The sequence below is a fragment of the Balaenoptera acutorostrata genome, chromosome 10 (genome assembly GCF_949987535.1).
Source record: "Balaenoptera acutorostrata chromosome 10, mBalAcu1.1, whole genome shotgun sequence".
NCBI lineage: Eukaryota > Metazoa > Chordata > Mammalia > Artiodactyla > Balaenopteridae > Balaenoptera > Balaenoptera acutorostrata.
Window position 1 is genome coordinate 25318643 of NC_080073.1, and position 72089 is coordinate 25390731.

Sequence of the window (72089 nt, forward strand, 5' to 3'; positions counted from 1 at the left end):
GATTCAAGGACTTGAGTGAAATGCTTTCCTTGTCTGAAATCTAAAAGATCTGTCACTTAATATGTTCAGGCTTCTTGTAAGTTCTGAGGACCTTTCAAAGGGATGTTTCGAAAGCTTATAGACAAAGATAATTGTGTCAAAAGGGAAACAGCTGTCTCTGTATTTGCAGAGGAGAAGAAAATTAAACAAATAGCAAAGATGAGACTCACATATAATTAAAATTGGATTATTGCAGCATTTGACTCACCAGCCAGGAGCTCGATTCCTCTACCTCGGTATCCAGTGTCTTACCATTCCTTCATGCTCACCCTGCATTCCCATCTTTCATTCAGTATTTCCCTTTCATTTCGCTGGAATGCTTTTCTCTCTGCTTCATAACACATTTCTCCATCCCTATACTTCAGCACCATTCCTTTCTTCAAGAGTCTTTTGTTCTTTCGCTTCTTGTTTGTTTTGTCTGTTTTGTTTTGTTTTTTCTTTTTCCTAAGAGGATAGATGAAGGATATGATAAATTCTTATATTACTTTCCTTTTATTTATTTCTGGAAACAATCATTTTAGCTTTTCGTGTGGTAAAATCTCACAGAACTCATTAAAATCAGTTTCAAAAGCATAGTATTAATCTCTTGCTGTTTACATGTAAGCAATTTCAGCCAGTTTTCCAAATGTTTAAATACTTGGTCAGAAGCTGTGGTTTACCTCCCGACTTTGTTTGGGAAAACCAAACTAAAACAGGCCTTTTCTCTTTAGCCTGGGTTCATGACCACAGAGTTTCTTCCTTGAATCCTTTGACATTGGACAGATGACTGTGTCTTGTGTCTTGAATGTTAAAAAGTCACAAAGTAACTTGTTCTGAAAACCTCTAAATTCATATCAATCAGAAAAGATATATATGTTATAAAAGTGCCAGCATTTTTACTTTCATTAAAATATCAACAGCTCATCAGCAGTGTTTCTTTTTCTTTTTTAAAAAATTGAAATATAGTTGACTTACTGTATTAGTTTCAGATGTACAACAAGGTGATTCAATATTTTTATAGAGTATACTCCATTTAAAGTTATTAGAAAATAATGGCTGTATTCTCTATGCTGTACCATATATCCTTGTTGCTTATTTATTTTACACATAATAGTTTGTACCTATTAATCCTCTACCTCTATCTTGCTCCTCCCCTCTTCCTTCTTTCCACTGGTAACCATTCGCTTGTTTTCTGTATCTGAGTCTGCTTCTATTTTGTTATATACATTCATTTGTTTTAATTTTTTATTCCACATGTGATAGCAGTATTTGTCTTTCTCTGTCTGACTTATTTCACTAAGCATAATATCCTCTAGGTCCGTCCACATTGCTGCAAATGGCAGTATTTCATTGTTTTTTATAGCTAAGTAATAGTTCATTTTATATTTCTACCACATCTTCTTTATCCATTCATCTGTTGATGGACACTTAGGTTGCTTCCATATCTTGGCTATTGTAAATACTGCATCTATGAACACTGGGGTGCATGTATCTTTTCAAATTAGTGTTTTTATTTTCTTCGAATATGTGCCCAGCAGTAGAATTGCTGGATCATGTGGTAGTTCTGTTTTTAGTTTTTTGAGGAAACTCCGTACTGCTTTCCATAGTGGCTGCACCAATTTACATTCCCACCAACAGCATATTAGGGTTCCCTTTTCTCCACATTCTTGCTGACATTTGTTAGTTATTTGTAGACTTTTTGATGATAGCCATGACGGTGTGAGGTATTACCTCATTGTGATTTTGACTTGCATTTCTCGGATGATTAGCAATGTTGAACATATTTTCATGTGCCCATTAGCTGTCTGTATGTTTTCTTTGGAAAAATGTCTATTCAGGTCATCTGCCCATTTTTTAATTAGATTGTTTGGTTTTTTTGATAATGAGTTGTATGAATTGTTTATATATTTTTAATATTAACCTGTTATTAGTCATATCATTTGCAAACATTTTCTCCCATTCCATAGGTTGTCTTTTCATTTTGTCAATGGTTTCCTTTGCTGTGCCAAATCTTTTAAGTTTAATTAGGTCCCATTTGTTTATTTTTACTTTTGTTTCTTTTTCATTAGGAGACAGAACCCCAAAAATATTGCTGCCATTTGTGTCACAGAGTGTTCTGCCTATGTTCTCTTCTGGGAATTTTATGGTTTCAGGTTTACTTTTCAGTTTTTAATCCATTTTGAGTTTATTTTTGTATATGGTGTGAGGAAATGTTCTAATTTCATTCTTTTACATGTAGCTGTCCAGTTTTCCCAGCACCACTTATTGAAGAGACTGTCTTTTTTTTCATTGTATATTCTTTTTTTTTTTTTAAAGGATTTTCTTATTTATTTATTTATTTATTTATTTATTTATTTTTGGCTGTGTTGGGTCTTCGGTTCGTGCGAGGGCTTTCTCCAGTTGCGGCAAGCGGGGGCCACTCTTCATCGCGGTGCGGGGACCGCTCTTCATCGCGGTGCGCGGGCCTTTCTCTATCGCGGCCCCTCCCGTCGCGGGGCACAGGCTCCAGACGCGCAGGCTCAGCAATTGTGGCTCACGGGCCCAGCTGCTCCGTGGCATGTGGGATCCTCCCAGACCAGGGCTCGAACCCGTGTCCCCTGCATTAGCAGGCAGATTCTCAACCACTGTGCCACCAGGGAAGCCCCATTGTATATTCTTGACTTCTTTGTCATAGATTAATTGAATGTAAGTGCTTGGGTTTATTTCTGGACTTTCTATTCTGTTTCATTGATCTGTAAGTCTGTTTTTATGCCAGTACCATGCTGTTTTGATTACTGTAGCTTTGTAGTATAGTCTGAAGTCAGGGAGCATGATACCTCCAGCTTTGTTCTTTTTTCTCAAGATTGCTTTTGCTATTTGGGGGTCTTTTGTGGTTCCATGTAAGGTTTAGGATTATTTGTTCTAGTTTGTGAAAAATGTCATGGGCATTTTGATAGGGATTGTATTAAGTCCATCAGCAGTATTTGATTTGTTCCACAAATATTACTTGAGTGCCTACTAAGAACTAGAAATAAAAAGAGGTAAGAGGGTACATGATAGATACATACTGGAAGATGTTTAGTGGAAGAGCCGAACAATAAATAATAATGATGGATAAATTGGCAGTTGTTTGAATTTCCCACATTATTGTGGAATAACTATGCAAAGAATTATTAGAAACTCTTACATACTGATTTTATTTTGAGAAGGAGAAAAATCACTAAATAAAAGAGTTTGGGTGCTTCTAATTTATTTAAAAATTTTTTTTAAATTATTTATTTATTATGTTTATTTTTGGCTGTGTTGGGTCCTCGTTTCCGCGTGAGGGCTCTCTCCAGTTGTGGCAAGCGGGGGCCACTCCTCATCGCGGTGCGCGGGCCTCTCACTATCGTGGCCTGTCTTGCTGCGGAGCAGAGGCTCCAGACGCTCAGGCTCAGTAGCTGTGGCTCACGGGCCCAGTTGCTCCACGGCATGTGGGATCCCCCCAGACCAGGGCTCGAACCCGTGTCCCCTGCATTAGCAGGCAGATTCTCAACCACTGCGCCACCAGGGAAGCCCTTCTAATTTATTTTAAAAACTTCAATGAATTTTGATTTCAACCTGAAATCTCAGTTTATATCCACTTTATATTTATTTACATATTCAACAGATGTTGACTAGTACTGGGGCAGGTATTAGACAAGTAATCACATATTTACATATTTATTTACAAATTAAGTTCAATGCTATGAAGAAAAAGTACAAGGAGCTGTGACAGTATCATTGGGAACCAAATTTAGTTTGTGGTGTTATGATACAGAGCAGAGTGTTTAGTTGTGGAGGAGCTGGAATCAGACAGACCTAGCTGCCGATTCTGACTGTGCTACTTACTAGCTTTATGACCACAAAAAAGTGACTTAACCTCTTTAAGCCCACATCTGTGAAATGGGCACACGCACAAATACTTTCTGTTTCAGGGGTTTGTTGCAACAAGCACTTAGACACAGAATAAATGCTTTTAAAAAGTGTTCTTTACTGTTAATTCTAACCAAGACACTAAATACAGAAAGCAGGAAGTAGGAAAATAAACATCGTTTGGAAACATTTATGCTCACAAAACCCCAGTGCAGCACAATGCCAAGACATGACCATTTTTTCCAGGAACCCTGGATATTAGGTGTTATCGAGACTTCCTTCATTCTGAAACCGTGTCCCTGTTTGGAATGTCGTGGCTGCATTTCCTCTCGGTTCTGAGGCAGGGGGAGGGCTCTGGGTGGGCCTGGTCACGAGTCTACCTGAGGTCATGGTTTACGTCCATTTCTACTGTTACCTGCACGTCATCGATCTCTGTCCCTGACATGCCTTGAAATAGGAGCTTTACCTGAGCCAGGCCTCTCCTCACGTCCTCCTTCCCAAAGCTAGAAGCAAAATAATTGCTTTTAAAGTGTATTCAGGATTTCAGGAAGGTAACACAGTGGACAGCCTGAGACCCAAATACCCTTTGATTTACAAAGCATACAACTCGGAGGCAGACAGGCCAGCTGCTACACACTTCCCTTCATGGGGTCACGTCTAGGGAGGCCCTCCCCGTTCCCCAACCCCAAGATAGGGCTTTACAAAACACGAGCAAGAATAAGGCAGCTTCTTCACCAATCAATTTCTTTCTAGCCCTATGTCAGTGTTCTTAGAAAGACGGGGGAAAATATATAGGTGTGGAAATCTGTATATTCACTGGATCATTATTCTGTACTAGTTTATGGTTTAGGAATAAAGACAATAGCAATAGTCACAGCCAACAGTTTTGAAGCACCTACAGTGTGCCAGAGACCATGCCAAAGGGTGTCCTGGCATGTACCATTTTTGTCATTACAATAGCATTATGGGGAAGGAACTACCATTGCCTGCCTTTGAGGGATGAAGAAGCTGAGACTCAAAGAGATTGTCTCTTGTCTAAGGCTACTCAGTCCATAAACAGCAGAGCTAGGGTTCCAGCCTAGCTGAGTTCGTTGTCACCCAAAATATGAGATTGTATCCATACATATTTATATTCACTCATTCATTTACTCATTTGACATTGATTTGTTGAGTATCTACTACCTATCAGACGGGATTCTAGGCACCAGAGATTAGAGGAGTGAGAAACAGGCAAAACTCCTACTCTTGTGAAGCTTACGTTCTAGTGGAAGAACACAGAAAGTAGACAAAATATGTACATTTTATAGTGCAAAGTAACAAATGCCAAGGAGAGAAATTAAGGAGGGGGGAGGTGTAATTTTAAATAGGGTAGTCAGCAAAGTCTCAGTGAAAAGGTGATCTTTCACATATCACAAACATCAAGCTTATATCATTCAGGGCCTGGTACAGAGAATGTGCTTGACGTCAGTTCTTGTCTTTCTTCCTTAGAGTCCCAGGCAGTCTTTTCCTCTAGGATCTCTGAGCAAGCCATCTGTACATTGACCCCAGCCAAACACACAAAGACATTTGCAGCCATTCTGAGTTGGTGTGTCCTTTCATAGGCACCTCACTCTTGAAAGTCACTGGCATGGGATTAAAGAAGCGCTTTGGACTTGGAAATTCTATTAAGATTCCTTTTGGTTAAGAGCTGCTGTTGAAATAGGTTTGGACATGAATACAGTTCTCTTATTCAACCTAGGTTTAGGGACTGTATGATGATAAAACAGAACTTCCAGGTGAATTCTTGACTAGTTCAAAAGTCATCAGCAAATGCATTAGTGAGGGAAGGCCCTGGTCATGGTGTCCAGAGCTTCCCAACACACCCAAGGAGAAAAACCACAAAACAAACATTTGTAGGTCAGGTGCGCCTCCTAGAAGCCATTCTATTCAATCAAATATATTATAGCAATATAGTAGATGGCAAGAGTAAGTTTTACACATACGTGTGCGCGCACACCCAGACACATACAAACATATATACATATGTATATTTCAATTTTCAGCCTTTCCTCACTTGTAACAGTAAGAACTTCTAAGATCACTGGGACAACTTTGATACATTGGACACCAGTATTGTGAAATGTGTTCCTCAGGAAAGAGCTTGGGGTCAAGTAAACTTTTCTACCATCTTTGAAGAAAATGGTCACATAAACAGCAAAGATAAGATAGCAGGAGATGGTGTAGCTTTTTAACATCAAACTGTTTTGCAGTGATTGGTACACCCTGAGCAGCAGCCCCTGCCCTATGATGAGTGTACTAACCAGAAATGATTTTACCCCTTAGCAGCTCCAGTGGGACCTTGCCGACCTGGGAAAGTCATTTGCTGTTGGTCTTTGCCCTTGAAAGCAATACTGCTACATCTCCTTAAAAAGTATCCATACTTCAGATTTCATAGTGATTCCAAGTGGCCATCACCCCAGTTACTCCTAATTAGTGAGATTTGCCACGTAGGCGCCTTGCTGTGGTCATATGTGAGTGGTCACGGATTCTTAACATCACTGTTCCATTGCCTTTCAGGTGCTGGCTTCCAACCCCACCTTGCCCTTTTACCGGTTTTCACAAGCTAGGTAAGTAGGATTAATTCTGTTTCTGTATCTCTAGCTGTTATTTGAATCATTAATTCTGCTTTTATTGCACTGTGTTTCCTATGCATTACAGAATAAAAATGACCTTGCCTTGGGGTATTTCACATTCTCTCAGCCTCCTCAATGTGCTCTATTTTTTAAAAGCCCATTCCAAACCTCCTAAAACTTAGTGTATTCTCTGGGCTAATTCCTGTCTGGTGGTGATATGCCCATTTTGCTAAAATCAAGTCATTTCCCAGTCTTGACATTTCATTTAATCAGCCCAAAATTTCCAAGCCAGTGCAAAACAGTTCAACAATCTGGGCTGTCCATGAATCATACAACAAGGTAATTCTGTACTTCTACTGAGAAACTTATTTCCTCGCAGTTTCATATAGTACTGTATCACTCACCCAGGAATAATTAAAATTCTTATGGAAAAACCTATCCTATCCTTTCAATAGTGAAATGAAGAAAAAATATGAGGTAGTTAGAATTCATCAAGAGAGGAATGCTGGAATTGAAGGGTGATTTTGTAAATTATATAGCAGGGGTCAAAACCTCAAGTCTCTCCAGGGAATTGGCTGGTACCTTAAAGGTGTCGTCCAGTCTAGACAAAAGATACTGGAGAGTGGCAGGGCAAGGTCATACAGAGAAGAGCAAGTGCTCATTTCAGCCGTTCAAGTTAGACATTTAAAGGCACAGCAACAGGAGCAAAATACGCAGGTCAATAAATTGTATCTATTGGTCAGATTTGGCCTGGGGGCTGTCATCTTAAACACCTGGTTATTGACAAAACTAGCCAGCTTTTAATTACTTGGGCCAAGACCAAGAATGGGTAACCAGATAGCTGATGTCCTAGATAACCAACTTTTAAATGACTTTCCAGATCACTTGTGTTTGTCTTTAAGGTTGGATATTTATTTACCCAACTAGTTAGTTTCCTTTGTGGCTTTAGCAGAAGGCTATTTGCAGAGCACAACAAAATGGCATCCCTGATGTGAGGAGTTCATTCTCTTGATCTGGAAGGAAGGTCAGCCAAATGCAGACACTTTTGTTGCTCCTTTCTGCATTGGAAGTCCTCCTGTCCTGTAGCATTAAACTATCCACTCTCTTTCGAAAAAAATATTTTGCATATATTTAATATATATATATATATATATATATATATATATATATATATATATATATATATATAATTGGCTCACAGATTATGCAGCTTTTTATATCCACATATGGTTTTCAAAGAAGTTGGCCTTTTCCCAGTATTTCTTTTTCTCTTGCCATGGATCTTTCCAATAGACAAGAAGGCCATGAATCTGGAAAATTTCCCTTTTATAGACAAGGAATACTCAGGCTTTTTTTTTTTTTTTTTAAACATATATTGAAACCAGATCCAGGAGATTGGAGGCAATTTTAATCATCATGTCAATTAAATGATAGTGTATCATTATCTGTAAGAATGAAATATGTTTCTTGGATTGACGGGTAAAAATATTTCCCTCCAGTGGTTCTCTTTTTCCCATTAGCACCCCATCAATATCTTAAATGTTACTTTCCCATTCCTCAATAATTCACTCAAGACATCACACTCTGGCCTGATGTTTTACTTTTCGTTTTGACTCTGTGGTATCCAAACTTACCTAATTTATGTCTTACTCTGTCAGATCCCATGTCGAATGGCTATTGGTGGCTGGATGTGTTATCCATGTTAGGGAACATGTTGACCTTTTTTTTTTTTTTTTTTTTTTTTTTATAAATTTATTTATTTTATTTATTTATTTTTGGCTGTGTTGGGTCTTCGTTGCTGTGTGCGGGCTTTCTCTAGTTGTGGCGAGCAGGGGCCACTCTTCATTGCGGTGCGCAGGCTTCTCATTGCGGCGGCTTCTCTTATTGTGGAGCACGGGCTCCAGGCGCATGGGCTTCAGTAGTTGTGGCACTTGGGCTCAGTAGTTGTGGCTCACAGGCTCTAGAGCGCAGGCTCAGTAGTTGTGGCGCACGAGCTTAGTTGCTCTGCGGCATGTGGGATCTTCCCGGACCAGGGCTCGAACCCGTGTCCCCTGCACTGGCAGGCGGACTCTCAACCACTGCGCCACCAGGGAAGCCCGATGTTGACCTTTTATGTCAGGGTGAAAGATATTCCCAGCAGGCCACAAGTTAGATCTATATAGCTCAATAACTCTTTTTCCTAAGTACAGAATTACCCTCAACAGATGCACAGGACAACATAAAGAAATATTTCTCCGCCAACCAAATAACCCTTACAGCAGTGATCTCAAAGCATGCCTCCTACCCCAGCCGTTACCAGCCTTGTTAGGAATGCAAATTCTTGGGCCTAACCACAGATCTACTGAATCAGAAACTATGGGGATGAGGTCCAGCAATGTGTGTTTTAATAAGCCCTCTTGGCAATTCTGAAGCATGTTAAACTTCCAGACCCGCTTTAGTATGCTTCCCTACAAAGCTTTGTAGGCAGCCTGTATTTTCCCACCAATCTCCCCAACCACATTATAAATTCCAAAAGAACAAGAAGCTCTCCTGCTTGTTTGTCATTAAGTCCCCAGTCTGCTGCAGGAACACCCGGCACATAGTAGGTGCTTCATATGTATTTGTTGAACATATGAGCAAATGCATGAGTGGTTGACCAAGTGGTTGACCTACTTCTGTAGTGGTACATGGTGTAAAGGCTGCAACTTCCCCAGCCCATTCATGCCGGCATGACAGTGGAGGATTGAGTAGGGATTCTTATGAGAAGTACCGTTCTGATTTAAATCTTTGCTTCACCATCTATCAACCGCGTAACCTTTGGCAAATTGCTTCACCTCTCTCTTTGTACCTTGATTTTCTCATCTGTAATGTAGGTATGAAAATAGCACATCACCCTCATAGGGTGGGTTTTTTCTTAATGATTAGTTGTGGTGATGGTATTTTTTCTTATTTTACCATTCTGTTTCTCCATTCCCATGTGGCACCCAGGCCACTCTCTACCCCAACCTGCAGAGACTCTGACAAAGGTCTGGTTCGTGTTTGCCCCACCCCTTCATTAGCATAATATTAAGAGAACTGGATCCTGCAGACCTCAGTCCAACTCTTAGCTTTGTCATCTTCCTTATTATGATTTAGTACATCATTTATTACTTCGATTAATATTTGCATTGCAAATAATGCCTTGCAGGAATACTGGAATGGACTCTTAATCTGGTTGCATAAACAATGTCAATGACCTAATATTATTTCCGTGGTAAAGCTTCTCTCCAATCTTTTCTTACTTCCTGACACAGGCCTGTGTTCCTATTACCTTTACTAAGACCTCAAATGGTCGGCATGGTTAAACCACTAAAATACGAAAAAGTTTTTTTTTTTTTTTTTCGGTTCTGCCACATGCAGTAATGTGCTATTTATTATCTCCTTCTGACTAATCCCCATTTCATTTTTAATGCTCAGCATTTTCCTTTCTGTGCAGAGCCATAGACTGGCAGGAGTTCAAGGAGAGGCTGAAAATGCTTCTTAGAAACTATTTTAATCCCAAACAGTTAATGTTTGGAGAACAGGTTGAAACATATGTAATATAGGCACCCAAATGTAGGCAATTATCTCCAAAGGGCAAAAGGGGACAGAGAATAAAGGCCATGCTGCCCCGAGGTCGAGGGTAAAGCACTGAAGAAACGCCTCCTTTGGTTTTCCAAGGGTCACAATGTCAATTGAAGAATGAAATGATAAGACAAATGGAACAGCTTGATAACACCCAAATGGGTGCATTTATTCACACAGTTGGACGATTGGAGCTCTTTTCCTGTCCGCTGACAGCAATTCTGAGCATTATAACAAGATCCAGAACTTGATGTCTAGAAACCCTTAATGATACTCTGTACAAAGTGGATGAAGGGTGACAAGGCGGAGGGAACGTGTGCAGAAGTTTGGCTCAAAAATCCTGTGACTTTCAGAGGTTCTTTGTGTTGGCTTCAGCCTTTGAACAACACAAAGACAAGGGCTCTTGCCTCATGCTTCTGAAGATGGAAATGGACGTCCCAGAGTTAGAATTGCCTTCTGTTTCAGTAATGCCATTTGTGCTGTGCTTGGAGCTCTGCATGGGACAGGACGAGCAGCCTCTGGTCTTCCTTCCGTAGTTTCATCTGCTGTTTAACCATGTATATTCATACACACACACACACACACACACACACACACACACACACACACACACACACACGCAATCCTTGGTAAAGCACTATATGTTAGGGTTTGCAACACGGTAAGGCCGTATGACTTATTATTTAATATTTACCATGCAGCTATTATTCAGTGTGATTTTCAGAGAGGAAATACACTGTCAAAAGCATAACGCCGCCTTGCAGGATCAGTTAGGGGAAAAAATATGAGCTAAGGAGCCGGAAATCCTTGTTTAGTATTACAGAGAAATTATGACAAGCCGTGAAAAGTTCCATAGGCTTTTGTAGCACTCAAATGTTTCCTTTAAAACCAACTTCTATGAAAATACCCTATGCCTGGAATTTGCCCTGTCGAAGCCAGACACATTTTTTTAATTGAATCTTGCTCTGAGAGTAGTGAATTTTTCCCCCTCCATCTGTAATTTGCTTTTTATGTGAATGGAGAGACGTTCTGTTTCTCTTCTTTGGAGGGTTCTCATATTCCTGTAAAAACAATCAGTGTTGGGCCATTTATCTCTTGCTTCATCAAACTGTGATGTGGGGTAGAAGTATGTGTGTACGTTCGCAATATAGATTTTTCATTTCTGTATTTCATAGTCACATTATTGGCAAGTGGCCCTCATTTATTTTCCAGAACATTTCTAAGCTGATGACAGCTCTTTAGTCTTTGTTTGTTAACTGTGTCCTGCCTGTCTACCTTTTCATGTAATAATTGCTTTCAGGGAATGAAACAGAAAATGGGGTATTGCTTGGTTGAATATTTTTCAAATCAAATACAATATAGCACAACCATCTGTGAAAATACATTTCAGCTTTCATCAAATTCTGCCAAGGCTTTTTTTGAGGATTAATAATCCCTTCGTAGGGGTGTGCTTCTATGGCTAATGTAATATTGTTGGGCAAAGACTAGGTTATATTTATGTTATATTTACTCAGGTAAAAAAAATAAAAGGATGTGTTGAGGGAAGAATTATCGAGCATTTTCGTTTCTGTGTTTTTGTTACTTGCAGAACAAGTGTCTTTGAAATGGAAAATATTGTCGAGAAGCTTTTGGCGGGGGGGAAATGTAGAAGTAAAAACCATATTCACTTTTCTTGTATGGAGAGTACAATTCTCTAGCAACCAAATAGCCCCAGCAGAGGTACATGCATAGCAGCAGGCCAGGGACTCCCTAACCCTAACTGATGGTGGATGGTGCCTTTCAAAGGTTGGTTCTGGGGAAAGGGGTTTGTGTCTCTCCTGTTTTTTCTTGGCAATTGTGACCCCTGTGCTTCCTGACCATCTTCATGTCCCATACATCACCTTCTCCTTTCATTCCCCAAAACCCCACTAATACAGAGCTGTTGCATGTAACTGAGGCTGAGGCGGTGCAGGCTGTGGCGGGGACTATAAGATACTAAAGAACATGATGCAACTGGAATTCCATTAAGACACATCACTATCTTTCAAAGTTCCTTGGCAACTGCTTCCAATAGCAATTTCTTATCGGTTCTGAACTCCTACTGTACTTCCAGAACCCTTGTCCCCAGACTGCCCCTCACACTCTCTCTAGGTGTTACAACAGGAGAGCACATAATTCATAATTAGATGAGGTCATTAAGAAGAATGTAGTAAAGGGACTATTATTTATAAGGTCATAGGCCAGGTATAGGAAAATAAACTATGCACCGTCAGTTCTGTTATAGCAGTTGTTCTGAAAATTCAGATTTGTGCAATGCCATTGACATATTTGGGAACAATTTGAGCCTAGGTTTGCACTTGCTTTTGTGTGATTTCATCCATGAGAAAGGTTAGGTGAACACAGAAATCTGCACCCAGTTGGACCAAGCAGTGCAGGAACCTACTAGATGCACATCCCTCCCCCAAACACCCTTTGCCCACTTCAGCTGACCACGTTGTTATGTACCACACCATCCTTATCTGGCGCGACAATTTTCTGTTCCCCTTTCAGATAAGCCTCCTGATGCCGCTTCCCAGTAGCTCACAAGCTGCAACTCTTGTGAAGCTTACTTCTACCAGCAAACTTCAGGGTCTTGTTCAAGGTAAGATGCAATATTTATTGTATTTATGTATTTCTTAATCATGTAACAAGTGTAACACTGGCAACTGTTTTTATTAGGTTCCTCTCTTTTTGAAATGTCATAGATGCTAGTTGTGTGTGTGCCTCTAACCCCGTTTTCCCATAAGCACCATGTTTTTCGTTGTACAGTTTTGTATTGCATGATGATTTCCAAGAACACATATGTTGCTTACAGCAGAGCTGACTGTGTGTTGAAGCATTCTGTGGCTGTCAACAGTGGGGAGCTGTTCTTAACTCTCAGGTCTGAAGGCCAGGGGCAGAGAAGCAGTCTTTGCAGCATGGAGGCAGGAGGCCCTCTGTGGGAAAGAGTTGCCTAGTTTCTGCGGGCCAGAGGCCCAGCACAGAGAGAGCCTGAGGCATAAACACCCTGTGCTCACTCTCCTCCACTCTCCTCCACTCTCCGGTCGCTGGCAGTTACCTCCTGGCACAGTGCAGTTGGAAGCCAGTGGGTTAGCGAGTCTGTTTAACGCCTTCCGTAGAGGACAGGTTAATTAACACAGCAGGATAGAATAGGAGGGAAGGTTAGATCGCAAGACCTCTCTTGGCACTGGGGAAATTACTTTTTTAAGGAATTGTTTTTACCTTATTATGTGAATCATCTTTATTCTTCTCTTACCAGATGGTGGTTATCTAGGCCAGGGAAGTTAAGGAGACTCATAAAGGTGTTTTTCTAAACAAAGGAAAACTTTCTGCCAAGGAAGAGAATCTGCACTTCTTTTAGTCCAACCGATTCAAACAAGAGCCGCGTTAGAAAATAACATATTTTTTTCCCACTTCTCATTACGTATGCACACATACCTTTATTCACTGTCCCTCCCATATGAAACCTCTTTCTAAGGGCAAACATGTTTTCACCTTTAATGCCTGAATTTTGCCCAAATTGGTTGGATACTGTCAAATAATTTACTACCTTTTATGCTTGGTCAACAAGAGAAATACTGAGGAGATGGTATAATTCACTTGCCTACACACCTCCCCTTTGAGTAGGAGATTAAGTTCTTTTATAGGCCTATTACAAGACACCTGGCCATTTTCCTCTAATGGTTAAGTAGTAGAGCGGAGATGTGGGGACTGTCTTGAAATGAGCCTCTGTAGTAGGTTCTGCCGACTTTCCAGATGCATCAGCTTGATCTTAAATTCAGAAGAGACCATGAGCTCATAGTTTTCAGGGTAATTATACAAAAGGATGTTAAAACTGAAGTGAATCAATTTATCATTGATTTGAATTTATCTTCCCTGCCCAGAAACACCTGCAAACAAGGAGAGAGATAAATCGTATGGTCCTATAGACTTAAGATGTTTATTTGAGGAAAAAAATACAAAAAATTTTAAACTTCATAAGAAAGTAAAACATGTATCTTTAAAAAAAATTTCCCCAAAGTTTCCTTTTTATGAAAGAAGAAACTCAAGTCTTATTCTTTCATAAGTAAAAATTGTTTCGCCATTAGCCATAATTCAGTGTGTTTTAGGCTAAGGTAATTCAGTGTGTTTTAGGCTAAGGTGGATAGGTCATACTGGTTACGCTATGACTGGGGAAAGTAATATCGTGGTATTGACAATGTTAATAGGGATAATAAAGGTGAAGATTTAGATCTTACTGGAAGCTCACTTACTTTAAAAACTGAGATACAATTCAATTACCATAAAATCCACCCTCTTAAAGTGTGTACAATTTAGTGGGGTTTTTTTTTTTAGCATATTCACAAAGTTATACACCCAACACCACAATCTGATTTCACAACATTTTCATCACCCCCAAAAGAAACCCCATATTCATTAAAAGTCACTCTCTATTCCTCCTTCTCCCAACCCTTGTCAACCATCAATCTACTTTATGTTCTATGTATTTATCTATTCTGGACATTTCATATAAATGGAACCCTATCATATGGCCTTCTGTGTCTGGCTTTTTTCACTTAACATATTGTTGTAATGGTCCATCCGTGCTGTAGCATATTTCTGTATTTCATTCCTTTTTATTGCCAAGAAGATTCCACGGCATACTGCATACAACATTTTGTTTATCCATCAATCATTGGATGGACATTTGGTTGTTTCTACCTTTTGGCTATAGTGAGTAATGCTGCTATAAACATTCATGTGCAAGTTTTCGTGTGGACATATATTGTCACTTCTCTTGGGTATGTTTCTAGTAGTGGAATTGCTGGGTGTATGGTAGCGCTACATTTAATCTTTCAATGAACTGTGAGACTGTTTTCAAAAGTGGGTGCAAAATTTTACATTCCTACCAACAGGAATGAGGATTCCAATTTCTCCATATCTTTGTCAGCCCTCGTTAATATCTATCTTTTTTGGTTATAGTCATTTTAGTGGATATGAAGTCATATTTCATTGTGATTTTTATTTGCATTTCCCTGATGGCTGATAACATTGAGCATCTTTTCATGTGCTTGTTGGCGATTTGTGTATCTTTAGAGACATGCCTATTCAGATCCCTTACTCATTTTCTATGAGGGTTATTCATCATTTTATTATTGCATTGTAACAGTTCTTTATGTACTCCATCTACAGGTCCCTTATCAGATACATGATTTGCAAATATTTTCTCTCATTCTGTAGGGTGTCTTTTTATTTTGTTAGGTATCCTTTGAAGTACAAACTTCTTAAAAAATTTTGATGAAGTCCAATTTATCATTTTTTCTTTTGTCACTTGATCTTTTGGTGTCCTATCTCGGACACCTTTGCCTAATCGAAGATCATGAAGATTTTCTCCTACATTTTTTTCTAATAGTTTTATAGTTTGATCTGTTATATCTAGGTCTGTGATCCATTTTGAGTTAATTTTTATGTGTGAATTGAGGAAGTGGTCTAACTTCATTTAGTTGCATGGGGATATCAAGTGGTCTCAGCATCATTTGTTGAAAAGACTATTATTTTCCCATTGAATTTTCTTGACACTGTTACTGAAAATCAATTGACAATGAATATATGGGTTTGCTTCTAGACTTGCAGTTATATTCTAGGCTCATAGACCTTTAGAACTAGACAGGCCCTTTGAGGTCATGGAGTGTAGGAGTCACACATTCAAATAGCTGTTAAGTGTAGTCAGGCATAAATGAATGAAGTGGGTCAGGTATACCTGAAAAATATGGACTTTACCCAATGGTTGCCATACGGGAATACAGGGTGAGGTTGCTTAATCTTTTGATTTTTCAAAAGAAGCCAGAAATTGTATTATTTTTCTGGCAAAATGTCTTGAGTTAAAGTTAAGCAACTAATTCAACTAGCCAAAAAAACACACATCTTTAGGCTGCACTTGGCTCATAAACCACCAGTTTTCAACCTCTGAAACACTTCAACTCTTTCATTTGTGTGGATAAGGTTGCCAGGTCACAGAATGTTTAGGTGACTAATCCTAGGTTGCACTGTTAGTTTATGTCAGACACAGATCTAGAAGTTGAAATCTGTGCTTTCTACCCCCCAGTTTAATTTAACTGATATACCAGTACGCTAAGAATTCACTAATTTTCTAGTAGTATTTTCTTATTACCATGATCAGATATTGTATTTTCCTTTAATATTAAAAAAAAAAATCTTTGAGCCCTAAACAAATGTTCACTTAGGATCTATGTCAGTAATAGTTCTCCACTGTAATCATTTAAAAGGAGAAATCTAACATGTTTTCAGAAGTGGAGTAGAAAAGCTTTGTTTTTTGTTGACAATAGAAAAGAGAGTGGTGCACAGCTCTCTCCCCTAGAGCACAGGTGCGCGTGCACACACACACACGCCCACGCCCTGTAGACCCAACAATGAAAAGGCATGCTTTGGAGAGTCCTCCCACAGTTGGCACAGTTGTAAATATACCACATGTGGAAGGATTAGAACTCACCTTTTTCAATTTTCTCTGCTCTGTTTTGCGTTCAAAGCCTTTGTTAAGAGCAGACATTTCCATCCCTGAGATTCCCTCAATGACATATTTTCTCATTCCAATAACTACTCCTAGAGGGATGTTCCTGACTCCCTGGGGGAACGTCCCCAATCTATTGGAGAAATGTTGGTCTTCAACAATATTAATGCACCTTATTTCCCAACTCTTTCACATTTAATTCAGTTCAGCAAACGTGTGATGAAGACAGACAAGGAAAGCGTGAGGAAGAGTGAGGGGATTACTAAAATGAATAATAAGTATGGCAATCTCAGAGACAAATATACGTTCAGAAAGAAGTAAGTTATAACTAATAAGGTGCAAACAGTAGACTGAAGTGGGATAGAACAGTGACAGTAATTGGGGAGTTAGGCACGACTCCACATTTTATGGACATTTGTACATCCGGGCCAAGTGATTAGAATCTACCAAGACAAAAACATGTAAACACGCAGAAACTCAGAGCTAACGGACTGTACCTACACTAGGTTCAATCAGGCCAAAGATGGATGAAATATTTAGTTGTCCTGAATCCTTTATCTGCTTACCATCAACCATCCTGATGTTTGCTATTCAAACAGAGCAATTAGATAATTGATAAAATTTTACTTCTCATTCAGTTATTTGCAGTCAATAATGTGCTGTTTTCCAAATCTTGAGAGGAAAGTCTATTACCCTCATAATTTATTTCTAAGTAGCAGGAGAGAATTTGGAAGTTAGCAAGAGGTTCTTGAGGTTCTTTGAGGAAAGTAAACTGCAATATAGCCAAGTCTGCTTCTTTTCCCGGAGAGTTACCTTGGGTAAATATGCTTGTGACAAGATACTTTTACTGCTTGGTAAAAGTACTACTACTTTTACTACTTCCTGTTTGTTCTTACTTTGCCAGAGGTTCTCATTGTTCTTGAACTTGGGAGAAAACATGGTGCCTTAGTCTGAGAAGTGGATGCCAAGATGGGATTAAATGAGCAGGGACTTAATTAGGGGAAACACCTTGGAGAGAAAATGGAGGAAGGACCTGGTAAGGTTGGGAGCACCATCAGATCGTGAAACCACCTGCCCCGAGTGAAGGGAGAGGGGAGGAAGATTGGGTGGAAGTATTTTAGATGGCTGTGCTGTCTAAGAAGTTTTGGCAAAGCCACTGAGGAGTCCTTGAGTCACAGTTGGCTGTTAGAGGAGTCTCAAGTCTCCCAGAAATGAGAGTGCCTCCCTACCACGCCTACACTGTGGGAGGAGCTTGTGGGAAGTGAGGGTTGGGTGCAGGCGTGGTGGTGGATTTCAGATTGCAGCCTCTGGGTCTCGGTTAATTACACTCCCTGTAGTTGGGAGTCTTTGAAGTATAGTCTCATGGCAGGAGAAATGGTAGTTTTGTTAGGATATGGATTAGCTATAATAAGAGATGCCAGCATAGTGGCTTAAACAAGACAGAATTTTATTTATCTCTCAAACTGGGATTTCAAGCTAAATATTGGGGACCCAGGCCCCTTCTGTCTTGTTGCTCTACAGTCCTAGCATGTTGCTGTCATTCACACGAGTGGTAGCACAAGATGGCTCACCAGCACTTCTGCATTCCAGCCAACTGGAGAGAAGAGAGAGAAAAAGGAAAGAAGCATCTTTCCCTTGAAGAGCACGAGTTGGAAGCTGGACACCTCCTTATCTGCTCATATTTTATTTGCCAGAACTTAAATTGGTTACCTATAGCTGCTGTAACCCATTACCGCAAATGTAGTGGCTTAAAACAAGGGAAGTGTATGTTCTCACAGTTCTTTCTCGGTTTCACTGAGCTGCAGTCGAGATTCCCACATGGCCGTTCTCCTTCTGGAAGCTCTAGGGGACAGTTTCCTTGCATCTTCCAGCTTCTGGCGATGGTGATGTTCCTTGACTGTGACTGCATCGCTCCCATCTCTGCCTGCGTGGTCATATTGCCTTCTCCTCTTCCGTTATGTAGTCTCCTTCTGGCTCTGTTTTATAAGGACACTTGTGATTGCCTTTGGGAACCACCTGGATAACCCAGGACGATATCACCATCTCAAGACCCTTAACTCAGTCACATCAGCAAAGAGTCTGTTACCACGTAAGGGAACATTCACACGTTCCAGGGATTAGGCTCTGAATATCCTTGGAGGCCATAATTGCAACTACCTCACCCGTCATATGACCACATTTAACTACAGGGAAGTGTGGGAAGTAATACTCTTTTGTTGCCTGCTGTGCACCTATCACAAATTGGGGGGGGGGTGTTATTACTAAAAGTAGAGGAGGAGAATGGATATTAGGTTTCAGCCATCTCTTACGCAGAAGATTTTTTAAAATATTGTAGTTTGAATCTTAGAGTAAAAAGCTTTACATCATCAGCTCTAAATTCTGTATTTTATTGAGTACTTTGAAATCCGAGAGAGGATGGAGTGGAAGTGTATTGTTTTTGCCTGCCCACTGTTTATCATGCATTCCTCACTTTTTCTGGGAACAGTGTCCTGATTCACCTTTGAGCAAATACCCCCTCTTAAATTTCAGTCCATGCGGTATGTGGTGCATATAGTCTAGACCTGGCTAATTTACATGTTTCATTGGTTCAAGGTTGGGCCTGAGATCCAAAGGGTCTCTCCAAAGACTGTGGGACGTTTATGGAAACAACGGAGAAAGTAATGGTCTCTTTCCACTGGGATTGCTGAATTGATAGACATAAGCTAAAACTGCTGATAATCATCTTTTCACAGTATGTGAAAAGCCCATCTAAGAGTAAAGCCAACCCATAGGAAAAGGGAGCTGGGGGCTAGGGAGAAATATGTTCTTGATGACATCTTTTAAGCACCTGGATCCAGCCGTACCTGAAACAAATATACCCCTGGACTTTTTATATGAGCTAGTGAGTGGCTTTGCTCTACCCCTGCTTTTACCTGTTGTTTTGCCAATTGTGTTGGGTTCTGTCGCTTGAAACCAAGAGGCCTGGCTAATGCAACGTTGAGTGATTGTGCTAAAGGAGATGCATCAAGTTAAAGTCAAAGCTAAACTTGAGATGCCCTTCCTTCTAAGCTTTTCTATTATGCTGCCTTTCCTTCATTTCACATAATAGCTATTGACCAATTTCTTTTGAGTCCACTATAAAATGGAAGTCATTTAGTCCTTTTAGTCACTCTTGATTTTTACAAATGGCTTGAGTTTTTATGTGATTTCTTCTCATCTGGCCTACAAGTTTCAACAGCTTATCAAAGGAACATCATTGACAAATAGAATTTGTGACAACATTGAATACCCTGGTTTTGTCTGGGAAGTAACAGAGAGGAAGGAAAAGAGGGTAATTTCAAAATGCCAACAAAAAGTAAGGGAGAGATTGATGACCTTTTTTGTTGTTGTTTCCAGCAGATTTATATTGCAATAAAAAATTTGTTCTGCAATCCTTTAGCCCATGTGGTTGACATTAGACTTTTCAGTCAAAACTGTTCACGTCTTCAAGAGGCTCTGAAGCTTTTTATTTAAGTGAAGGATGCTGCTAAAACATTGAACTCATCATTCCTCTGAAGGACTGTTATTATGAATAGTCCAGTTTTAAGAAATTCCAGCTGAATTGTGCAAACCAAGATGAAAGACTAAGCTTACAAGCAGCTGTGCACAGGAATTATGCAGAAGTATGCAAATTTTAACCCCGGTGATGATGGAAATGTTAACCTTATGTTTCAGTAATAATAATAACTGCTCTGATCTAATGGTGAGCCAAGCGGTGCAAAGGGCACTTGGAGTCAAGAATTAATAAGAAGTAAAGAGAGCTCTTCCCCCCACGATATCAGGTTATTTGTCTGAATACCTTATTGTTCAGTGCAGTTCGCCATAGAAACAAATATTAACAATGACATATTCATGGCACAGGTACTTCTCATTAAATGTAAGCCTGTTTTATAGAAATTTGATCCTTAAGCTTCCGTAAAACAGCGTACAGGGCTTCCCTGGTGGCACAGTGGTTGGGAATCTGCCTGCCAATGCGGGGGACACGGGTTCGAGCCCTGGTCTGGGAAGATCCCACATGCCGCGGAGCAACTGGGTCCATGAGCCACAACTACTGAGCCTGCGCGTCTGGAGCCTGTGCTCCACAACAAGAGAGGCCGCGATAGTGAGAGGCCCGCGCACCGCGATCAAGAGTGGCCCCCGCTCGCCGCAACTAGAGAAAGGCCTTGCACAGAAATGAAGACCCAACACAGCCATAAATAAATAAATAAATAAAAATAAAGGAATTCCTTTAAAAAAAAAAAAAAAAAAAAAAAACAGCGTACAGTAGTCCCCCGTTATCTGAGAGGGATGCCCGGAACCACAGATCGTACCAAACCCTATATATACTATACTTTCTTCCCTAGATTCATATCTATGATAAAGTTTAATTTATAAATTAGGCACAGTAAGAGATTAACAACAATAACTAGTAATAAAATAGAACAGTTATAACAATATACTGTAATAAAAGTTATGTGAATGTGGTCTCTCTCAAAATATCTTGCTGTATATATTTAATGCCTTTTTCATCTTAACTAAGCACTTATCATGCAAGATGGCCATAACTTTTAGTTTAAGGTGCAACAGTAAAACTAGCACAAACTTCTTCATTCTTCTTCTCAATTTCATGGACAGGAGATTCGTTCTTACCGTAGATCTTAGCAACCTCAGCATACGATTTTTTCCCTTTCCTTATTAAGTTGAGAACTCTCACCTCTTCACTTAAAGGAAACACTTGAAGGCTTCTCTTTGGCACACCCGAGCTGTGAACATCACTCCTGTTACGCTTCTGGGCCATTATTAAGTAAAATAAGGGTTACTTGAATGCAAGCACTTCGATACCAGGACAGTTGATCTGTTAACCCAGAGGCTCCTAAGTAACTAATGGGCGGATGTGCTAGATGAAGGGATGATTTGGTGCCTGATGGTGCAAAGTGGGATGGTGGAGATTTCATCATGTCACGCAGTTTAAAATCTATGAATTGTTTGCTTCCGGAATTTTCCACTTAACATTTTTGGACTGCAGTTAACCATGGGTAACTGAAACTATGTAAAGCAAAGCCGTGGATAGAGGGGGACTACTGTATATACTGATTTATTTTTTCAGAAGCTAAGTCCTTAGACCTTATAACAGTGTTAGAATTTGGTGGCAGGATTGAGTCAAGTCTTTCTATGATGGGAGGGGAAAAAAGAGGAAGGAAGCCAATGGGCTTTGGACAATGGTAACAAGAAGATTCCAGAGCTGGGCACGTGCTATAAAGTTCTAGAAACATGAATGGCTGTCACTGAGTAATCACTACGTGCCAGACACCATAAAGCACTTTATGGTTACAATGTCATTAAAATTTCAGAATAACCTTTTGAGTTAGGGAAAACAGAGACTTCCCTAGGGTTTCAAAACTGGAAAGAGGTGCGGCAGAACCTATTCAGGTGTATCAGAGCTACAGATGGGTGCCCTCAAACCTCATCCTGTAACATGTGCCGTGCACCATGCCACGCTCCAGGATGCTACGTTTATCTCTTATGTAACCAAAGTCTCTTAGGCTGACTTTGGAATATCTTCTTCTTTTCAAGTCTTTCTTTTTCGGTTTCTTTTAGGTTTTAAAAACCAATGGTTATTTTGCAATCTCTGTATAACTAACTCTTCTGTAAAAAGCAAAATAAAACATTGCAGGTAAGGGTATAGTTTGCTTTGCCTACCACCACTAGCATTATTCCTTCCTTGCCTTTCTGCTGGGATTCCACGATGACCACCCATTTCTGTCTCTTGTACTTATTCTTCTCTTTTATCTGTTGCTTTCTCTTTGTTTGTACTATTAAATGAACTCTATTAAATGAACTCTGAAAGTTCTTTATGTAAGTCCTCAGAAATCTACACATTTATTTATTTACTAAAGGAGGCATCCAGGGGTGTGATGAAGCCCACTTGTACTAGACAAAAGAATTCCTAGCAAATGAAAAACCTATAGCAAACATTATAGTTAATAGTTAAACATTAGAAGCATTCCTTTTAAAATCGGGGGAAAATATCAATAAGTATTGCCCTTGAATGTTATTTGTATTTAATAAGAAGTAGACATTCTTGCCAAATAAATAATAATAAGAAAATGTATAAAAGTTAAAATGGAAGACATGAAATTATTGATTATTTGCATATGATTGTCAACATTGCAAATACAAGAGAATCTGCAACCTATTCAGCAACAGACAGGTCAGCAAGTTTGCAAGATACAAGATTAACATATAAAAGCATATACACTGTTCCTGCTTTAATCAATTAGAAAATAGTAATAATAATAATAATAATAATCAACCACAGATCCGTAAAAACTACATAGTCCTTCAAAGCACACCTAGCAAAAATATGCAAGACCTTTAAGGAGAAAATAATTCAAAAATTATTGAAAGATAAAAGAAAATTCTAAGTAAATGAGAAATCACATTCTTAGATGGTGATTCAGTCTCATCCCTGTATGAATACTCCTCAAATTGGTCAATAAATTCAATGTGCATAAATTCAAGAAAGACATAAAAGGGATTAATAAATTCCTGTATTTAATAAAAATGTATCACTTATATCCCATGTCTTCTTAACATGAAGCATACACTTGTTATGGGTTGCTTGTTTGTTGTCTTTTTAAAAGGGTACAAATAGATTGTTACTAAAACGGTGTACTCTTGTAGCCACTGTAATTGTTTCTAAATAATATGTATCTAGAAAATATTGTTCCTCAGATCCTCAAATGCATAGTAATTCTCAAGCTAAGTTTTGAGACGTTTGACTTATAAAAGATAAAAAGTAATCATTTTTAGAAATGCAACCATCATTTTCTTTAAAAAAAATGAAAAATCCTTTTGGATCTCTGGGAGAAATAAGTCCTAAAAATAATTACAGACATTTACAAAGCACTTTTTATGTGCCAGGCAATGTGCTAAAAGCCTTGTGTAGATTTTCTCATTTAGACCTCAAACTAATATGGCATTATTAGTCTCAATTTATCAGTTAGGAAATCAAAATTCAGAGGAAGAAGGGAATTAGTAAGGTCACTTAACAGATAATCAATGGATGGAGCAATGGGATGTAAAAATAGACTTAGGCCGTTAGATACAAAGTGACATAGTCTCTTAACCGTGAGTTATTTATTCATGAACCAGCAATTTATTGAGTGCCTAATATGTGGAAGACACTATTAGAGGTGCTAGGAGGACACACAGCCCCTGTCCTCAAGGAATCTACAGTTTTTCTATCGTCGTTACTATTGTAGGCTCTGGAGAAAATTCTATTTAAGTCTTAAAGCCTTACTTGTGATTTTCTTTATGCACAAAATCTAATCTGAGTGTCTCATTCAGAATACCTCTTTCTCTTGGCAGCGACAGAAATGTAAATTCTCAAGGCACAAATAGATTGTTACTAAAAAGGTGTACATAGAATATATTAAGCATTCAAGACAAATGCACTGGTAATTCAGCTCAAGGTGCATGATTATCACACAGGAATTATTTTATAAAGCACGGATGTCAGCCGATATATTTTTGAATTAGAATTGAGTGTGAAAATCTTCAAGTTAAAACATAGTGTTCTGTTATTTTGTACCTTCCAGTTTTAGAGGAGAGCGAAACATGTATTTATTTAGATTTTTGACGGTGTGGATGTACTTTAAAACAAATGTGACAATGAATTCTATTCTAGAATTATCTTTTGATACCAAGAAAAGAAACACACATTTGGCTTACTTACATATCTGTAGACACAGAAAATTATATGATTCCTTCACCCTAGTAAAGTCAATCCTGGTCATGGTACACATCATGCATTTGGGGAGTGGTTTCTCTCTGCATGTACTTATTAAGATGTTAGCTCATCCCCCTGGCCAAAACTATTTTATGAGCTTCCTCTAAACAGAGTTTTATTTTACCAGGTCAGTCACAGGCCACTGCTTGGTTATGGGTCAGGGTAGGAGGTGCCACTTACGTTTCTGACCAGGCCTAAGACCCCGTCATGTGTTGCAGACACCATTTTTCAACAAGTATTCTAGGTTGTATCTCCAGTAGATAAGGAATTTTCAAAAACATAACTACAATGCTATTAACACACACAGCAAAACTATGAAGAATTCTATCTCAGCTATATCTGGTTGACCACTGAATCTGGCCCTTCCACAAGCCAATCAACTTCCCTTTCTATTTAAGACTACTCTATTTATAGAAAGACTTCAACTTTAAGTTGAAGTTTCTGTTACTTGCAACCAAAGTAGTATGCTGAATACAACACCAGAAGAACAGTTTGAATTATTTAGGAGTAGCATACGATTTTTTTTTTCAGATGAACATTGGTAGCGTACATTAAAATATAAGTAATGAATGTACTACATAAGAATCATCACGTGACTAACCCTTTATAGCTTTGTACTTCAAGGGTTGTAAAATGTTTTCTCATGCATTCTGTTCACAGTTGCTGTATGAGACAGGCAATGATTATCATCCTCAGTTTATGTGAGGGAACTAAGACACACATTACTTCAGAGACGTTTCCAGAATCAACAGAAGTGAGATAAAGTGTCATAACCAGAACCATCTTCCTCCTAACACTCCCACTGGCTCCTGTGAGCCTCTGTGAGTCACTAGTTCCAGGCCAGTAGGAGCATCTAACAAAAGATATAACTAGGTTAATAATGTGTATGGAGAACAATTCAAGTGTGTGTGTGTGTGTGTGTTTAATGAATAGCTTCTATTAAAAAATCTTTGGCAAAAATTTCCAAAAGAAAATATTATTAGTCCTTTTAAAGAGGTGCTTACCTAGCAGCATTTAGCTTTGATCTAGTGATCCAAGGTAAAGTCAACAAGTTTTCTTAAAAGACCAACATCCCAAGACCTTTGAGTTAGACCCTTGCTTTCCAAAGTCTTAGCCAAGAAATCCACTGTGGTAAACTGTCTTCTCTATTTATCTAATTTGGGAGGATGAAGGCCTGCGCTGACCTGGCGGGATTTGAACTCATGGTTCCAGGAAGTCTAAATGAGCCAAAGATAATGCTTGGCCATGGATCATTACCCCTGTTGGAGAACTGGCAGAGCTTGGAGCTTGTTTACCCTGACAAAAGTGTTAAGATAAGGGATTAAAATCCTCCCTAAAAGCAGAGCCTTGATGTCTGCCTTCATGCAACAGGTAGATCATTTCAGAATACTTCTGTAAAGTATTTGAGATACTCTCCATAGTTAGGGATAGGGAACTTATTTACCTGTGACAACAACAAAAATGACAAGCAAACTGTTCTTCCCTATGTTAATATGAGTAAGGCCCAGGCTGAGAGACAGTCTCATACTACTCTAAGAAGTTGTTAAAAAGAAGTAACTTTCTCCTCCCTCAGGCTCTGTGGTAAAGTGGTTCAAGTCGGAACCTAAGAGAAAGGCTAGCAGCTTCTGTTTGCAGCCTAGATAATCATTACCTGCTTGTCCTTAGGCAAATTGCCTCATCAGTTTGGGGAGCCTTGAGTACCTCAATTTACCCATCTAAAATAATAGCTGTTTCATCAAGGGTATTGTGGGGTTTAATCGAAGCCCTTGAAGGGTAATGAGATCCTCAGATAAGACCCTGTGTAAACACTAAGTAATGCATGTTTGCACATACTCGCCACATACAGATATAGACCAGGGTCTACAAAACTGAATTATCTGGCAAAGTTGTTTTCTTCATGACATCAACATGCCCTACGCCAGCTTTGTTGTCCCACACTTAGAAGATAAATTCCTTCAGGCCAGTGTTCTCCAAGGATTGCCAAACACTTAGGTAAGGCACCTTGGTGAAGTATTAAATGCCATAGCCAACTTCAGGTCACCTGCCTTCCTACAATATTTCCCAAACTTCAGGCATTCATTTCCCAGATTCACAAATTTTACTATTTCTGCTTACCAACTATACCACCGTTTACTTAATATCTTTAAACTGAGGTAGTTTTTTGTTTTAAAAGTTTATTTAAAGCAAACACTTTCTATGATTTTTGTTTATAGAAAACCAGGGTTTTCTAATATACATTAATCTACATATATCTATTAAAGTTTTAAATGTTTATTCATGTTATTTTTAAATTATCTTGCATACCACTAGCTTATGCATATCACATTTAGATGAGGTCAAAAGTAAAGATAATTCAAAAATGCATATAATCTGCAGATTGCTTATATTTTATATGTATAACACATTTTGATGCTATTCTTTTGGGCAGCTTTGTCAACAAGCTACTGCAGTGTAGTAAACTCCTGAAAGTTCAGAGGCTTAGAAAAATAAACATTTATTATTACTTAAGGGTCTGTGGGTCAGCTGGGCAGTTGTGATGATCTTGGTCAGATTTGGTTGACCTTGGCTGGCTTGCTTTTGTGTTCCTGGCCGGTTGGCTGGGGCTGGCTGGGCTAGGATGGCCTCACTCACATCTCTGGTGGTTGTCTGAGTTTTCCCTTGGGGTAATGCATTGACTGGATCACATGTCTTTTATCTTCCAAAAGACTATGCTAGACTTACTCCTAAGTTTCAAGGTTCCAAAAGAAAGCAGAAGCTATGAAGCCTGTTGGGACCTAGCTGGGATCTGGAACTACTTCCCCTCCACCACATTTTACTGACCAAAAAAATTGAAATGCCTGCCCACATTCAAGCAATAAGAAAATGGGCTCTGCCTTTTCATAAGAGGGGGTGTATAGTCACACTGGAGGACACTGAGTCAGGGAGGAGTGTAGACCTGTAGCCATTTTATAGTAGTTTTAACTTTTGTTCAGGTTTAGCTTAGGAAAATATTAAAAGGAGTGAGCCTTTCTTGAATTCACATGAGGTGGTGGAGGAAAGATGACATGGAGTTAGGAAACCTGGCTTCTGGATCCACTCTTTATAGTAGAAGTGACCTTGGACAAGTTATTTCCATTCTCTGTCTCTCAATTTCCTCACCTACAAAGAGTGGGGTTGGACGACCTGAGTCACTAAATCAAGAAGCTACTATGGTATATTAGTTAGGATTAGGTTTTGTTGCAGCCCAAAGCTACTGTGCTGGTTCTGAAAACTCATTAGTGACCCACATTCCTCCAAAGGAATGTGCAAAGGGGCCTGAATTTATTTCTATCAGACTGTGCAGCAATTTATGCTCTAGGACAAACAAAAAATAGAGCAATTTAGTCAGCAGTGAGTGGAGTCAAACAGCTGGGTGTGATACCAACAGACAGTTTAACAGAAAGACCAGGGAAAGAGACAAAGAACCCCGCTAAAAATGCTATCATCTCACTGCTAAAAACACTTGTCATCCCAGGGTGGCCATCCACATGCCCAACCTTATTAGAAAAAAAAAAAACAAAATTGATAAGCCTTTGGCAAGTCTGACCAAGAAAAAAGAGAGAGAGAGAACACAAACTACTAAATAAAGAATGAAAGAGGGGGTATTACTGGTAACTTTATAGAAATAAAAATTATTACAAAAGAATATTATGAACAACTGGATGACAAAAAAATTAGATAACCCAATGAAATGGACAAATCCATAGAAAGATACAAACTACCAAAACTGAGTCAAGAAGAAGTAGGAAATCTGATTAGACCTATAATAAGAGATTGAATTAGTAAGTAAAAACACGAAGAAAAGCCCATGACCAGATGACTTCACTGATAAGTTCTAGCATAAATTTAAAGAGTTAATACCAATTCTTCACAACTGTCCCCCAAAACTAGGAGAAAAGAGGACATTTCCCAACTCAGCCTGAGTCCAGGATTACCCTGATGACAAAACTTGACAAAAACATCACAAGAAAAGAAAACTACAGCCAATATCTCCTATGAATAAGACACAAAATTCTCAACAAAATACTAGTAAATTGAATCCAGCAATACAAAAAGAGGAGTATACATTATGATAAAAGTGGGATTTATGCCAGGAATGCAAGTTTGGTTTAATATCCAACAATTAATTAATGTATGTACTATATCAGTAGAACCAAGGACATAAAACATGTGATCATCTTAATAGGTGCAGAAAAAGCATTTGACAAAATTCAAAACCCCTTTATGATGAAAACATTCAATACACTAGGAGTAGAAGGGAATTTCTTCAACCTGATTAAGGCCGTAGCTAACATTATTCTTAAAGGAGAAAAACTGAATACTTTCCACCTAAAATCAGGAATACGAAAAGAATATCCATTTATTCCACTTTAATTAAAAAATATACTTGAGGAGTTAGGAAATTTGGCAAGAAAAATAAAAATCATTCAAATTGAAAAGGAAATAGTAAAACTACCTCTATTTGTAGATGACATGATCTTGTATGTAGAAAATTCTAAAGAACTAAAAAACATATTAAAACTAATAAATGAGTTCGAGTTTAAAGGACACAGATCAATATACAAAAATCATTTGTATTTTTATGCAGTAGCAAGGGACAAAGTGAAAATGACATTAAGAAATTAATTCCATTTACATTAGCATCAAAAAGAATAAAACTCTTAGGAATAAATTTATCAAAGTAGTACAGAAGTTACACTCTGAAAACTACAAAGCATTGCTGAAAGATGTTAAAGAAGACCTAAATAAATGAAAAATCATTCCATATTCATGGGCTGGAAGACCTAATATTATTAAGATGACAGTACTCCCCAAATTGATCAACAGACTCAGTTCAATCCTATTCAAAATCGAAACCATTTTTTTTCTGCAGAAATTGATAAGATGAACCTAGTATTTATATAAAAACTTAAGGGATTTAAGATAGGCAAAACAATCTTGAAAAGGGAGAACAAAGTTGAAGGACTCACACCAATTAAAAAATTTACTACAAAGCTTGTAATCAAGACAGTGTGGTACTGGCATAAGAATAAATATATAGATCAATGGAGAGAATTGAGAATCTGGAAATAAACCCTCCCATTTACAGTTAATTGATTTTCTACAATGGGACAAGGAGAATTCAAGGAGGTAAAATGAGTCTTTTCAACAAATGGTGCTAAGACAACTTGGTATCCACGTGTGAAAAAGTGAAGTTGGACCCCTTCTTCACACCTTACACCAGAATTAACTCAAAATGGATCACAGACTTAAATGTAAGAGCTAAAACTATAAAACTTTTAGAAGAAAACATAGGAGTAAATCTTTGTGACTTTGTTAAGTAATAGATTCTTAGATGTGAGTCCAAAAGTACAAGCAACAATGGAAAAACAGATAACTTGGACTTTATCATAATTAAAACTTTTGTACTCAAAGAATACAATCAAGTAAGAGAAAAGATAATAACCCACCAAGTGGGAGAAAAATCATATATCTGATAAGGGACTTGGCATCTGAATTATAGATACAAGAATTCTTACAATTCAAAAATAAAATGACAAATAACCCAATTAAATAATGGATACAGGATCTGAATAGACATTCCTCTAAAGAAAATATGCAAATAGCCAATGAGCACATGCAAAGATCTTTAGCCATTAGGTAAATGCAAATGTAAACTCTAAGGAGATAACATTTAACACCCATTAAGATGGCTATAATAAAAAGGCCAGACAATAACAAGTGTTGGTGAGGATATGGAGAAGGGAGAATCCTTACACACTACTGGTAAGAAATTAAAAATTTGAAGAGACTTTAAAAAATGGTCTGGTAGTTCCTCAAAAGGTTGAACAGAGTTACTATGCTATGTGATCTTATAATTCCACTCCTAGATACATACCCAAGAGAAATGAAAACATATGTCTACACAAGAATTTGTACGTCAGTGTTCATAGCAGCTTGTTCATAATGGCCAAAAAATGGAAACAACCCAAATGTCCATCAGCTGGTGAATGCATATGTAAAATGCGGGATATTCATCCATAATCTGGAATATTCTTGAGTCATACAAATAAATGGTAATATGCTACAGCATGGATAAACCTTGAAAACATTGTGCCAAGTGAAAGAAGCGAGTCACAAATGACCAAGCATTGTATGATTCCATTGATATGAAATACTCAGAATAGGCAAATATATAGAGACAGAAATTAGATCAGTCATTGCCGAGAGGTGGAGGATTTGGTTATGGTGGGTGGGGAATGACTCTTCATTGGTATGGATTTCTTTTGGGAGTGATGAATATGTTGTAAAATTGACTGTGGTGATGGTTACACAATTTTGAATATACTGAAAACCATCGAATTGTACATTTTAAATGGGTGAATTGTATTGGGTTGGCCGAAAAGTTCATTTGGGTTTTTCCGTAAGATGTTATGGAAAAACCCGAACGAACTTTTTGGCCAACCCAATATTATATGTGAATTATATCTACATAAGAGAATATGCTAGCTCTAAGAGGATGACTGATGAACAACTACAACAATAACAAAACATGTCTGGGGTTATATTTAGCACACACGTCACCAATCTGTGGCATCTAGGATAGATTCTCTTCAAGATCCTCTTCTACTTCGGGATTTTCGTTTTATGGCAGAGAAGTCTGACCCAGGAAAAAAAGGAATTAATGTTCAGTATATAGGAGCAACAGTTGACTGGAGTTGATTAGATATCCATCTATCTATCTCTCTAAGCTGACCAATGTTATGAGGAAATGAGGAATAACCGTTATGCCTAACTGACTAGGTAGACAAGAAGAAAGAGTTGGGTGCTAATTCCATACTTAAAATAACAGTTTGAAGACTGAAATTGCCTCCTTAGCAAGGACACCTAATCTTATGAACTGAGATGCAAAGAAGGTCCTGGGAAGAGCAAGAGGTTAGGGATCAAATAGTACCGGGTAGAAATTCAGGCCCTGTCAACTGTTGCTGTAACCTTAGACTTACCATTCCCAGGCCTCAGTTGCCTTATCTATAAAGGAAGACAACACAGCTATCCTGAAAAATTTGGGGGAAGTGTTAAAATGAAATACAGTTATAAAGTGCCTGGCATATTGACGGTACTCAGCAAATTAATTTTCTTCCTTTTGTGTGGCAGGAAACCCAGCCAGAGTATAAGATAATACAGAATACAAGAAAATATTTCTCCAAATTCACTAGCATAGACCCAAATCTATCATCCTGTTCCATATTGGCATTCCCTCCTTCTAAAAAATTCATCAGTATGCTCTCCCTATATTCTGGGGGAAGCATAATTTACTATCAACATGATAGTATTCGAGAAAATTGTGTTATTTTATTTAAAGGAGAAAGGAAAACTCCCTACCACCACAACTACCGCTACCAAATAGCCTCAACTCCCGGCTTCTGGATATCAAAATAAGTTGAGTGGGAAGGATAAAGAAAATTATTTGCCCAGAAAAAGTAAAATTCATCTTCAAACCTAAAAGTGGTCCCAAAGCAGAATTTGGTATAAAATCCTGCGAGTGCAGCCAAGTCCTGTAAAGGAGAGGAACAAGGTATTCCAGGAGAATGCAGAACAAGAGCACTTCGCTTGGTCCAACTGGCTCTTAAAGTAGCTGCATCACCGTTTCTGCTTCCTCCCACTCCTCCCCGCCAAATGATTTGAATCTGGCCTTTTTGAAGTTGGTCTTTTAAACAATCACTTGCTGTCTTTAAAAAGTTTTAAATGGCTGTCTTGGTAAAAGTGAAATCAATATTCTTTCAGCCTGGGCTTTTAGCAGATAATGTCTCCCCATAAATCATGGGCATAATGACACTGGAATAATTCATCATCTCATTACATTTACATACGACGTGCCACATTGTTGTGAAGCGAAGGTTATCTTCCCCGCCTGGGATTCCATCCAGAAACGAATAAAAGACGAAGGAACCTGATGATTTCGTGGTCCGTTTATAGATGCTGTTGTGGGTCAGTTTTCTGTCCGTCAGCTACTTTTTCTTTACAGCTCTTCTGTGCACACAGTGTAGGAATATATCCTTTCAGCCCAAGAATTTCAATAACCTTTAAAACTCTATTTGTGCAAGAGGTGCCTGTCTAGGTTGAAGATGTTCTCTGTACTCTGGGCTTCTTTTTATATCAGTGCCAGGTCCAAGTTCATTAGTAAAACCGTCAAGTATTTATTGAGCACCTACTATGTTTCGAGTATGACCCTGGATGCTGGGGATACATATAAAAAGAAGGATGGACGTGATCTCCGGTCATTGAGCTTAGCATCACATGGGGAAAGATGAACAAAGAACTCTTGGCAAATAATCATGCCGTCTTTGCTAGTAGTAAGTACTGGGAAGGATCAACGAAGGATGCTATTGATAAAGGACCCTCTTGACTGGTCTGGTGGGCATAAATTATGGAAGGCAGCCCTGGGAGTGGTGTTTAGGGTAAGACCTAAAGGTTAGGTATTGCAATTAGAGCATTCCAGACAGAGGGAACATCATACTGTTCAATAAATACTAGGTGAAGGAATGAATGAACAATAACCAAAAAGCAAACTAATAAATAAATAGTTTAGATAATGGCTCTAAATCTTGAGGACCTACTCTTAACCTGCTCAAGGAAAATTGAAGTAGTAAACTGTCAGTGAAGCCCTGTGGCATTACCCTTCAGCACTAACTCTTACCAATTACACAGACTGCTGGAATCCTGACCTGGGTAAGTACTTAGAGAAAAACAGACCCAAGTGAAAATTTTAGAGTTACACCTTACAGTTAACTTGGTCCAAGGTTTCCTTGGGTGAATTACTTTCTGAATCTCAATTTCTTCCATTAAAATGGGAATTACATATGAGATCCTCTTAAGGCTGCTGTGAAGATAAGAAGAGATCATGAATGTCAAAGTAGAAAAATATAGGAGTTAAGAAGCTAGGCTGGGTCCCTGAGCAGATTGTGTTTGAATTTCTGCTGGGCCACTACTTAGCCATGTGACCTTGGGCAAGTTTCATAGAGTTATGCTATAACACAACATATGTGTTTCTAAAAATCACTGCACTTTGCAAAATTGGGCAGAAGAAAATCACAGAGCTTATGGGGAAAATTGAGGCTAGGGCCACATGGCAAAAACTTGTCAGTGATATATTAAGAAAAAAAGATAGGAGTCTAATAAACAGTAGACAGTTTACATGTGTTCAATAGCTGGGAAATACAAAAACCCAATAAATACTGCACTTCGCCTTGAAAAAGATCGGGAGTTTGCTTGTGGACATGGGCATCGAATGGGTTGCAGTTTTTGAGCACTTGTGAAGTGGTGGAAGCAGGGTTATCGGAAATGGGATGGAAAGTTGTAGCACCAGATGTAGATGGTGTGACTCATAACACCTGTGGTGAACTGAGACAGATGGTGGACACTTGAGGGATGTGCAGCTGTGCGTTTTGTATACTTCCATGCAGCTCAGTTCGGCCAAGTGTAGGTTCTGCATTCACCCAGTGTGTCTTGCAGTGAGAACTGAATGTCAGCAAACACAAACATCACAAATTCCCGTTAGGCTCAACCTGTCCCCTAGTGTATCAGTTAGGTTGGAACACATGTGCGTTGTAGCAGAACTGAATGTGTGTATCCTTGCTCTGCCTCAGTTCTCCCATCTGTAAACGGGGATGATCCTAGTGCCGGCCTCCGAGGGGTGTTGTGATCCTGACTATACCATTTAGTGCCATATAAAATGCCTAGTACTGGGCCTGACATACAGGTACGGTGCCTTTTCCCTAAGCATTTGACATTTCATGGTGCGTTAAATTTGATTTGGAGATTTTGACTAGAGGCCAGGCGTCACTTCTGGTGAGTGAGGGTTGCGCTAGTTGCCTGGGCCTGACAGAAGCGCACGCTCCTACACCCTCATGATACATGCATTGAGTCTTCTCCTCCTGCTCCTCAAAGAAACAGGCCTGGCAAGGGAAGCTGCAGGCCATGTTTTCGTGGGGAGCTGGGAGGGAGAAGAAATGGCATCACCAGTTCCATAGATTCAGGGAAGGGCCAAGGACCAGCAGGCGAGTGTTCCACGGCCCACCTCAAGGGGAGTCCTCTGTTAGCCATGGCCTCAGCTCCAGCTGTTCTCGCCTGTAGTGCTGGGGTGAGTCACCTAAGCTCTCTGTAGCTGTAATCCGCTTCTTGGTGACTCTCCAAACTGAGCCTGAATTCCAGAGGTTTCCCTATCAATGATTACAGTTGGCTCAGCCTGCCGTGAAGCCCAGATAGGTAGTTTCATCTTTCATCTGTCCTCCTTTTGGGTGGTTGCAGACAGCTGGCTAGGAACAGATACGAGGGGCCGTGACTCACAGGGTGTGGTGGGCTGAGCTGGAAAACAAAGGCCACAGGCTTGTGTGAGATGCACGCAAGTTGTGTGCAGGAAACTCACGAGACATGGGCGCAGGCTGCTGTGTGCGCTTGTCTCCTGTAGTTTGTATCCAGATGCATCTCCTACAAGCTCCTGAGTCATGTATGCTGAACGTTTCCACCCCCAGCTGTGTGTTTAGGGGCCGCACAGCTGCCGCCTCTTTGGTCTTCATCCCCAGAATGCCGTCTCTTATTTGACACATCTGCTCTCCTTCCTAGAGTGACCTCAGCCCCCATACCTGCATTGCCACCTTCTCTCATCACTTCTGGCGCTGAATGCTTCGCTCATACAGTTATTATTAGCTCCTTGACACTTCATCTTGTTCGTCTCTCTGGCCTCCAACTCTCTGATCGTTGTGTTTTATTGTACCCACATCTCCTATCACCCCAACTCAGAACAGAAGGGTGATGTGATTAAGAGCAACAGACTTTAGAGGCAGGCAGATCTGGGCTGGAATTCTGCTACTTCTGCTTAGAAGTGGAAAGATACTTCATTTTTCTAAGTTTTAGTTCTCTTATCTGCAAAACGTGAGGAGTAATACTAGTCTCCTTAGAGTTGCTGTCGGGATTAAACAAGATAGTATCTCTGAAACATTCAACACAGATTAAATACTCCATAAATGTAGCTGTTGTGATTATCAGGAGGTTTAACTTCTTCCAAACAATGACATTGGCTTCACAGAGCTAAATCCATGCAGTAGGAAATGTACAAATATTTATCAAATGAATAAAATTATCACTTGTTATTAATGTTGAGTGTTCCAGTTCATATATTTTTAGGTGAATGTTTCATTCATTCATTCTTATAAATTGTTCCATATATACCAGGCAAGGAATGGGGGATAGGGATAAACAGGATAGAAGGTCATTGCCCTCCTGGAGTCTCAAATGTAGCAGAAGAGAAGAGTTACAGAGAATTACCCATTCTTGATTTTTCCCCCTAGGAAATTGTCTGCTGCAGATTTTTGGCGTGAATTAACTTTTTAATAAATATATGTGAGTTTATCTGGGAATAAAATATAGATTTTGACTAGCAAAATGAGGCATCACATAGGCAAACTATTGGTGAAATAACATGCAAACACCAAATGATGAGCCCTTCCTTGTAATAAATTAGACAGTATCACTAAAAGTCAACTGTCAAAATAATTCTACTTCTTGACCTTGGCTTTCATGAGATTTATAACCTGGAGGATTTTAAGGTTGGATTTAGAGGCTGCCATACAATTTTGACTGGATTTCCTATTTAATGTAAAGGTCCTATTCACATTCAAGAAACATGGATGAATGGTTTCGTAATGAAGGGATTAGCTTAACTGAATAGAGGTGTATTACATAGAACAGTGTTTCTCAAAGTGCAGATTCCAGGGGACAGTACCCAGTATTGGTTTTTTGTTTTGTTTTGTTTTTAACGAGTATCTCCAGTTGGTTTTGACATAGGTAGTATACACAGTCCACAGTTTGAGATGTACTGGTTTAGAGAAAGTAGGTGGATTGGTTTCTGAGTCATAAGTTATAAGTTCAAAATGGATATGAGTAAGTGCCAGGGACTGTGGATTGGGATCAGAGTGAATTTGTACTGTGGGAATAATATTCAGGTGACATGATGACTTGGAAGTTTGAGGTAGAATCTGGAGTGCTCTAAATTTGCATTTTCACAAGTCCAAAAAGTATTAAATCCACTCGCCCAGGCTTCTAGCTCTATTAACTCAACCTCAGTCCACAGTGCCTCTACAGAACTTTGTTAATAGAAATACTGAAAAGACTGCTTTTAAGAAATTTACATTTGATTTGGAGGGATAAGACATGTTCATATGAAACTTTCAAATATCAGCATGGGCTAGCAGATAATTACTTGTTGATGTGAACCCCAGAAATAATACACGTGATGGAGATTCAGAAGTAGGAGAGATCTGGTGCAGCTAGAAGGGTTAGTGGCAATCCAGGTTAAAGGTGAGGGAATGAGTTTATTGAACTATAAAAAGGGATGGTGTATATATCTTGGAAGAAGGTGAGAACAGGGCATTCCTTGTAGGAACCACAGTATGAATTGTGGAGGAAAGCGTTGGTTCTCAAAGGGAGCGCAGCCACTAGGAGGCTTTTTAGGAATTTGTGGGGACTATTTACGTTGTCACAATTGAGGGGATTCTACTGGCATTTAAGTGGGTCGGGTCTGGGGGTGGTAGGCTTCCTATAATGCGTAAGATGGACACACAAAATAGGAAATTTTCTGAGGCCTGTATGACTTTAACATATTCTGCTGGACATTTAACTTGGCTGAAAAACCTGCATATGATTATCTTATGTAGAACCTAGAGTAAAAAAAAGATGATAGATAGATGATATATAGAGAGATAGACAGATAGATAATGGTTTAATATTATTTTTTCCGGGAATGCAGCTACAGAAGGTAGGTTATAGTTGATTACCTTCAGAGGTTTACTAAGCATTGTTCACCATTTCAGAAAATCATATCACTGATGACAGTACAACTTAGGAAAATTTGGGTTTGAGTATCAGTATGAGTTTGTAGCTGTCACACTCGTGGTAATTCTATGCATGTATGTATGAATTTACTTATTTACTTATTTCAAAATGTCAAATGGAAAGGGAAAGAATGGCTACATCTTGCGAGTACTCTAACTTTTCTTAAATCCACAATTCTTTGATATAAGGGGATGAAGTGTCAGTATCAGTAGTGTGATCAGGCCTGAGCACTTATATTTTATAATGTGTTATTATACATTAATTTTCTTTCTTTCTCCTCTATAATGTAGTGAGGTCATCATGTTAATATTTTTTCAAATTATTATCATTATGTGTGTAGGTTGGTTATGTTATCAACTATTTGTAATATAAAGGGGATATGGGGTTTGGTAAGCCTAAAAACTCCTGGATTAAGACATCAAGCCTGAGAATTACAAAGACATGTTTACTTAAATTCAGTGGTGGGGATGGGGTCGGGGGTTGGGATGGGTTTGGAGAAGAAGTGAACCTTTGTTCAGCTTTTGATCTTACTTCCCTAGTGCCACAGTAATGTTTGTCCAGATACATCAACTTCTAGTCACCTATTTTAACAAGAGGTAGATAGGCCTTTTAATATTTTTTGCAGTATTTAAATAACATATATCTGATATGCATCTTTATGGAATAATAGGTTTGGCCAAGAAAACGGCTGTTGTATTACTGCCTTATCAGCATTTTCAGTGGCTCAAAATGTTTTCCTCATGTTCAGAAACCACAGCATCAGAGAGGTTTCCACTGAGAAGATTTATCTGAATAAGCCATTTTAGTGATAAGGGAAGCACGAAACCCAACAGCTGCCCACACCCCCCCTTTTGGGTTTATGTTCTTAAGCCCCAGAGAGCTTCTTTTTCTTCTTTTTACAAACTAAGTCATGCTTCCCCCACCCCCTGACATATGTTTGATGCTTCCCAGAACTCCTTGCTTCTCCAGAAACTATTCCATAGGCAAGTCTGAGGTCCACTTAAACCAAACTCTGGCAAGAGGGAGAAATCACATGTTTCCTTCAGGACATAATGCAATGACAAAGCACGGGGATAGGTCTCTAGCAGCTGGGGCTAGAAATTGTTCATAAATGTTGTTAGGAAATTGGTGTCAGGGTAAATCCTAGGCCTCGTTTCCGCATGTTTGAGGGTGGCAGCATGTATCACAGGGGCTTGTAAGATTCTGCCAGGAGAAAACAAACTTACTACTGTCACTTAGGAAATATATGTCCTCTTAAGAAACAAAAGAATGAAGCCATAAAATCAGTAGTGATTGGCTATAGACACATGAGCTATGTATTGCTGTTAGGTGTTAGTAAAAAGATCATCTAGACCCCATCTCAAAGATACCCTGGCCGTTATTTGAGATGAGGGCTATCTATCTTAAGGGATAAATAACCAAGAAACAGCAAATGTGGTGCTCCTTTTATGCTGGGATTGCAGCTAGATGTCATGTTTGCTGTTCTTGGGTCTGTAGGACCCCGTAAGAAGGGGCTGTTCATACCGCAAATGGTATGCTGAATATATAAATAAATAAATTCAGCTTACTCATGGTAAAACTGCGGCATTGATTGGGCTGAAAAAACACTCATCTAGGAAATGCTTTTCAATTAGGAAATGTTTTTTGTAATGTGATCCACTCAGGAATTTCAATCCAAGAATCATTTTAGGATGGCTGCCTACCGCTGAGTAGAGCAAATGGGCTGACTCGTTGGGGTTTGGGTTTTGGTTTTCTAGGAAGCTGTTTTGGCACCACGTAGACATTGACCAACATTTTTAAGTAGACGATAGTCAACAGTATGGTCATGTTTAAGAGCTTGGGCTTTGCAAGCAAATAAACTTGAATTTGAAACCACAGGCTTTACTCATGAACTGGGTGCCTTTGGGATGTTATATGTAAAAGCAACAGCAATGACGTTGTATTATAAAGAAATGTTAAGCATAAATAAAATTAAAGAAAATGTACAGTAAACTCTCATGTACCCATCACCCCACTTGCCAAATTGTCAACATTTTGAGCAAGTTTTTTAACCATGTTCTCAGCAGTAAAATGAGAATAATAATTCCCATGCCCGATAGCTAGTGGGAAGCAGCCGCGTAGCACAGGGAGATCAGCTCGGTGCTTTGTGACCAGCTAGAAGGGTGGGATAGGGAGGGTGGGAATGAGGCAGATGCAAGAGGGAAGAGATATGGGAACATGTGTATATGTATAACTGATTCACTTTGTTATAAAGCAGAAACTAACACACCATTGTAAAGCAGTTATACTCCAATAAAGATGTTAAAAATAATAATAATAATAATAATTCCCATGCCCAAGAGTTCTTGTAAGGATTATAAAAGCAATAGTATATACGACCTTTTAGCACAGAGGCTGGCATGTAATAAATGCTCCAGAAGTTTATTCAAATGTAAACCAAGAATATCCTTGGTTTAAATATACAGCCACCTAGGCTGAATGGAAAGTAGGATCTTTGTGCTTTTACTGGCCTTCAGGAACTTCACAAAATGTACAGGCCCTTAGCATGAAGTGATTAGGTCTTATATTTAAAAAGTAAACCCCCAAGTAGTACAGGAATCTGATGCTTAGCTAATTAGGTTTGAGTCTCAGTGAACATTCTAAATGACTCATGAAAGACAAAAACAGTTCCTTAGGGAGATGACATTGTCCCTGATAAAACAATGGTTACAATAAAACAAGAATCTTTTAATGTAGTGTAGCACATGTACTGATTTGCGTATGTTGAACCATCCTTGCATCCTGGGGTTAAATCCCACTTGATCATAGTATATCAAGTGTGCGAAAATAAATTTCAGTAGTTTAAAAAAAAAATTTATTTTATTGAAGTAGAGTTAATTTACAATGTTGTGTTAATTTCTGCTGTACAGCAAAGTGATTCAGGTATATATATATTTATACACACATATACATGTATTCATATCTATCTATATATATATACATTCTTTTTCATATTCTTTTCCATTATGGTTTATCACAGGATATTGAATATTGTTGCCTGTGCTATACAGTAGGACCTTGTTGTTTATCCATTCTAAATATAATAGTTTACATCTCCTAACCCCAAACTCCCAATCTATTCCCCCCACCTCACCTCCCCCTTTGGGAGTATTTTATTTTAAAAAGCAACTTCAGCGTGCTCTTTTGTTTGGAAGAGTACAATATTGATTGAAAAAGGCACAATCCAAAGTGAATGAATTTAAAAGTGTAATGGATTTTAAAGTTCTTTAAAGGGACTAGTGTAGAAAAGCCCAAATAAATACTCAGGATTTAAGGATACGTTTTGGAAAACAATTCCATTTTGTAGGATTGCTCTTCATCCTTCTTCTTGGTGTTTGCTCAGCCCACTGCAGTCACGATTATAATGTGTGAATTGCTTAGCATGAGTTAGGCACTGTGACCAACAGTTAATCCTTTACAACCATATTTTAGGGTATGTATCCTTACACTTATTTTATCCATGAATAAAAAATGAGTCTCAGAGAGACTGAGCATCTTGTCCAAGATTACACAGCTGAGAATTTGTAGAGCTAAGGTTTGTGTCCTAATCTAGCTGGCTCTGAATCCCAAACTTGAAGTTTGCTGTTGAACAGGGAGTAATTTGGGCCAGAGGAAAAAAAAAAAATTCCCCCATAGACATTCAGATAGACTCTCATATAAGTAAAGGACTTCTGTGATCTTTAACTTTCCATTGCTTTTACCTTCTGCTGCTGAGTCAGCAAATCTTCCCATGATTGTCCATTCTCCAAAGGTAATTGGCCAATGAAAGAAAGGAAAGCAAGACCTAGGGCCTAGCATTCTTGAGATCACCTGTAATGAAAAATAAGAGATGGGGTCTTTCTTGTTAAAGAGTAGGTAAATTTTTGCAACTATTCGGTGGGTTGGTACAACAAATAAACAATGAATATGGTACTTAATAAAAATGTAATGAGACTAAAAGGCAAATTGGAGTGGTAGGAAGGGTAAATGAGAGGTAAAAAAGGAAAGAGTGAACTCTTGATTCATTTGGCAGTAAATGGGGAGGGTAAGTAATGGGTTTGGACCATCACTGGGGCGGGAAGAGATTGAAAATAATACCAAATGAAGGTTGGGGATGAAACACTCTGTCCTTCCAATTTCTGCTATAGCCTGGCCCCCATCTCTCCTCTCTTCCTTTGCCATATTAGCTGTCATCATAGTGAGGTCTGCCTTCTTAAGCCAACAGACATTCCTCATCTTAGTTGACCTCTGAGAAGCACCTGCATTACTGCCTACTGTTGCCTCCATTCCCTTGGCTTCAGGGCACAATCCTCTTTGATTTGGGTCCTATTACTTCTTGTCTCTCTCCTTTTTTGGCTCACCTTCTACTAGCCATTAAATGTTGGAGGCCCTAGGTCCTCTGCTCCTCTTATCCTAATTTCTCTCCCTGGTGATTTCATCCACTCCCACAGTTTCATATCTCACGTACACTCAGATAACTCCCAATTTTTATCTCCAGTCTTGATCTCGCGACTTAACTCCAGACTCTTAAATTAGCTGTCTGCTTGCCATCTTTTGAATGCCTCAAAGGTACCTCACAGTCAGCAAGCCCAAGACAGAGCTCATCGTCTTTTCCTCCAGGCATGGTCCTCCATCCAGGGTCCCTCAGTGAATAGCACCAGTGTCTGTCTAGTTGCTCAAGCAGAAGCCAAGGAACAATTCTCTCCCATAACCCTCCTATTCAACCACGTCCTATAGATTTCATGCTCTCAAATCCATCTACTTCTCTCCATCTCCACTGCTGTCAGCCTAGTCCAAGCCACGATGATCTCTTTCCTGAACGACTGCAGCATACCTTCTGACTGGTCTATCTGCATCCATACTGGTCTCCCTACGTAGTCTTTTCTCCACCCTGTGAGTAGTCCACCCTGCAACTCTAGTTGACTTTTTATTTTTCAAAAGATGAATTGGGTCATATCACCTTCATGTAAAAATCCTTCAATAATTTTTCATTCTCCTTAGTATAGAATCAAAAAAATTCATCTCCTGGCCCACCAGGTGCTGTATAGTCTAGGGCAGTCGTTCTCAAATTGTAGTCTCAGAATGCATCAGCATCACACCAGTGTGTGTTTTGAAATGCAAAGTTTTGGGCACCACCCCAAATCTCATGAATTGGAAACTCTGGGGATGGAATCCAGCAGATGGTGTTTTAACAAGTACTCCAGATGATTCTCATGTGTATACTCAGGTGTGAAAACCACTGCTCTGGAGCCTACCTACCATTCTGGCTCTATTTGACTTCGTGCTCTCATCATTCTAGCCTCTACAGCTTTCTTTCATTCCCCACTTTTGCACTATGTTTCTTTCTACCACAGGGCCTTTGAACAGCTTTTTCTTGAAAGTCTTTCTCTCTCCTCCTTCCCTGGTTAATATCTACTCTTCCTTCAGGTCTTAGCTCAAGAAAGCTGACAACGACTGATTCCTCCTAATACCGTATACTACTCCTGTGTAGTGCTTAAAACAGTTGTTGTTGTTTTTTTTTATATATGTATGGTTACTGGTTAACATCTGTCTCCCCACTAGACTGTAAACTCCAAAAGAATTGGGACAAGATCTGTTTTTGCTTGCTGTTGTCTGCAGTGTCTGGTACTAGAATAGAGCCCGTGCTCAGATGTTTGTTGAATGAATGAATACAGAAATGAATGAATATTTCCTTTCAGTATCTGGATACTGTTTGAGAGCACAGACAGCCTGGAATTCTCATGGTCAGCTCCCATTCCTCTCATTTTCTAAAATGGGGATACCTACCTCATGGGTTTGTTGAGACAGTTAAATGAGGTAATTCATGGACAAAACCTAGCACCAGGCCAGGCACACAGGTCCTTGATAAATGTGAGCTCTGACCATCATTATTATTATGACTCCACTGTTATTATTATCATATCCAGTTTCCAAAATCTCCTTGAATCATAATGGTGGAGTGTAGCTAAAACTAAACAGTATAGTTCTTGACAAGAATATACATTTTTGAACTATAAGATGAAAACCAATGCCTGTGCAGTGTCTCAGGTTTTTTTTTTTTCCCCCAAAAGCTATTCATCTCCCAGAATATTTACTCCAGGAAATTCTGATTAGCCTTGTTATTAGTTTCTAATGTCATTCATTTATTTCCTTGGCAAATAATTAAGGAGTGCCTAAATGTACCGAGCTGGGTTCTGGAGATGTGGTAGTGACCAAGAGGGTTGTGTTCCTTATAGAGTTGACAGTCTAGTGGGGAAAAAAGGTATTAACAGCCCAGCAAGGAAATATTTCACCACAGTGGCCATAAATACTATGGAGAAGCACAAGGTCCCACTTCTGTGTGAACTCAGGAGGCTAAGCCGTAATGGGGAGGGGAGTTTTCATTCCTAGGCCCACCTTTGACCCTCAGGTAGAAGCTGCCTGTGCACAAACCAGGCCAACCATTTGGTGTAGGTGGTGGCCTGTGATGCAGACCAAGTAGGTGAAGTGGATGTTTCTCTCCTATTCTGAATCACACTGGTCTCTGTATGTGTTAATTCTGTGTTGTTCTTACAAACAAGGTTTCCATGAAAACCAGCTAAAAGGGGAACAAAAGGCAAAGGCCAGCTGGGAAGCCTGCATTGTTAACGTGTTTCCCAGGTGCTTTATATGCAGACTTAGTGGTTAGGGACTATTCCTTTTTAGGCTCTCTGCCTGATTCTCCTTTGGCTGGCTCTGATTCCTTTACCTCCTGAACACCTGGGGCCAAGACTCCTTTTCGGAGCAGTTTGAAAGCCATCCTTTCTTTTTCTCTTTACTCGGTTTGGTCCAGGTCTTAATCTTTGAACAGCATCAACTCTTCATTGCCATTTGACAACGCTGGAGTTGGAGGATCCAGCATTTTCCAAAGCAGGTCTTGCTTTACCATTGGTGATGCAGTGAGCCTGTCAGCAAGACTGGCTCTGAATCATCCAGGCTCAATTAGTTTATTTCAAAGAAATACCCAGGTGTTGTTTGACCTTCAAACATATGGACTGCTGGAATAAATGAAAGTCTCGCCTGTTCCCATCATGCCGAGGGAGCTGGATGGGGTAATTCTTTTTTGTAGTCTGTGAGTTTTGTGAAGGGGTTTATTAGGTTTGGGCTCAGTGAGTTATTTACTTTAGCAATATGCTTGGCGGTGGGCTGCCTTTGCTGAGACAACAGCCAGGTGTGAGTTGTCACCAAGTACTACTAGAATGGTACAGAGGTATGGAGAAGAATTGGGCCACATAGCTGGGGCCTGAGCTCTGAGGCTTGAGGGAAACAGCCTGGGGTACTGTCGGAAGCAGTAAGGTGGGCGTCCAGCTGAGCTCTGTGTCCAGGGCTGAGCAGCTCTCCACAGCAGGAGAGAATTGGTCCCTGGGTTCTTCTTGCCTTTTCCTAGCATGGGGGGTGATGACCATCCTCTCAGACTCTGACTCCTGACTTGACACCCTCAGGCTTTCTTTGGTCTTGTTCAAGAGGCCAGCCTACCCAGAATCCTCAGAACTTAGCAGAACTTAGCAGAACAGCCTATGTTTTTGCAGCCTCAGCAGTTTCTAAGAATTGGGGCGAGGTTGAAGAGCATTGTCCTGTGGCCGGGAGCGAGGTTTTTGGAGTTAGAAAGATGTGGTTTCAAATCACGGCCCATCCTACTTGCTAATTGTGTGACATCAGGCACGTGACTTTACTTCTCTGAGCCCAGATGTCTCAGGTATACAGTGGAGCTGATAGTTTTTATTTTAGCCTTTTACGAAATATGTTTAAAAGATATTTTAATATTCATCCAACTAAAAAGAGATTTAATGGTCAAGTACATTTGAAAAACCCTTTGGACTCTTTTCCTCTATTTTGGATTTGATACTGCCTATTGTCAGATTAAAGTTCCTGAGAAGTTCTGAAGGGAAAAAACCTGTTTAACTTTGTTTAATCCAAAATGTCAAAATATATTTGAGTTCATGAGCTCTTTTTCTTTTCTTTTGTAGAAAATGGGAGCAGTGTTTCATGAAATACAAGTGACCTCATAGGATTGTTGGAAGAGTTAATAAGAACTTATGAAAAATGCTTCCCATGGTGCCTGGCCCAGAGTAAGTACTCAATAATAGCGAGTATTGTATGATTATTATTGTATGATTATTATTAATGAGGGGTTTTGGTCCCCAAAACATAAAACTCTAAATTGGATATATCTGGTTTTTAATCACAAGCCCTTTATTAGTGTTTACCAGTTGGAAATTTACAGATTTCAGCTGTCAGTGATGGCTAATGGTTGTGATTTATTTAGTGCCTACCACGTTCCAGGGTGCATTTTAGGTACTTTACCAAATCGTTGCTATATTTGATGGTCATAACTATTCAGCAAGGTAGGTTTTATGCTTTCATTTGTAAATGTCAGCACTGAGGCTTGAAGATGGCATGTGTCCAGCCCAAGGTTATGTAGAGACTCTGCTGTGGAATTGGGAATTTAGCTTGGATTTGTTTGGCCCAAAGCCCTTTATTATTCTCTGCTGGCATTCTGTAAATCTACAGGGGTCTGTGAAAGCACCAGTGATGTGAAAGAAATTTGCAGTAAGTCTAATAGAAACCAGACACTTGGCTACCACGAGGCACTGGAGGACAGTATGTTGGGAGGTCACCCTCCTGCCCTACCAAGGATCTTTCCTTTATGGAATCCACCTTGTTCTCTCACCTGCAGTGGTTGGCCTTGCAGTGGTTGTTCCCTTGGCCGAAAGCATTCTTCCTGTGTCTTCTTCCTTGGTTATCTCTCAGTCACCCTGCAGTCCTTTTACTTGCCTATCTCCCCATCAAACTGTGAGCAGGAACCAAGTCCTGGTCAGTGTTGTATCCCCAGCATGTAACACACTGTATTCTATAGTTACGTATTGATGAATGAATGCTGTAAATTCAGAACCTATATAAGAAAATGATTTATGCCTTAGAGTAATTAAGAGTGGGAAAATAAGTTTATTATTTAGTAAGTACCATCTGTTTGATATATAAGAGTCTCAAAACACTGCTTCATGGAGATTTGGGCAGTAAAAATGTTGAAAATTCTTGTGCAGAGCAAGGCCTGCTACTAAACTGTAAGGAAGGCTTTTTACCACCTTGGAGATTGTTGAAGGTGGCAGCCTCTTTTTGCTGAGTATTGAGGGCGTCTGTAGAACGTTGTCCAGTTCAGCAGTTTCAGAAACACTTTTTAACAGACCCCTGTGTTCAGGGAAGGGGGTGGTATTTATGATTCAGCTCAGGGAAACCAATTCACTAGAATGCCAGTCAATTATCATGGTTACTGTCTGTGAAATGCCTTCTTTTACCAAGCTGTGTCCTAGGCATATTACACATTACCTCTCATTTTTATGGCATGACTCCAAAGTACTGGGTATTATTCCCATTACAAATGAGGAAGCACAGCCTCTGAGAAGCTTGCAACTTGCCAGAGACAGCCAGCTAGAAAGCAGTGGGGCAAGGATGTAAATCCAGGTCTGTCTGTGTCCGAAATCCATTTTGCCCCCTTAGGCGACCTTGACATCTGAGATGGGAGCTATGGGAGCTCCACTGGCAATGTGATCAGTATTGGACATTAATGAGCAAGTTCCCCCTGGAACTGTGCAGCAGAAAGATGCCTAGTGACCTTAAAGCAAAAATCAAAGCAAGTGTTGCTTTAAAGCTTTGTACATCTAGGCTATTCTGGCTACTATGTCATCTTCCTCAATTTCATGAACATTTTGATAGCGATAAAAAAGGAATAGTTCTCAATATCAGAACACCTGTTTCCTTGGTGTTCCTCTGCATCCATGCTTCGCCTTTGAGATCAAATCCTCCTTATGGTCCATGTCTCTCATTGTTTGAAAATACCTGGTGTCAGGCTTCTTCAAGTTTGACATTAGCTTCTTTTTTTGTATGCAGGGAGTTACCCTGATTTTAAGAGCCAGATTGACTGTCTCAAAGGTTGATGGATTATTTCCTGCAAAGATCTCCACAGATGAATGCTTTGATGCATTTTATTCTGATCTTACCTGTTTCATGGCATATCTGGCAGGAAAGGAGAAGAGGGGAAATTGATTCCCTTGAGCACAGCCTCCGAGAGTGGCATGTTTTCAATCATATATTATGGTAATATATTGATGAGATAGTTGTTTTGGTTAAAAGGAAAAAAATGTTGGGGAAGCAACACTAAAGCAAAGGGCTTTAGTGTTGAATACGTGGTTGAAACATCAATGACGGGATGATGGGAAATGAGAAAAGTTAACCAGAGCTGTCAGCATTTGTGATGCTTCCTCTTCACCCACAAATGCCACAAGCATCCTTTTCCAAACTTAAGCCCCATGATGTTGGAATCTGGCAATGCTGGCTGTCTGGTTGTGACCAGTGGAGGAGCTAAAGTGTGTCAAGTATCTGGCACCAGGGCACACAGCACGAAATAAGAAGGGGGGATATTTATTCTATTTCAGTTCCATGAGGTGATCTATTCTAGTCTGACTTCTACATTCTAAAAGCATAATTCGTTACTTGGGACTCCTTTTGATTAACTGGATTTCCAGGGGCCAATTCCTGAGAGAGTGGGCATCCCCAGGGCTCTTTCCTATAAATGAAGGGACTCATCCTTCCATCACAGGGTTTTTCAAAAGTTTGGTCTAAGGACCAGTGCATGAGATTCACTTGGGGCACTTTTTAAAAAAATGTTCCCACCTCACACCTCTACACCTACATTTCAGAGGCTGAGGCATTAGTTTCTTTCTTTCTTTCCTTTTTTTTTGCATAAGTTTCTATGATTTTAACAAGCTCCTCAGATGGTTCTTCTCAGAAAATTTTTAGCTTTAAAATGACCATCTGCAAGAGGCCAGGGTTCAAAGGAGGCAGGAGCTGAGAGAGCCCTGGGAGATCAGACAGTCAGTTAATTCCTATCATTTCACAGAGGAGGAAACTGAGGCACAGAGACGCACCAAAGTTGGGGATGGAGCTCAGGGAAGACCTGAATGTAGGCTTTTCAGAGCTCTTCCAGACTCTGAGGGTAAAAATCATTTCACTACACTAAAGGTGACATTCCCTTTTTCTGCCGGGAACTGGAATTGCTTTATAAGGCTGTATTTTATAAGGAAAAAATGGTAACTTATTTGCCCCGGCAGTGCCATCCTCTTTTAGAGTCTCAAATAGTAACATTTCAATTAACTTACTTAAAATTCCTTTGTGATTCCCCGATGTCTTGAGAGTGGGTTTCAAATGGTGGGTAAGCCTGTATCCGTGATTACCACTCACATCTCCAAATATCTTCCACCCGTCCACTCTCCTTTACCTCCTTTGCATTCTACTCTCCAGATATTCTCAACTATTTTCAGTTCACCAAATGAGCCATATTCCTCCTTCTGGAGGGTTAGCACATGCTATTATTCTCTCTACACTACTTTTCCTAGAAAAGCTGTCTTCATCTTTCAATTGTCAGATGTCAGTTTATATTTCCCCTCCCCCGGGAACCTCCCAAGTGTGGGTAACAGACACTACCTGGTAACCTATACAACCCTTTTCAAATTAATTGATATTGTATTGCAGTTGTTATGGTGCTTTTCTCCTTAACTATATTTTAAGCTCTAAAGGACAGGAGTCATGTTTGGTGTTGTAGCACACATAGTAGGTAGTGCCTGATTGAAGGAGGCACTCAATAAACTATACACGACATAAATGGCGGGATGATCTTGAGGTTCACATACCAAAGTGCTCAAGCAGATCATGTCTGCCTGGAATAGAAGATGACATTAGTCAGTGGTAGTAGGTGAGATGGGTTAGGGCAAGCTGAGCTCGATCCTGAAAGGCTTTGGTTTGAGTTGAAGATGTCAGCTCAGCCTGGACCTGGTCACTGCTAATGACTGATTGATGGGGGGTTTGTGAGGAAGATTCCATGGCAGCAGCAAGGAGCATGGGTGGGAGTGAGAAGAGGCTAGAAACCACATGAGAATTAGAATGTGGCTACAGTCGTCCAGGCTCAAGGCAGTGAGAGTCAGGAGCAGGCTAGTGCCTGCAGGGATGATGAAAAATGAGTGAATCCCCGAAATGCTGCCGTCAAAGAGTCAGGAGTACTTGGTAGAAGAGTCAAAGATCCTTCCCAGGGGGACCTTTCTTCTTTCACTGATTTGTTACTTTATTAATTCAACAAATGTTGATTGAGGTATGAGGCCCTGGGACTATACCAGTGAGTAAAATAGACATGCTCCTTGCTCTCCTGTAAGTGAATGAGACAGATAACAGATACATAAACAAACCAAAGAAGAGCTGCCTAATGTAAACGTTTAGTAGGCAATGAACTTCATGAGTCAAATTAAATAATTCCTGTAAAGCACTTGGCACAGTGCTTAGTATATAGTAAAAACCCAATAAGTATTATGAAGTCTGTCTCCCCCACCATTCTCTAATAAAAATTTTAAAATTTCCTCTTATGTCTCACAACTATGTTTGAAAATTTACTGTATTGAAGTATAGTTGATTTACAATCTTGTATTAATTTCTGCTGTACAGCAAAGTGATTCAGTTATATATATGTGTGTGATTCAGTTATATACATTTTTTTTCATATTCTTTTCCATTATAGTTTATCATAGGATATTGAATATAGAATCCTGTGCTTTACAGTGGGACCTTGTTGTTTATCTATTCTATGTATAATAGCTTGCATCTGCTAATCCCAAACTCCCAATTCATCCCTCCCTCACACCCTCTCCACCTTGGCAACCATAGGTCTGTTCTCTCTCTCTGTGTCACTCAAAACTATTAAATGAATCATGACAATGGCTACCATACATCAAGTACCTATTCCATAGCAAGTTCTATGTTGTAGGCTTTGCATGTATTAACTTCTCCTTATAACCACCTTGCAAGATAGTTATGATTGTCTTCTTTTATTCTGATAAGGAATCGGAAGCTAAAGAGAGTTAATCAATTTCCTTAAATTCCCAGAGCTAGTGAGCTGAAAACCCTAGGTGTGCCCAACTCCCAAATTCCCTTCTCTTTCCATTGTCACAATGGATCTATTGCCAACCAGTGTTACAACAGTCTGCTTTATAGTGAATCTGGCAGTCTCTTTAGACCTATCTATTCGTTCAAGTAACTGAAATACCTAGTAAGTGTTAAGGAGTGTATTGAAGCAATTACTTATGACTCAGTTACCCACCTCCAAGTATGGCCAACCGTATGGTCCTTCCCTACCTTCCAATGAGCATCTTTGAATTAGGAGGAAATTTCAATACAGTCATCTTGTAACTTTCAAAAAAAAAAGTGTTCATTTATTTATTTCTGTATTTTTAGAAATCTTAGACTATAGACAAAGCACCTACAATGTTGTTCAACTCAGATTCTGGGTGTTCACAGTGTTAGGATGAAGAGTCTAAGCTTTGCAGATTTGGTTGAAGTCTTTCCTTTGCCACTTACTGGACTATGAAATTGAACAGATCTCTTAAAGCACTCTCAGCTATATTCTTATTATTTATAAATGATGAAGAAATAGGAGGGTAGTAATAGCACCTATCGGATAGGATGTATCTGGGACTGAATTAGTGAAAGTAAGTGAAGTGTGTTCTTAACTGGTGGCAGTTTTGCTCCCCCAGGAGATATTTAGCAATGTCTAGTGACATTTTGGTTGTCACAACTGGGGGAGTGCTACTGGCACCTAGTGAGTAGTGACTAAGGATGATTTGAAACATCCTACAGTGCAGAGTCTGTTTCCTCAGCAGAGAATTATCTAGCCAAAGTGTTAATAGTGCCGAGGTTAAGAAATGGTGTATATCCTATTATCTGTTGTGTTGCCATAAAAAAAAAATCCTAAAATCATCCAGGAATATGGAACACTTGGAAAATCCCTTTGGAAGCACTGAGATTATGACATACGGATGAAAATACATCTGGAGTATTGACTAAATATTCTCCTTTTCATCTAAAAATTTTGAAGTCAGGAACTAGATATTTCCATGTGTCCACCTGGGTTGTGGGGTGGTGAGGATTTTTTGTCAGTTGTTTAGGAGTTGCATAAAGCTGAATACGCATCTGATGTCAAGCTCTGTTTTTTTCATTTCAGGAGTAGTTTATCCTACACCATTCCTTGTGGAAAGGGAGGTTTATTTGTTTTTATGTATTTTTTTTTTCTTTGTAACTTAAAAGCATCTTGAATTATTAAACCAGTTATTTTCCAGGCCTGCAAATGTTTTCAGCATGTGGCCCTAAGCTTCCCTGAGTCAGCACTTAGTCCTGCATCTCGGAAGACCTTAGTTGGTCAGAACCATTCCTTTAAGATGGTGGTATTTTTCTTTGGGGTCGGGATTTTCGAGGTGCTCATTCTGATACAAGAGGGCGTGTGTTTCTCCCAGACCCCCACATTCAAGGTTGTGGTGGGAATTCTGCTCAGGGCTTAGGGGTATGTATCACCGTTTCAGACTAGAGAGGAGAGTTAGAGGAGAAACTCAAGTGGCCATTTAATATCTTCCCCTAATGTTAGACTCTTGCTTACTTCTAGCCAGGAGCCAAACCATAAGGTAAATCCTCCAGCCCACATTTTACCAGTGACCATAAGAAAGTACTTTGAGTTACCACTGAAAAATTATTTTTTTCTGCTTTGAAGCCAAATGCTTTTATAAGAGGCAGAAAAAGAAAAAAACCCACCGAAGTCAAATTGATGAAAACCAATCAAAATATGGCCTTGTTGTGGCTGATACAGCTATCCTGGCCGGTCCCAAAATATTGATGGCATCTTCGGGCATGGTGCTCAACACTGATGGAATTAGATTTCTGTGACAACTGCTTGGAAGCTGCAGTCCTGCACCACACATTTGCTGAGTGTATTACTGACAAAGATCAGACCTGTTTTGTTCATTACCAGGAACCAACAAAGAAGGCTGAAAGGCTCTCTACGGCCAGTACAGGCTGACTTTTAAACAAATGTCCTCAAAGCTCGTGAATACATCATGTAGGGGCCGAAGCCTTGGGGAAGGTATCTTTCATGAAAACTCCGTGGACATCTCTGCTGAAGTCACTGGCCCCTAGATGTTGGAGAGCCTCCCACCTAAGTTAGTAAGCACTTAGAGATGATGGTTTAGTTAGTAAGCACTTAGAGATGATGGTTTGCTCTTAAGGAATAAATATGTGTTCATTCTTGATTTTTATCTTAAGCAATATTTACTGATACAGAGCCCAGAGAAAGAAAATTTTTTCTTTATGTCAAGAAACCTGAATTCTGCATAATGAAATCATGAGATTATACTCCGTAAAGCCTGAAAAGGACCTACCTCATCACTGGACTCAGTTTTATGGGGAGGCTCCTAAGATCCCAAGCTAATGATGGCTGAAGGGGGGATAAGAGCCCCAACTAGAGGTCTTTGGGCTACAAAACATGTGGCAGCTGAGCCCTTACTATTCACTCTTCTCTTTGTTGCTTTCATCCAAGGCTAGACTGCCCAGCTCTTGCTTCTCCTGATATTTCTCACAGTTCATTTGTAACCCCTGCCCCTCCCCCTGTCTGACTTTGAAGAACCTGAATTCATTTAGGCTTTGATTAGTGGTAATTACTTACCTGTCAGACCCCAGCTGGACTGCATCACCAAAGCTGAGTCACATAGCTTTGCTTCCAGTGACTGCTTCCAAACAATTAAATCAGAGAAGCACCTGTGTAAATATGCAATATTTGGCGATAAGAAAATGATGAGGCAAGAGAAACTGAGCAGAACTGGTGAAAAATAGTGAATATTTTCCCCTGGGGGTTTTCACACATGCCTTTAAGCATCTCCATTCTCAAGAGCAAGGTCAGGTTACTTTCCCACCCTTCCCATACTTTGTGGGGTTTTTTTTGGAAGACATAGCTAATCTGATATCACCAGATGTGATTTGTTTGCAAACATTAAAATTGTAAGGTAATCCTCTCATAAGTACGCTGAAAGACAAGAAGTTGAAATAGGGTGAAGGACTAACCGGTAATTTTCTTTTCCCAAGCCAAAATGTCTATCTGAATAGATAAGCTGACAATTGAAGCTCATCTTGGACAATGATATCTGTTCTTCTTTGTATTTAGGGCTTCCGTGATGGGAGTTAAAGCTTAGGATGGTGGAAAGAGCAAGAGCTTTTGTAATCAGATAGACCAGGAGATGAATCCCAACATCACCACCTAGTAACTGTGTGACCTTGAACGTGTTTTGAGCCTTAGGCTCCGAATTTGTAAAAAGGACATAATTCCTGACCTTACATGCCATGCCACATGTAAAGTGCCAATCTCAGTGCCTGCTTAGCAAGTATTCACTCTGCCCCACTTCATAATAGTAGACCAGAAAAATACATCATCTTTGACCTGGTTGCCATTCAATAAGACACAGTTAAACTATTAGTGATTTTTGTTTTAACATCTTTATTGGAGTATAATTGATTTAGAATGGTGTGTTAGTTTCTGCTGTATAACAAAGTGAATCAGCTATACATATACATATATCACCATATCTCCTCCCTCTTGCATCTCCCTCCCACCCTCCCTATCCCACCCCTCTAGGTGGTAACAAAGCCCCGAGCTGATCTTCCTGTGCTATGTGGCTGCTTCCCACTAGCTATCTATTTTATATTTGGTGGTGTATATATGTCCATGCCACTCTCTCACTTTGTCCCAGCTTACCTTTCCCCTTCACCGTGTCCTCAAGTCCATTCTCCAGTACGTTGGCATCTTTATTCCCATCCTACCCCTAGGTTTTTCATGACCTTTTTTTTATTGAGATTCCATATATATGTGTTAGCATACGGTATTTGTTTTCCTCTTTCTGACTTACTTCACTCTGTATGACAGACTCTAGGTCCATCCACCTCACTACAAATAACTCAATTTCGTTTCTTTTATGGCTGAGTAATATTCCATTGTATATATGTGCCACATCTTCTTTATCCATTCATCTGTCGATGGACACTTAGGTTGCTTCCATGTCCTGGCTATTGTAAATAGAGCTGCAATGAACATTGTGGTACATGACTGTTTTTGAATTATGGTTTTCTCAGGGTATATGCCCAGTAGTGGGATTGCTGGGTTGTATGGTAGTCCTATTTTTAGTTTTCTAAGGGACCTCCATACTGTTCTCCATAGTGGCTGTATCAGTTTACATTCCCGCCAACAGTGCAAGAGGGTTCCCTTTTCTCCACACCCTCTCCAGCATTTATCATTTGTAGATTTTTTGATGATGGCCATTCTGACTGGTGTGAGGTGATACTTCATTGTAGTTTTGATTTGCAATTCTCTAATGATTAGTGATGTTGAGCATCCTTTCATGTGTTAGTTGGCAATCTGTATACCTTCTTTGGAGAAATGTCTATTTAGGTCTTCTGCCCATTTTTTGATTGGGTGGTTTGTTTTTTTGATATTGAGCTGCATGAGCTGCTTATAAATTTTGGAGATTAATCCTTTGTCAGTTGCTTCATTTGCAAATAATTTCTCCCATTCTGAGGGTTGTCTTTTTGTCTTATGGTTTCCTTGGCTGTGTAAAAGCTTTTAAGTTTCATTAGGTCCTATTTGTTTATTTTTGTTTTCATTTCCATTTCTCTAGGAGGTGGGTCAAAAAGGATCTTGCTGTGATTTATGTCATAGAGTGTTGTGCCTAGGTTTTCCTCTAAGTGTCTGGCCGTACATTTAGGTCTTTAATACATTTTGAGTTTACTTTTGTGTATGGTGTTAGGGAGTGTTCTAATTTCATTCTTTTACATGTAGCTGTCCAATTTACCCAGCACCATTTATTGAAGAGGCTGTCTTTTCTCCGTTGTATATTCTTGCCTCCTTTATCAAAAATAAGGTGACCATAAGTGCGTTGGTTTTTCTCTGAGCTTTCTATCCTGTTCCATTGATCTATGTTTCTGTTTTTGTGCCAGTACCATACTGTCTTGATTACTGTAGCTTTGTAGTATTGTCTGAAGTCTAGGAGCCTGATTCCTCCAGCTCCATTTTTCTTTCTCAAGATTGGTTTGGCTATTCGGGGTCTTTTGTGTTTCCATACAAATTGTGAAATTTTTTGTTCTAGTTCTGTGAAAAGTGCTGTTGGTAGTTTGATAGGGATTGCATTGCATCTGTAGATTGCTTTGGGTAGTATAGTCATTTTCGCAATGTTGATTCTTCCAGTCCAAGAACATGGTATATCTCTTCATGTGTTTGTATCATCTTTAATTTCTTTCATCAGTGTCTTATAGTTTTCTGCACACAGGGTCTGTTGTCTCCTTAGGTAGGTTTATTCCTAGGTATTTTTTTCTTTTTGTTGCAGTGGTAAATGGGAGTGTTTCCTTAATTTCTCTTTCAGATTTTTCGTCATTAGTGTATAGAAATGCAAGAGATTTCTGTGCATCAATTTTGTATCCTGCTACTTTACCAGATTCATTGATTAGCTCTAGTAGTTTTCTGGTAGCATCTTTAAGATTCTCTATGTATACTATCGTGTCATCTGCAAACAGTGACAGCTCTACTTCTTCTTTTCCAATTTGGATTCCTTTTATTTCTTTTTCTTCTTTGATTGCTGTGGCTAAAAATTCCAAAACTATGTTGAATAATAGTGGTGAGAGTGGACAACCTTGTCTTGTTCCTGATCTTAGAGGAAATGGTTTCAGTTTTTCATCATTGAGAACGATGTTGGCTGTGGGTTTGTCATACATGGCCTTTATGATGTTGAGATAAGTTCCCTCTATGCCTACTTTCTGGAGGGTTTTTACCATAAATGGGTGTTGAATTTTATTGAATGCTTTTTCTGCATCTATTGAGATCATCATATGGTTTTTATCCTTCAGTTTGTTTATACAGTGTATCACATTGATTGATTTGCATATATTGAAGAATCCTTGCATTCCTGTGACAAACCCCACTTGATCATGGTGTATGATCCTTTTAATGTGCTGTTGGATTCTGTTAGCTAGTATTTTTTTTGAGGATTTTTGCATCTATGTTCATCAGTGATATTGGCCTATAGTTTTCTTTTTTTGTGACATCTTTGTCTGGTTTTGGTATCAGGGTGACGGTGGCCTCGTAGAATGAGTTTGGGAGTGTTCCTCCCTCTGCTATATTTTGGAAGAGTTTGAGAAGGATAGGTGTCATCTCTTCTCTAAATGTTTGATAGAATTCGCCTGTGAAGCCATCTGGTCCTGGGCTTTTGTTTGTTGGAAGATTTTTAATCAGAGTCTCAATTTCAGTGCTTGCGATTGGTCTGTTTCTATTTGCTATTTCTTCCTGGTTCAGTCTCGGAAGGTTGTGCTTTTCTAAGAATTTGTCCATTTCTTCCAGGTTGTCCATTTTATTGGCATAGAGTTGCTTGTAGTAATCTCTCATGATCCTTTGTATTTCTGCAGTGTCAGTTGTTACTTCTCCTTTTTCATTTCTAATTCTATTGATTTGAGTCTTCTCCCTTTTTTTCCTGATGAGTCTGGCTAATGATTTATCGATTTTGTTTATCTTCACAAAGAACCAGCTTTTAGTTTTATTGATCTTTGCTATTGTTTCCTTCATTTCTTTTTCATTTATTTCTGATCTGATCTTCATGATTTTTTTCCTTCTGCTAATTTTGGGGTTTTTTTGTTCTTCTTTCTCTCATTGCTTTAGGTGTAAGTTTAGGTTGTTTATTTGAGATGTTTCTTGTTTCTTGAGGTAGGATTGTACTGCTATAAACTTCCCTCTTAGAACTGCTTTTGCTGCATCCCATTGGTTTTGGGTCGTCGTGTTTTCATTGTCATTTGTTTCTAGGTATTTTTTGAATTTCTCAGTGATCTCTTGGTTATTTAGTAGTGTATTGTTTATCCTCCATGTATTTGTATTTTTTACAGGTTTTTTCTTGTAATTGATATCTAGTCTCATGGCATTGTGGTCAGAAAAGATGCTTGATATGATTTCAGTTTTCTTAAATTTACCAAGGCTTGATTTGTGACCCAAGATATGATCTGTCCCAGAGAATGTTCCATGAGCTCTTGAGAAGAAAGTGTATTCTGTTGTTTTGGGATGGAATGTCCTATAAATATCAATTTAGTCCATCTTGTTTAGTGTATCATTTAAAGCTTGTGTTTCCTTATTTATTTTCATTTTGTATGATCTGTCCATTGGTGAAAGTGGGGTGTTAAACTCCCCTACTATTATTGTGTTACTGTTGGTTTCCCCTTTTATGGCTGTTAGCATTTGCCTTATGTATTGAGGTGCTCCTATGCTGGGTGCATAAATATTTACAATTGTTATATCTTCTTCTTGGATTGATCCTTTGATCATTATGTAGTGTCCTTCTTTGTCTCTTGTAATAGCCTTTATTTTGAAGTCTATTTTGTCTGATATGAGAATTGCTACTCTAGCTTTCTTTTGATTTCCATTTGCATGGAATATCTTCTTCCATCCCCTCACTTTCAGTCTGTATGTGTCTCTAGGTCTGAAGTGGGTCTCTTGTAGATAGCATATATACGGGTCTCGTTTTGTATCCATTCACCCAGTCTGTGTCTTTTGGTTGGAGCATTTAATCCATTTACATTTAAGGTAATTATCAGTTTTTATGTTCGTATTCCCATTTTCTTAATTGTTTTGGGTTTGTTATTGTAGGTCTTTTCCTTCTCTTGTGTTTCCTGCCTAGGGAAGTTCCTTTAGCATTTGTTGTAAAGCTGGCTTGATGGTGCTGAATTCTCTTAGCTTTTGCTTGTCAGTAAAGGTTTAAATTTCTCCATCAAATCTGAATGAGATCCTTGCTGGGTAGAGTATTCTTGGTTGTAGGTTTTTCCCTTTCATCACTTTAAATATGTCCTGCCACTCCCTTCTGGCTTGCAGAGTTTCCGCTGAAATGTCAGCTGTTAATGTTATGGGGATTCCCTTGTATGTTATTTGTTTTTTCCCTCGCTGCTTTTAATATTTTTTCTTTATATTTTATTTTTGATAGTTTGATTAATATGTGTCTTGGCGTCTTTCTCCTTGGATTTATCCTGTATGGGACTCTCTGTGCTTCCTGGACCTGACTATTTCCTTTCCCATATTAGGGAAGTTTTCAACTATAATCTCTTCAGATATTTTCTCAGTCCCTTTCTTTTTCTCTTCTTCTTCTGAGACCCCTATAATTCGAATGTTGGTGCATTTAATGTTGTCCCAGAGGTCTCTCAGACTGTCTTTAATTCTTTTCATTCTTTTTTCTTTATTCCTCTCTGCGGTAGTTATTTCCACTGTTTTATCTTCCAGGTCACTTATCTGTTCTTCTGTCTTAGTTATTTTGCTATTGATTCCTTCTAGAGAATTTTTAATTTCATTTATTGTGTTGTTCATCATTGTTTGTTTGCTCTTTAGTTCTTCTAGGTCCATGTTAAACGTTTCTTGTATTTTCTCCATTCTGTGTCCAAGATCTTGGATCATCTTTACTGTCATTACTCTGAATTCTTTTTCAGGTAGACTTCCTATTTCCTCTTCATTTGTTTGGTCTGGTGGTGGGTTTTTACCTTGCTCCTTCATGTGCTGTGTTTTTCTCTGTCTTCTCATTTTGCTTAACTTACTGTGTTTGGGGTCTCCTTTTCGCAGGCTGCAGGTTCGTAGTTCCCTTTGTTTTTGGTGTCTGCCCCCAGTGGCTAAGATTGGTTCAGTGGGTTGTGTAGGCTTCCTGGGGGAGGGGACTGGTTCCTGTGTTCTGGAGGATGAGGCTGGATCATGTCTTTCTGGTGGGCAGGACCACGTCTGGTGGTGCGTTTGGGGGTGTCTGTGAGCTTATTATGATTTTAGGCAGCCTCTCTTCTAATGTGTGGGGTTGTGTTCATGTGTCGCTAGTTGTTTGGCATAGGGTGTCCATCACTGTAGCTTGCTGGTTGTTGAATGGACCTGGGTTTTAGCGTTGAGATGGAGATCTCTGGGAGAGCTTTTGCTGTCTGATATTACGTGGAGTTGCGAGGTCTCTGGAGGACCTATGTCCTGAACTTGGCTCTCCCACCTCAGAGGCACAGGCCTGACACCTGGCTGGAGCATGAAGACCCTGTCAGCCACATGGCTCAGAAGAAAAGGTAGAAAGGAAGGAAGAGAGAGAGGGAGGAAGGAAGGAAGGAAGGAAGGAAAATAGTTATTAAAATAAAAAATGAAAAAAAAATTTTTTAATAAAAAGAATTAAAAAGTAATAAAAAAAAGAAAGAAGAGAGCAACCAAACCAAAAAACAAATCCACCGGTGATAACAGGTGCTAAAAACTATACTAAAAAAAAAAAAAAGCGGACTGACAAAACCCTTGGACAAATGGTAAAAGCAAAGCTATACAGAGAAAATCACACAAAGAAGCATACACATACACAGTCACAAAAAGAGAAAAAGGAAAAATAATATATATCTATATATATATAAAAAAAGGAAGAGAGCAACCAAATCAATAAACAAATCTACCAGTGATACTAAACTCTGAATACTAAGCTAAGATAAACATAATGCCACTACCAGATTAGATGCAGGAAGGAAACCCCAAGTCTGCAGTTGCTCCCAAAGTTCACTGCCTCAATTTTGGGATGATTGGTTGTCTATTCAGGTATTCCACAGATGCAGGGTACATCAAGTTGATTGTGGAGATTTAATCCGCTGCTCCTGAGGCTGCTGGGAGAGATTTCCCTTTTTCTTCTTTGTTCGCACAGCTACTGGGATTCAGCTTTGCATTGGCCCCACCTCTGCGTGTAGGTCGCCTGAGGGCATCTGTTCTTCGCTCAGACAGGATGGGGTTAAAGGAGCAGCTGATTCGGGGGCTCTGGCTCACTCAGGCCGGGGGGAGGGAGGGGTACAGAGGAGGCGGGGCGAGCCTGCGGCGGCAGAGGCCGGCGTGACGTTGCACCAGCCTGAGGCGTGCCGTGCATTCTCCCCGGGAAGTTGTCCCTGGATCGCGGGACCCTGGCAGTGGCGGACTGCACAGGCTCCCGGGAGGGGAGGTGTGGATAGTGACCTGTGCTTGCACACAGGCTTCTTTGTGGCGGCAGCAGCAGCCTTAGTGTTTCATGCCCGTCTCTGGGGTCCGTGCTGATAGCCGCAGCTCGCGCCCATCTCTGGAGCTCGTTTAGGCGGCGCTCTGAATCCCCTCTCCTCACGTACCCCGAAACAATGGTCTCTTGCCTCTTAGGCAGTTCCAGACTTTTTCCCGGACTCTCTCCCGGCTAGCTGTGGCGCACTAGCCCCCTTCAGGCTGTGTTCACACCCCCAACCCCAGTCCTCTCCCTGCGATCCGACCTCCGAAGCCCGAGCCTCAGCTCCCAGCCCCCGCCCGCCCCGGCGGGTGAGCAGACAAGCCTCTCGGGCTGGTGAGTGCTGGTCGGCACCGTTCCTCCATGCAGGAATGTCTCCGCTTTGCCCTCTGCACCCCTGTTGCTGCACTCTCCTCCATGATTCCAAAGCTTTCTCCCCACCCACCCCCTGTCTCCGCCCGCGAAGGGGCTTCCTAGTGTGGAAACTCTTCCTCCTTCACAGCTCCCTCCCAGAGGTGCATGTCCTGTCCCTATTCTTTTGTCTCTGTTTTTTCTTTTTTCTTTTGCCCTACCCAGGTACGTGGGGAGTTTCTTGCCTTTTGGGAGGTCTGAGTTCTTCTCCCAGCGTTCAGTAGGTGTTCTGTAGGAGTTGTTCCACGTGTAGTTGTATTTTTGATGTATTTGTGGGGAGGAAGGTTATCTCCATGTCTTACTCCTCCGCCATCTTCCATGTATCTTTTTGAATTACAGTTTTCTCTGGATATGTAGGCCTGGTATTTTTAGTTGAAGGACATCCATAGGTGGAGCTTCATGGACCCACTCCTGTTGTGTTCCTTGTGTATTTAAGGATGTCATTTTGTGCAGAGCTCAAGCCACTGTTTCATCTCTTCCTAAGCTCTGTGATCCTGGGCAAGTTAATTATTCGTTGTGTTTTTTCAATTGCAAAATGGAGATCATGATAACTAATGCTTCAGATTATTCAGAGAATTCAGTGAGTTACTTATAAAGGACTTAGAACAGTGACTCGAACAGAGAGGAAAGTTGTAGTTGTGATTGGTATTATTACTGGGACAAAAGTAGGCAGCCAACAATAGAGTTGATTTTACAGAAGGAGCTAGTGTGCATAACAGATCAATCAAATTTTCGCAAGTCAAAATGTTCAGTGTTAATTTTTTTCCTCTTTCATAAAAGTCATTTTTAATTGTATTTAGTTTGAATGTAATGTTTTATTGGTAGCTTCTGAATAAGACAGTGAAAAGTAAGAAATCCTTCAATGGAATGTTACTAAGTTATTCATAGAGGCAGGTCCAACTGTCTTTGGTCCTTGAGTCTAAAATGAAATAATCACTAGTTTTTAAAATCCCCAGGATACTATTTACTCTATGACATCAAGCTGATATACTTGTAAGGGTAAGTAAGGGAGTAAACAGCAAAGAGTTGTCAAAAGTCAAGGTTTATTTACTATTCCTTTTGAAATATTTTAAAACAGGATTATGGAATGTTGGAGGATATAAACATATCTCATTCTGCTGCACTAAGCATTGAAGTTACCCCAAATTACCTGATCATTTTGTTAGTTGGATGGCATCTTCTATTTTTGGGGAGCCCTTGGCTTGTTTGAAGAGGTATTTTACCACCGAACAAGGCAAGCATCCTAAACATCCCCAAATTTCCTGAAACCAAAAGATATAGTTAAGTTGTGACTGCAACGATAATAGAGATTTGTAGGAGGCTGTGAACGGAGTTTTTAAGGCAAGATTTAAAGAAGGATCACTCTACTCGGAGTGCATCTTTTCCCTTCCTAATCCATTAAGCGAACTGATTAGTGTTAAATGAAAAGATTCGTTGGGTGACTTGCTTTGGAATAGAAAAGTACTTTGAATTATTAAGCTTCCTACACATCTTAAAAATAAATTTACTCTGAACTTCCCGCTCGATCCCACTGAATTCACTGAGCAGTATGGCCTCCTGGTTTTGTTTAACAGCTCTGCTTTCCCAAAGGGGTTGATGACTCGTGTTGGAGCTGAGCTTTAATGTGCTTCTTCCCTGAGGCCTCATCACTTACCTAGTCTGTTGATTAACTCTGTACATCGACATAGCATGGTCCAATTGAGTAGGCTGTATGATAAGCATCTCAACAATAACACAATAAAATCTAAGCAGAGAAATACATGGTACACTGATAAATAAAAGTGCATGCATTGAATTTTAAAAATATATTTCCCCATTCTGCACTTTCAAAGCCACAGTTTAAATACCCAAAAGTCCTTTCCATGAATCCATCAATGCACAGTTCTCTAACTCTGCTATATTTTGAATACATATTGGTCCAGTTTTTCTAGGAAATGGAGGTAATTATTATTCTAATGCCACATTTTGGGTCACTTATTTATAATTAACCAAAGTTTTTAAAATCTGGTTTAAATATTCTGGTAGTACCTCTTACAACTGAATTCCTGGTCAGTTTCCATTTACAGCTACAAACTCTCAGGCAGCTATTGATTCTGTGTCTCCTTGTTAAAGGTTACTAACTTCATCAACAGTAATGCTGTGAGTTACATCTCTTAAGATTCTCTTATTGTTGCTAGCTGAGACTGTACTTTTGTTTTCTGGCTATTTAATGTTGTTGACATTCATTTTGTTCCTCATTCTGCAAAGACAATTGGACCGAATTATTCCTAGATACCATTACCCAGTTGACATACTTTCAGCTTTTGAATCATGGGCTGAAACCAAAAATCTGATGTTTTTGGCAGCCAGACCCACAGTCTGTATTAACTTTGGTCCAGACAGGCTTTCAGATCATGAAAAGGCATGTTGAGTCTTACTCCAAGCTTCTTTCTGCCTTCCTTCACCAATGCATGGTGTTCAGGAGCATAGACTTGGGATAACATCCTTAGTTTGTGTTTAGAAGAAGGGAAACAAAGCAGAGTTGTTTAGGATCTGCATAAGGAACAATTAGCTTAAGCATTATGGCATTAATATGAGCTAGAAGTTTGTAGGTCTTTGGGTCTCAATTGGTATACTACAAACTTTTCATGGGTATGTCACCTAACTGGGGACCGCCTGTGAGGTTTTCTTTTTGTACAACTGAAAGTATTTGTAGATATGACAACAGCTGTCACTTATTGTGTTGGTCATGCAACATATTGGGGGAAGGGCTAAAACCTACCAAGAGTAGGAAAGGAGAGACATAGACTAGCATAAATCTGACACAGAAAAAAATACCCAGAAGATACATGGTACAAAAGATGTATAGGCAGAAACCTGCAATAACTTTGACCTGTATGTGTATACATATAGGTATATTAACAAATTTATTGAAGTATAATTTACATACAACAAAGTGAATGTACTCATTTAAAATGTACAGTTCAATGAATTTTGATGTATGCATAAACATGCAACCATCATCCAAATCAAGAAACAGAAAATTTCCAACATACTAAAATAGTCTCTTCAGCCACAGCCCAGACAACCTCCCAATCCAATGCCAGGTGCCATTACATTTTTATCAATATAGACTAAATATACCTGTTTTAGATCTTCATATAAATGGAGTAATGTGATATGTACTCTATTGTGTTTGGCTGCTTTCAAGTTTTTGAGAATCATTCACATTGTATGTATCAACAGACATTCATATACAAATATACAGTCTGTGTAGACATAGGTTTTTATTTTTCTTAGGTTCTTACCTAGGAGATGAATTGATGGGTTATCTGATAAGTTTGTCTTTAATTTTATAAGAAACTTACCAAACTGTGTTCTGAGATATTTATATCATTTTTCACTCCCACTGCCAATGTATGACATTTCCAGGTCTATATCCCTTTTGTTCTGTTTTGTTTTATTTTTGTTTTTCCATGTGGAAATTGAATTATTTATTTAAAACAGTGGAAAATATGGATTACAATACCAAGAATGTAAATTAGCTGTTGACACCAGGTTCCCATCCCAGTTTATGTTTCTTTGTTTCATTTCTTCATCATATTTTGTTGTCAGATCTACATCCTTGCCAAACTTGGTAATGTCAGTCTTTTTCATGTGGTGACCCTGATACGAAAAATCTTTTTAGTGCTTATTAACCACTCATATTTTTCACTTTTGTGAAATATATGTTCAAATATTTTGCTCATTTTAAAAATTGGGTTGTGTTTTTATCATTGATTTATAAGAGTTCTTTTAATATTTTGAGTAGAATTTTATGTTAAAGTTGTGTACTGTGACTATTTTCTTTCAGTCTTTTACTTGTCATCTTTTTTATTTTTATGGTGTCTTCTCAGTAGAAAAAGGTTTTACTTTTGATAAAGTCCAGTTTATCAATTTGCTTCTTTAATGGTTAGCATTTTTTGTGTCTTAAGAACTCTTTGCCTGCACAAAGTCATAAAGTTTTATAGTTTTAGATTTTACATTTAGTTCTGTGATGTTTCTAGTTTATCTTTGTGTGTAGGAAGAAGTAGGGTTCAATATTGATATTTTTCAATACAGACATCTGATTGTTACAGCACCAGCTATTGAAAATACTATCCTATCCCTGCTCTGTTCTGTTCAAGTTCACTGACCTTGTCTTCTGCAGCATAAAACTACTATTATAACCATTTAGTGATTTTTTTTTTTTTACTTCTGATACTGTATTTTTCTGTTTTAGAAGTTTCATTTGTTCTTTTTTTAAAACAGTTTTCATTTCTCTTATTGCATTCATTTTTTTAAAAATAAATTCTAAAACTATTTATAATAGCTACTTTAAAGTTTTTGTCTGCTAATTCCATCATCAGTGTCACTTCTAGGTCTATTTCAGTTGACTAATTTTTCTTCTGGTTATGGAGAAAAGAATTTTTCCTAGTCATTTGCATGTCAAGTAATTTTTGGTTGGATGCTGGGCACTGTTGATGTTTCATTGTTGAATGTCTGTATTTTATTATGTTCCTTTAAAGAGTATTGCTCTTTGATGTGGCAAGCATTTAAATTTTGTGTGAATTAGTTTAACCTTTTTAAGATTTGTTAAAGAAGGTGTAAATTAGTCTTTATTCTAGAGGTAATGTTCACCAACTGAGGCGTGGACACTCTAGGGTCTCTACTGAATTCTGAATGGATTCAGTGGTGTGTCTCCAGTCTGGCTGACTGCAACTTAAGTATATCTCAGCCCAGTGGGAGATATGGTAATCATTCAGTTTACAGTTCTTCAGTTATTGTTCTTTCCCTAGTTGTTCTTTGTCTTGTGGAGTCACCCTGTACAGCTTAAAAATGAGCCAAAAACTCAAAGTCACCCTTGTGTGTATTTTTGGAACTCTTTTTTTTTTTTCTATATATCTTCTCTTTCAGTTCTCTTTCCTACAAATTCCAGTCACTTCAACTTATGCAATCTTTGATTTCTGTCTCCTCTACTCGGTGAGTCCTCATGTTCTACCTGGGTTTCCCTTCCCCAAGTGGCAATCTGAAAAGTATCTCTTGGATATTATGTCCTCATCCCATTTGTTTCCTTTCACTCAGGGATCATAGTCTTGTGCTGCCTGTTGACCACTGTCTGAAAACAGTGAGTTCATATATTTTTTCTTGTTTGCTAATAGTTTATGGTGAGTGGTCCTTTCAGTAGTAATTAGTCTATCATGGCCAGAAGAAGAACAGATATATTTTATAACAGTACAATTAAGGCAGTTACTTTACCACAAACAGGGATATAGTGCTAAAGGGGACCCAGCTAAATGTTATGGTTACTTTAGATGTGATTCATTACCTTTGAGAGCACTAGTCAAAATTAGGTTTTAGGATACATGCCATTAGTAGTGATGGAGATCACTATTTCCCAAACTGCACTTGCTTTTGTCTCAACTTTGTGATTTTTGCTGTGAAGAGCTTGCATTATAATTTCTTAAAATATTTTCTTTCAGTTAACTTGCTTATAACTTAAATTTATTTGAAAAGTGAGCTCTAAAACGTTATCATAAATGGAGTTGAAAAACTAATTATATTTTTCCAATATATTAAAATAAGCAAAACTCTTCAAAAATAAACAAAATGCATCTTTGGACTACTGAAAGCATCTGTATCCCACCGGGCACTTTTCTACACCTAGGCATACGGGAGTAGATCACATAGGCATTGAATGAAGAAGTGATGTAGGTGATGGAGATAAAAAATGTGATGACAATTTTTTACTTGTAGTTTCTGATAGAACCATAAAAGTTTAAAACTAGAATGATCTAATCCAATCTTCTCATTGCACAGGTGGACTAATTCCTTCCCGAGGCCTCACAGCTGGTTAATTAATTCAACAGATACTTATCAAGGGCTGGGCATGTTCTAGGAACTGGGAATACAGCAGTGAACAAAACAATCTCTCTTGGAGCTTACATTCTAGTTAGGAATAGAACCCCTTTCTTTGGCTCTTTGTCCAGTTGTGTGTTATTTAATGGTCTATTCACAACAAAAAAGGGCACCTGAACATTTTAATACCTGTCCCCAGTTTGTGTTTCAACACCTTTAGAAATAAGATTTTGCTCTGTGTAAAATCAACCCAACTGCATAATCCTTTCAGTCTAACTCACCTGAAATATACCAGCTCACATGAATGCACTCTGTACTCCCTAGTGGGGTTACTTCTCATGCTTTTCTCTTTAGCCATAAAAGGGAAGACAAGTCTCTCCTTTTTATGAGAAAGTACCCATTACAATTACATAATCTGGGACTTTGTGGATATAGTCAGCCTTTGGTTGCAACATACATTAGAGCTTGTAGACAGGGTCTTTTGGTTTCTTATCTCATCTTGCTTCATGATCTTGTCCCTGCCCTGTTTTAGTCTCTCTTGACATATCACCCTCCCAAGGTGTTTGTGCTATTTATCTGTATCAATTCCTATATTCCAGCTCTGTCTCCTTTCAGACCTGGAAATTCTTACCCGACCAAGCCTCTTCTGGTCTGAGGAAAAGAAGACTCTACTCTGACATTCCAATCTTGAAAGCTGACTCTGTTCCTGACAATGTCAATCGTTTTCACAGGCACAACCACCCCCAGAGAGGCAGCAAGGGTAGGATGGAAGAAATCATCAGAAATGAGTTTGGGCACACAGTTGCGTCTCTCCTTTTTGTCGTTAGATCAGTGGAATTAGTGAAAGCTTCTGTGAACTCCTGGAATTTTCAGCCTTTGGAATTCCCAGATGTCTTCAAGTTGTCTTTGAAGAATGCTTATTTTACAACGTGTGCTTTTTCTTAGAAAAGGAGAAAAACAGAGTGGGTCTTGTTTGAGGGATAACTGAGACTTGAGGATAACTCCTTTTTATTATGGACTGCTATGTCCCAGGCATTGTGCTATGCACTTTTCATGCTTTTGCCCTTTTGACCTTCCCAACAGTCCAGTGATAAATGAGTTATATGTAGCCTCATTTTACAAATGAAGACATAGGGTCTTGGAGAGGCCACTTAGCTTCCCTAATATCAAACAGCCAATATATGGTTAACTCGAGATTCAGCACCAATGAAACCCTTCTATAGTTCATTAATATCAGTGTCAGGGTAGAAATCATGATACCAACATATGTATAAAACATTAAACATAGGATTTGTTCTTATATATTCATTTTGTCGTTGAACAAATTGAGGCAGGGTTTGTTGAATTTGCCTCAAAATCACTGCGTTAAATAAGTGGTGGTCTAAATCAGAATCTTAGTTTTTTGAATTTTATTACTAGGTTTTTCCAACCCAGCATTCATTGTGTAATTCCAAGAGAAAACTGTCCGCTTTTGCATTGGCCTGAGTTGTTTGGTTAAAACCCAGTGTATGAACAGTCACAACAGAGAGTTTAAAGACAGTGTTATAACACTGGCAAAACCCAGTGTCTGAGCAGTCATGAGAGAGATTTTAAAGACAGAGTTATGACATTGGCATTATAAATAATATTTAATTCTGTTAAATCTAACAAATATTTATTCAGATATTTATTGTGTCTTTTTATTGATGACACTATGCTTTTTTTTTTTTTTTTTTTTTTTTTTTTTACACTACTGGACCTCCCACATAAACTATTCTATTACCAGGCCAAAACAAAAGGTAAGATGCCCTTTCAAATTCAAGGAAACTGTTGTCCTGGTCTATCTAGATGGCTGCTCATCCTGTAAGATGTGTAGGTGCGTTACATTCATATGGTACTGAACACCATAGGAAATGTCTCTTTCCTCAGAATGCCCTGTTAGGATGTGACATTTGAAAGAGAAAGGAAAAAAAAAAGGTTTAATCAGAACCACATAATCATTGAAAACAATCTTGTTTCAGTCACCGTCACTGCAAATGCAATTATGACCAAGGCTCATGAGTCTGTGCCAATGGGAAGAAGGTGTAATACAGATGGTCGACAGGCTCAGACAATCCAAATACCTGATTTTCAGCATTTCCCCCACTAAACTTCTTTACCAGCATTGCTAGCAAGGAATGGAAATTGCTGCTTCTAGTTTCCTTCCTCTCCGCCCCACACCCAGGGCCCCTAGTCCCAGTCACCCTTCAATGGAGATATTAGTAAGCAATGAAATGGCCAAAGAGCTGTGGGAGGAAGAAGAGAGAAGGAAAGCTGATCAACCCTTGAGTTAAAAATAGAGCTATTTTAATGTGATGCTCTTGAAAAGGAAGGTCCTGCTCTTTGTAGACTATTGTTTTGATTGATTTCCTTATCAGATATGCTTGTACAAACACATCTCAAGTACAATTTTATTCCGTTTCTATTACATGATTAAAAATCAATTCATTTCCTTTGTTTTAAAATATTAAACATTATAATGATATGATTGAATTTCTTTTTTTTTTTTTTTGACCTTTAACCTCCATCTCAGACCTGCCTCCTTTTCTGAAAAGGAACACTGCAATCTTGACATCTATTTATTATTATATAAAGTGTCCAGTTTTTTATCTACCCAGTTTTTTTCTTTGTATTTACATATAAATTTAGCCAAAGAACATAAGCGTGGCTTTGTTTTGTTTTACAGTAATAATAGACTATATTGTTTAGCTATGTGGTAGACACTGTGATGCATTGCCCAACTCCCTCTTTAATGAAGGACTCATTGCCTCAGTAAGGAGTGCTGTCAGCAGACAGTTCTAGCTGTCAGGCCCTTCACAGATTGCCTCAATGGCACAGAGCCATCTCAGCCTCACCCCCTCCAGAGTCAGCCAACATCCAATAACTGATCTAGTTCCAATATACAAGTTCTTATGCAACTTCATTGCAAGGCTATAAATGTCTTGCTACGTTGGCCCAACTTGGAACAACTCAGAATGACCTTTCAAGGTTGAGAGCTCTGCATGGGGTGACTGAGGCTGCTGTTGGGTCTGTGTTATAGCTCTCCCTCTGCCCAATCCTGCTTCCTCAGATGTTGATAAGCAAGAATATTCCTTAATAAATATCCTGAACAGTAAACAGTAAACTCATAGTCTGCTTCTTAGGGAACCCATCCTATGACATGCCTCTTGCTTACTTTTTCACTCAGTAGTATGTCTTGGAAGGCTCATTTACCAATAAACATAGATCTGCCCTCTTCTTTCAGTATTCTTGTAGTGTTTGTGACAGAAACTGAGTTCATCAAAGCCCTGGTTCCCTTTCTTCCCGAACCTGTACCTAGACCACATAGTGATTAGGAATAGGTAGGTTACCGAGTCCTGTCCATGGGGTTGTGGAACTACGTGATGTATTATACTTACAGTCCCAATCTGTTAAAATGGTATGAAGTCTTCCATGCCTTTTCTCATATCTCATGTGCCAGCTAGATGCAAAGCATTTAGCAGAAGATGCCAAGGTCCTAGAGGATGGCAGAGCCACAGATGAAATAAGACTGGGTCCTGAAATCACCCCCTGAGCTGCCTGTGAACGCTGCATCAAATTGTTAATCTGTTGAGATATTTAGGGTTATTTCTTATAGAATTAGCATCTCTTACTTAAAAGTGAAAAACCTTTTGGTAGTTTCCAAGTTCTCACTATTCTGAATATTTTGTACATATCTCTTCAGGTAGGTGTTTCTCAAATGTTAAATGCAGGGAAGTGAAATTGCTAGGTCTCAAGATGCATAAGCTTTCAAAAAATTCAGTAAATATTCTTGTACCCTTTTCCGAAATGGTTATACCAAGTTCTGTTTCCACTAGTAGTGCATGGGAATATCTCCTTCACATATCTTTTCAATGTGGGATTTTAAGGTAAACTTCATTTTTGGATGAAAAATATTTATGTATGTAGTTGAATTTTAGTTCGTTTCGTATCTCAAATTCCAGTAAATATAAAAAATAATAGACACTTGATACTTGGAGTTTAGTCTCTTTGAAAGCAGTCCCTGAGATTCATGCCATGAATCACCATTTTGCTGTAGCAGAAATTTGAACTGTACGTGCCATGGCTGACTCATACCCGTGTGTGTTTCACTACTGAAGGATCCCAATCAAATGCCCAGATTCCACCTTGGACAGCTTTGCTATTACCTAGTTCTCATTCTGAAGGAAGAAAAAAAAAGCAATAATGATACTGGCTTTTACATATTGAGTATATAATATATGCCAGGCCCTTTGCTAAGCATCTTATCTGCATTAACTTATTTGAATCTCAAAGTAATCCTCTGATGTATAAGTTTCTATTACTTAGCTCTGCTTTTCAGATGAGAAATCTGAGGTCAAGGTAATGTCATTTACAGGTGAAAGAGCTAAGACATAAGCCCAAGATTGTCAGGCTCCAAGCTTAAGGTTGGATCTCTTTTCTCTTACACTCTGTTGCCTGCATAAACAACTCTTATTCATAGTTGGAAAATGTCACATCCGTCATTGAATTAAATTTTGCTGGACCTCATTGAGGGAAATTAAGGGCTGTGGTGGTTTTTGTATATCTGGGAATTAACCAGGTCATGAGGAAGTTTTCTTCGTGAATATCCAGGGTTCGTTTTAATGGTAGAACAACACCCATTAGGGTTAAGCCTTCTGTGTCAGCTTTGGGGAAAAAAAGTATCAAAGTGTACAGATCCATAAGTCATTTAAAGGTTTAAAAAAAAACAAACCAATACAATCTGCATTCTGGGTGGCTGCTTGCAAAGCAGCTGTAATCGCTTCGCCAAATCACATCTTGCTCCGTGCTCCTTTCTGAACTTCCTTTGTCCTCAAACTGAACACAATGCAGAGGAGGGCTGTGTGGGTCTGGGGCAAGATGGAATTTGGTCCAGCTGTTTTCAGAGGTTACATTAGAAACTCAAGAGGCTAAAAGGGGTTGCTGTGAAAACTGCCTTCTCACATTGGAGTCCCCACATTGCATCATGTGTCTGTACCAAGAAAGCTCAGTGGGGGTGAAACTGGTAACACACAAATCTTCCCAAGATTAGGCCCTACCGACGAGGCACAAGGACCTATCTGACTTTCTGAATTTCTTCCATTTTTGCGGTTTTTGAGGTTGCAGTAGAATTCAAACCTCTCCGGGTTCAAGTTCATCTAGTCTTGACAAAATATGACTTCCTGGATCAGTGAAAGAAGGTTTTGATTAAAAAAAAAAAATGAGGACAGTTAGATAAAATCGTTTTCATCAAGTATAAATGAATCAAGGTTAGATGTCTCAAAGTATACAGGGGTCAAAAATCTTGGGATGAAAAGTAAGCAATAGACTGATTCGGGGCTTCCTCGGCCTTTACCACATTGGGAAATGGTGAGTTCCTATAAATCCCAAACTTGGTCAAAGGGCAAGAGAACAGAATGGAAAAAGACAAAGAGGGCTAGATGGGTATATGTAATCTTTGGGCAGAAGGCTTAAATTTGTTCTCTTCTTGAGGGCAAATGTGTCCCTTCACAGCTGTCATCCTCTTTGTATATAGATAGATATTTGTTCATTTAAGCAACGTCTATTGTGCTAACTCCATGTCTGGCACAGTT